A 72,089-nucleotide genomic window follows, 5' to 3' on the forward strand; every position below is an offset into this window, starting at 1 on the left:
TTTAGCTGAATGTAAAAGGAGATAAAATTATTTCTGCGTAAATAAATCGCTGCGTTGATGTTGAGAAAATTCTTGTTCTTTTCAAGAAAAATCATATTAGTATTTACAGGTAAGCGAATTATTTCCTTTGCGTTTCATTTAAATAAAATACATTGGTGTATTAGAGGTCCATAGATGGTTACTCATGGTATCCGAAACAATTTGGTTAATTTTTCTCTTACGTATTGTAACAGGGGGATGCTGTGTCTAGAATGTTGTCCCTTTATTCCCAAAAGATCGGCTTTGCTTTTTTTTTTTTTTTTTTGAAATAGGTGGTGAGGTGTATTTAATTATGGCAAAGCACACTAGGGCTATCTGCCTAAGGGGAGAGATGCCTTCGTGGAGGACTTTCTAAGGGAAACTGGCTCGTATACACGTTACACATGGGGAAAACCACGAAAACCGCCCGTGCAGCCAGCCCGTCCGCGGGATTCGAATCTTGGACCGAACTACCAGTGTTCTACACCTAGTTTCGTTGTTGCTGTAGGCTGGATCTTTCCATTTCAATCCATTACCTTGATTTCAAGAACTCTCGTTATAACCGAAATCAGTCTTCTGCAGACGAATTTAGCAGGTATTTAAACCGGCCACGTTCAAATCATTTAAAGAAGCATAAGCTTTTAGTTTTAAAAATTGAATTATTAAAAAAAGATATGTTTGCAGTTTTAAATTCGGTTACTGGTATATTTTCGTGGTATTTCTTCCTCTTGGAGCCGTAAATTTTATGAGTTGTAATTTTGAACAACAGGCAAAAAGGCTGCATGAAATCTGTAATTCATGTGTTGATGTTTTTGTTTTGTAACTTTACGTTGCTGTTGTAAATGGTTAATATACATTAGGTTTAGTGCGTAATATTTAATAATATGAAGTTTTGTATGTTTATCATGTCATCGCGTAAAGAAAATCGCATATGCATTGCATCTTGAAGTGAAGGGTCATTTTGTATATTTAGAAATAACTGGAGTAACTATTTTATTGAATAAGAATGAATATTTTGCCAAAGAAAAGGTTAGTAATTTCACTGTTTATTATAATTGTTATTTAAATCTCTTTGGCTAGCATTTTACACATTGTGTTGAATGCAATTTAGGATTAAGCCCAATTTAGTACTTCACCATACTTCTTTTTCCTACTTTTTTCATAGGTGGCATGTTCGCACAAAACAAAACATTGAAAGAGTTCGTAGAGATGAAGCGAAAGCTGCTGAAGAAGAAAAAGAATTGAAACGAAGAATTCAACTTGCCGTAAGTGTATTTTCTTAAATACCTTACACTTTTGTTGATAATAAGTAAGCTGGTATTACTTAATTCAGTTACCTGTATTGTTGGTATGGTATAAATATCTTAAGAGAAATATATGCGTTGTTTACGTAACATTAATTAAGATCTGCATTATATTAATATTTGTTCTGGTTTAGGTATCTTATGTTAGTGTGACACAAGACGTCATTTGTTTAAATGTCTGATACTCATTTCAGGTTTTAAGTAATTGGATGTAACTTGTAAAAATGTAATCCTTTTCATAATTTCTATGCAGTGACTGCAATGATATACTAGGGAAAGTTTTCTGATGGCTGAGAAATATGGAGCATAATTTATAAATTTGTAAATTTTATAATATTACATTTTGTATAAATGATGTTCTTCTTATACGTCAAAATAAACTATTATGCTACCAGTGTATCACAGACTCTAAGAGACTGCTAAAAATATTCTAAAGTTTTCATTTATTAACTTAAGTAAAACACCATTCATGTAAATAACATGTCATTCTTCTTTAATAAGCCTAATCTAACTACACAAACATATATTTTTCTAATTCTATAAATTGTTTTGTTGCCACTTCCTAGGAATTAAACTAAACAATAATTATTAGTGGCCAAACGACATAAGTAAAATAAAAAAAAACTACATTCATTTGAAATCCAACAAGTGATGCATAAAAATATGATTGGCTCTTTTAGGTTAATGAGGTTCCATTTTTAATTGTACTTTATGCCAAATGTAGTAGCTTGTTTACATTACACCATCAGGAACCTTCTAAAAGACAGACCATCCCAACTGAGTGTTTACCCTCACTTTTTATATATCAATAGTGATCCCCTTATTATTTTGTTTGAAAAGTTGAAATGACTCAAAGAATTTTACTATGGTTTGCTATTGCTGCAATAGTAATTTTGGTTGATCTTTACATTATGGTAACTTGGCGTTTTTTCGGCGAAAATTTGGCGACCAACTCTCCTACAGCAACCCTCTATTTTTTTTCCCCGCCGCCATTTTGTCTTCACGAAGTAGACATGTTTCTTTTCTTTTTATCTACTGAACACTTCTTCCAACAATCTACTAGCCGAATTACACTTATGCTAGAAATTTTATCTAACAAAACTGCTTAATCATGACAAATATTCACTGCAAAATTGGGAAAAAGTGCACAATACCATACTCCTTACGCGTTTTTCAAAATAACACATACACATAAACCATGTACACGCCGACTTATTTTTACTTAAAAAAACATCCCAGAATTGCACAAAAATGGCATTGCGCACACTCTTCACTATATCCATGTACACTGCTTTTTTCTCGTAAATTAGAAAAATTTCACGAAAATACATGACAATTTTCTCAATCTTTAAACCCGGTAAAAAGAACATATATGAAATTACCTGATCGCGAAAAAGTATTTACCCTTTCCAAATATGAACATTTCCACATATAAAATAAATAAAATATCCAAAATCTTTTACCTCTAAATCATCTATTACATTATACACGTCACCAACGAATTCATACCGCAAGCATTACAAATACTTAGTATCAAATATTTAAATTATTTCCATGCACGTTTACTTTAACTTAAACGTGTACCAAATTCCTACAAACATAAAATTCACAAAATAACTATCATTTAATTAAAATATCACTAAACCATGTACACGTCGACTTATTTTTACTTAAAAAAACATCCCAGAATTGCACAAAAATGGCATTACGCACACTCTTCACTATATCCATGTACACTGCTTTTTTTCGTAAATTAGAAAAATTTCACGAAAATACATGACAATTTTCTCAATCTTTAAACCCGGTAAAAAGAACATATATGAAATTACCTGATCGCGAAAAAGTATTTACCCTTTCCAAATATGAACATTTCCACATATAAAATAAATAAAATATCCAAAATCTTTTACCTCTAAATCATCTATTACATTATACACATCACCAACGAATTCATAAAGCAAACATTACAAATACTTAGTATCAAATATTTAAATTATTTCCATGCACGTTTACTTCAACTTAAACGTGTACCAAATTTATACAAACATAAAATTCACAAAATAACTATCATTTAATTAAAATATCACTAAACCATGTACACGTCGACTTATTTTTACTTAAAAAAAATCCCAGAATTGCACAAAAATGGCATTGCGCACACTCTTCACTATATCCATGTACACTGCTTTTTTCTCATAAATTAGAAAAATTTCACGAAAATACATGACAATTTTCTCAATCTTTAAACCCGGTAAAAAGAACATATATGAAATCACCTGATCGCGAAAAAGTATTTACCCTTTCCAAATATGAACATTTCCACATATAAAATAAATAAAATATCCAAAAACTTTTACCTCTAAATCATCTATTATATTATAAACATCACCAACGAATTCATACCGCAACCATTACAAATACTTAGTGTCAGATATTTAAATTATTTCCATGCACGTTTACTTTAACTGAAACGTATACCAAATTCCTACAAACATAAAATTCACAAAATAACTATCATTTAATTAAAATATAATTAAATTCAAAAACACTACTTAAAATATAAATGAGCACATACATTAAATTAATAAAAATTTCCTTACAATCCTAATTACTTTAAACTAAATCATTGCTAATAACAATTTTCCCAATAATACCAAATTCCTTTACTTCCACCTTACATTTAGAACAATGCATAAAAATAATATCCTCAAATAATTAAAAATACTAACTTACCTAATCTTCTTCAGAATCTGGATTACGTGTCCGATAAACTTTTCTTTAGTTACGGCCATGGGATCCAAAAATTCACGAACACTGTTTCACACAACACAGAATAAACCAAATACAAAATTTCCAGATTTTTTCTCGATTTCCCCCCTTTTCCGATTAAAGAACCGTAATTCGTCCATTAATATCACATGACATATCCCATGATCTCTCATTTCCCTCACACAAAATAATGCTTAATCGGAACTGAGTACTGCTCACATTATTACCAAAGTCCCAGGTAGTAACCTTTATCGCCTCCAAAATGTCGCCAAACTACCAGTTACCATATTGTAAAGATCAACCGTAATTTTAATTTTATATAACTAATTTTGGCTAATCTTTGGAATATGGTAACAGGTAGTTTGGGGACATTTTGGTAAGGCGATAAAGGTTACTAGCTAGAACTTGAGCAGTGTACATGGATAAAGTAAAGAGTGTGCACAATGCCATTTTTGTGCAATTCTGGGATTTTTTTTAAAGTGAAAATAGGTCGACGTGTACATGGATGATACCGTGTATTTGCAGTTCTTAAAAACGCGGCAAGCAGTAAGCGATTCTGCACTTTCTTTCAATTTCGCACCTAATCTTCGTCATGATTAAGCATTTTTGTTCCATAAAAGTTCTAGTATAAGTGTAATTCGGCTAGCAGATTGTTGGAAAAAAAAAAAAATGCCTTTACTTCGTGAAAACAAAATGGCATCCAAAACAAAACTAACAGGTTGCTGTAGCAAGGTTGGTCGCCAAAAAATCGCCAAGTTACCATAATCCAAAGATTAACCCTATTTTTTTGTAAAATCTTAGCCAGTAATAGGAAATGCAGCATTCATAAATCAACTTTCATTTCAACACAATCATGATAATTAGCTAGATTTGAAAATTTCTCATTCAGAGTATGTTAAAACATTTTGAAAACTTCATAAATAGTTTCCACATAGACTGTAAAATTAAAATTGTAGTTGCTAGTAGTTTAAGAAAACACATCTTATGGAATAATACTAAAAATATCCCTGTATTGAAACTTTTATAATGTGTTGGATAGTTTTTCCCTAAAAATATATTATACTGATGATAAACCTGAGGAAGACTCTCTGATGTAATAATAAAATTAGTTTGGTATTGTGATCTGATCTTCCCAATCTTTTAAATACGCAAGTAGTATTAGTACATACATATTTATACGTTAGAATGAACATGCAACTGCATGTTACTAAGAATGATAAGAAAACAGTAATTTTGAAGGAGATTAACAAAAATAATTTTATTTAATGTCTAATAAATCTAATTTGCTTCTTACATATGTATTAAAATTGCGGTATTTATCATAGCAGCCCCCAAGATTGAATCTCTAATCTAACAAGATATCTCACCAGTGTTGTTATATCTCGTTACTTGTTACATCTCGATTGATTAGAAATTAAATTTTGGGTGCTGCTATAATAAGAAAGTACCACAACTCCTTTTGTAAATTTTTCAAAATAAATATAGGATATTTTTAGTAAAGCTGCTAGTTGTATAAATTGCCTTAATATAAGCAAAAATGTTTCATTGAAATGCAGCTTTTATGTAATATAACTTGATTAATAATTTTTGAATAGTTTTTATAAATAAAATTAAAGATCTGAAGATAATGATTTCGTGTTAATGATATAGGTACAACTCTGATACATGCCCTAATTTCACCAAATGTGGCGATATGTGTTCTGCACTGGTTTTTGACGCGATTGTGTGTTGTATAGCAACCCTGTTGATCTTGAAAAATCTTTCGCTGGAGTTCGTTGGTTCATGTCATGCTCTGTGTCTGAGAAGCTAGGGGGGAAAGATAAAATGATGGAAGTTGTTGAGTTGAAGTTCGGCAAAAGGAAATATCGTCGTGGCCATCCTGTTGAGGGGCAGTGGGTATTTGGAGGTCTGGAAAGACGGTCTGGGAGATTATTTTTAGTGGCTGTGCATGATAGAAGTAGGGATTTGTGATTATTTGTGAACCATAGTATGAATTTTCTGGATAGTGTGTCTGGCTGTCATATAAATACGATAGTGATTATGTGGTGGCATGTTAAAGGCAGTATGAAATTGGTATTTCTGCTGTTCAAAAAAGCATTAATTCATGGTAAGTGCATTTTATTTTATTCTTGTTCTTATTTTGTAGAATGTTATGTTCATTGTTTTTTTAGTATGAATTTCTGTCGTTATTGTTGTTTTTTTGAATTGTTTGAAATTTATTTAAGTTATTTTGTTGATTAGTGCGTACCGTCTAAATTTTGCAACTTGTAGCTGTTTTTTAAAGTTGAAACAGAACGCTGTATACATGGTATTCTTTGAAATTTATTGTTGTTATGTTAATTTATTAAAGTGAGGTGTGCGTAGTTCGTAGATTCGTTTGTTGCCTAAATTGTGCAATTCGTAGATGTTTTTTTAAGTTGAAACAGGACGCTGTGTACATGGTATTCTTTGAAATTTATTGTTGTTCTGTTAATTTATTAAAGCGAGGTGTGCATAGTTCATAGATTTGTTTGTTGCCTAAATTGTGCAATTTGTAGATTTTTTTAAGTTTAAACAGGATGCTGTGTACATGGTATTCTATGAAATTTATTGTTGTTATGTTAATTTATTAAAGCGAGGTGTGCATAGTTCATAGATTTGTTCGTTGCCTAGATTGTGGCATTTGTAGATGTTTTTTTAAGTTAAAACATATCGCTGTGTACATGGACTCTTGTCAAATAATTTTGGTTAGAGATTTTACGGCTTTGCTATCTAAATTTTTTGTTTTTGTTTCTGATTTTTAGCTTAAATTGTGTGTTCAAAACGTGGTTTTTGCATTTGCGAAAACCGTGTTTTTGGAGACATTTTAGGCTTAAAGTTCGAAATGTAGACAAAAAATTTAGATAGCAATATGGCAGCGTGGAGTTTCTCGCCAAAAATGTTTGGCGAGAAATTTGGCAACTTGAGGGTGCATATCAGAGTAGTTCCTTGATATATTGTTAATAAACCAATCATTGGGTTGATGTAAAAGTTTGTCTAACTTTTGGACATTCAGACTGTAAGTTGATTTGATGATGCACATGGTGCTATGATGACCGAAATTTTCAGCCAATAAAACATGTAAGCAAACAATATTTAAAGCATTAAGTTTCATTCATATTTAGCTGTTAGTTTGTGGTTGCCATTAGGAATATTTTCAAAGTTGTGTTACAAAAAGGAGTTTCATTTTATTGACTTATGAAAGATAGCTGTAATATTATTGCTGCACAAAAATTATATACAAAAATTATATGTATAAATAATGTTTAATTAGCACAAGTTTTGATTCCAACTAATAGTAGGTATACGGCCTGTGATTGAATTCAATATACTGCTAAACATGTAGAATTTAAAATTCTGGTATTTGTATTTCAAATACCAGTCTGTTCTTCAATTCGTATACTAAAATATTTCTGATTGGAAGAAGTCTGTACTTCATTTTCTGTATTTTTGTATTGATAGAAATATTTCAACATTTTGTTGCCTATGCTGAAATGCTTTTCATGCACATAAATATCTGCAAGAACAAATCAATAGATTCCTTTCTGTCTAGATTATAAAGTAGTGCACATAGCTGCTAGTAGCTAATTTAAATAAAAGAAAGAATACTTTTTAGAGAGAAGGGATTATATACATGTATATTGTCAAAATGGAATTTCAGTTATTAATTATCGCTTTTAAAACTCAGATGTAATGAAAGATATTTTTCAAGGGAAAAAAGATATATGTGAGGAAAGTAAATGATGTGAAAGTTGTAAAGTTCTTTTTTAGCCTGAAAGGGTGTCCTAAATGGGATTTTGCCCTTTAAATGGGATTTTGCACTTCAAAATCCCATTTCAAGATTATCCACTATAAACGGCAAATCACTTTTTCAACTTATCACCGAATAATGTCACCCTGTATTATTTTTGAAGAAATTAAGTATCTGCATGTTTTGAAGAAATCAAGAATCTGCATGTATGTATATATGCTTCTCGCATTGTGAGAAAAGTTACGGTACCTAGAGAGATTAAATTTTAAATATGTTGTTCTCCATCTAAATATGTGTACCTGTAAGTCCGAATTTTGAATTGTGTATTTTAGATTTCATAAAAATGTATGAATGTTTCATTAACAAATTCAGTGATTTGAAAGTGAGCAGTGGCACCACTGTAAGAAATAAAATAGTTTTATTTCCAGCACACGAGATTATTAGTTGGAAATTCTAAAGACATGCTGTTTTTAAACATGTCAAGTGGGAAAAACGGGATATCTAATAAATAACGTTAACACCCAAAAGATTAATAATAAAAAGATAAAAAAAAAAAGTTTCGTAAGCCATCTTACAAAGAAATTAAACATTGATATGATGAACTGAAAAGAGACTGAAAAAATAGAGATACATATACTAACACTTAACATTATGTTTGGAATTCTAAACATGTACTGCTTTTAAAATTTTTGTAATTTTTCTGTGAATTGTTTATGGTGTAAGTGCAAAGAAAATGGTGCTTAATAATAAAGCTAGTAGAGTGAGTGCAACAGCCGACTGGTGGACTGCGAGCTCAGGGAGATCGTAAAAAACCTTAACAAATCCTTTTGGGAAATCATTAAAATTCTTTCAGATTTTTTTCCCCCTTTAAAACATGAAATCTTATCTATTTCTTTCTAACAATGTTAACTGTTAAGTATTTCACTGAAGTTGCGATAGAGAACAGCAGCTTTTCATTCATTATGAATTTTTTGTTTGATTAATAAATAAAAGTATTAAGTATACTTTATTAGTCTTTATATAAGTAAAAATACTGCCAAATGTCTCTAATGTACAATTATAGAAGCTTAAACTAATATTTAAATTTATTTGTCATCATTATTTTTAAAGCTGCTTAAGTATAATACAGAACTGCAAACTAATGCTATACAGTGTAATTTCATCCTGAAATTTTTATTCACTGTTATACAGTAAAAGCTCAGCTGTACTGAAAGCTGGGAAATGCTGAATGCTGTATAAATGAAAATTACAGATAGTTGAGCATAAGAAGTGAAACAGTAAGAAACCCAAATAAATTGAAGAAGACATATCTGCTTTCAAATTATAAAAAAATTTAAGCTTTGTTATTAGATTGAACAACAAAAGCTTACATTTTTAAATTATATAAGATTAAAAAAATTATATTTCAGATATAAAAGCCAATGTATTCTCGTAGGCCTTAAACACACATTAAAGCAAAATGTATTACTGGATTTTGAAATCCTCTCGACCACGAAAGTTGGAGAAGATCCTGCCAACCTTACACTAGTCATTCTGACAGATGTTAGAACAGACTGATTGCTATTTTATTAGATTATTAAGAAGTACAAGTTACAGATGTAACTTACAAAAATTTAGATTGCTTATAAATTTTTCATGCTGCATCACCATTGTTTATTTATCTTCAAATAAAGTAGAAAATCATGGACATTAACACACATTTTTCTTCATTCCAGGATCCTGTAATTTTGAAAATATTCCACTGCATGCTGTTCCATTTGGGGTCCCAAAATTTAATCATTTTATCAAAATTTTAGGGAAAAACAGATAAATAGTGGTTAATTTATATCCTCTTTCATGAAAACTGAACTAGATTATGAAAAATTAATCAGGCATACATAAAACTCAGATGAAGATATTACGATTGTTTTATGATGTCATGCTTATCAGTTTTGTCGCAAAATCACACTGTTTGGTGATAGTTTTTGTTTTTTCTGAATCACAATCATTCTATGCTTGCATTATGGGGATTCTAAGTCTGTTATTTGCATATTAAAAATAATCTTGTTAATTGAGCTCTCCAGTTATTTGACTACTCGATAGTTGAGCTTTTACTGGAGTTAATTCATAAGCTTTAAAGCAATTTTGATGTAAATTGTAATGTAAGTAGTAATGGCAGTCATTTATTGTACTGTTAATTATTTAATTCGATTGATGACATAAGAAAGTTTTTATTGTTTGTATTGAATTGAATGGCTATTAATTTTTTTTTTATTTGTTTATTTTTATTATTAGGAACAAGAAGCCAGAACTGAATTATTGAGAAAAAAAGCTAGGTCATGTACTTCTGAAAATCTTAGTGAAGAGACTGCTGAAAAACAGAAATCTGATTTCTCTGTGTCTGACCATTTAAACTTTTTTAAGGATATTGAAGATGCTGGTGTAAGTATGCATAGCCTGTGAAAGATAGTATTTTGGGTAAAAGTATATTTCAGGCTACCCCTTGGCAAAAATTGGTGATTTTTTGGCACCATTCCTTTTTATGTACAATAGACTCCCCAACAAAATGACATCTAAAACATAATGCAATAAAACATAATTAAAACCAAAAATATATATTATCAATAAACTGCATGTTAAATCAAACAAGGAAATAACATAAAAATGGTAATACATGTTATGTAACTAAGCAGTACAAAAAAAGGAAATATTGACTTACCTTATTTAAAAGTTTCTGTTTCTTCAATATGTGTAACACACAGAATTCCTTAACAGCATTCAAAAACTTTTCTGTTCCTTCAATATGTGTAACACACAGAATTCCTTAACATCATTCAAAAACTATTTAAAATTATCTGAACTAGAATCTGCATACTGCCATCACCACATAAATTCACAAAAATAAGAATCAAATTTAATTCACTTTTAATCATTTTAGTATTAGCTTCATATAGCCACATTTACATAAAATCTGAATAATAATCAAATGACTCTCCTCAAACCATGTTCCCTTTCTAATGGAACGCTTTATATAGTGAATATTTGAACCTTTCTTGCGACATATTCGTTCAAAGCCATCTGAACGATCTATACATTCGACCATACGCATTTCCTTCATACAAGCAGGACACTTATAATGATTACCGAGTAAACAGTCAATTAATGCTTCTGTTACCATTCATTCCAAATTGTTCAGAAACTTCAGATTAACCTTATCACAGGCTGTCATTTTATGGTGTACAGCACAAAATAAGCAACGTTTTTATGGTGTACAGTGCAAAATAAGTGACATCCAATGCAGAAATAAGCTCCGAGAAATTAAAATCACAGCAATGACGCATTCAATCGAACATGTCATAATCGGTTTTCCATAACATTCAGGTACTCAGGTTACAGTAAATGAAACAACAACTTGACGATAATCCAAGAGGTACACTAAAATATAGATTAATGGTATTTTTTTTTTTCTGAACTTGAAAATATTGCAACATTAATTAAAAATATTTTATAGATTTCACATATACTGGCAAATAGGTTATTCATTTTAAGATGCTTAAAAAATATTTAATTTATTCTGTATTTAACGGATTTTTTCAAAGTTTTTGAATTCTTACTTTACATTATGTTGTCATGCTATTTGTTGCAACTTCACTAGTGCTGCTATTGCATGAGGTCTAAGATCTTTACTTTTTAAAGATCTAAGATCTTTCACATATTCTGGCAAATAGCCAGTTTCTGTAGTGTTGCCATTTGATGTGATGCAACCTGTATTTGAAAGCAATCAATTGTACTTATTAATAATAATTAACATCTTTATTTTATTTCTTGAAAAGTATATCTAACTGGTGCAATTTAAATTTTTTTAAATATATCCAGTCGTTATTGATGGTGAATATTTATAGCCTTATTTAAAAAAAAAAAAAAAATAAAGATATATCAAACACTATCTGTCTCGTACTTCAATACAAATAATTTTGTTTTAATTAATGCAATAGCGATTGCTTTAGCAAAAACTTATAAAAATGGAAAACATTAATATATGCTCTCTTTTCATATGTGATTGCTCTGGAACTTAAAGTTTTTATCTCATCAGGATAAAAACTTAAAAGTTTTTATTTATCTCATGATAAAAATTTTGTTTAGTTTCTTTTTATGCTCCCTTGAGCAGGATGGCTATTTAATCTACAGATGTATATGGAAGTGCTAAAAAATCTGGGTTCGATGTTCCCATTAGAAATATATAGTATCTTCTAAATAGTGTCATTGACATGCATTTTATATAGAAAGGCAGACATCTGTAGCATATTGACAACCTGACAACCTGACTGTGCAGTAATGATAGTAGATTTTCGCAACTTTCAGCAAAGTAAGGTTAATAGTAATCATGAGATCTGTTATAGCATTTCAGAGCACAGAAAAAGTCTGGATTTTTACAACCAGTTCAGGGGCATATTTTGAGTACAAGAATTCCAATAAAATATTGAATGCGTGCAGCAGAATACCTGCCGAAAGAGCAGGTAATCATGTCAATAATTGTTTATCAGAAATCATTTCAATCAACATGAGCAACATGCAAACATAAATTCTGCAAATAAGATTCCAATTCAAGGTTGGAATGTCTAATAACATCAGCACATTGGTAAGTATGTGATGTTCCGTCCATGATATTAGCATTTAATATTAGCATTATATTTTGTCCAGCTGGTTCTGCCTGGCATTCCGGAACGTAGGCACTAGGTGCCAGAAAACTGGCAATGAGTAGCGTAATCTGATGAGTCTTGTTTTCAACTGACAAGTAGAAAAATTCTGAGGTTGGAGAAATTCTTATGAATCATTGAGCACAGTCTGTGCACAGCAGTTCAAGAGATTGCATAGAACTGTATTTTTGGCTCAATAATAAAATGGGTTTATTTGGCTAATAGGAATTAGGATCTTTAATGTGTCTACAAAATTCTGTGACCGATTAAGGTTGTTCATATCCTGTCAGATGTATTACATCTGTTCATGCTGTGCATTCATTTTTATTAGTCTGCCCTTTCACAACAAAATGATATGTTATGACACATGTCCATAGCTGCCAGAATATGATTTTAGGAATGCACATTCGAGTTTTAGATTTAGGTTGTGAAATGGTGCTTTTGTTTACAAGGTTTCAGTATTATATTTGCCCTACAATGCTCCATTCAAAGCAAGGATCCAAGTCTCTCAGTATTCAAGAAATGTTATTCATTCTTTTAGGAGGCATTGTATTTGTTGTCTGCAGATTTTGCAATCTGCAAGTGGACCTACAGCTATCCCTACAGCCCTACAGTGCTCCATTCAAAGCAAGGATCCAAGTTTCTCAATATTGTAGAAATGTTGTCTATTTTTTTGGGAGACATTGTACTTGTTGTCTGCAGATTTTACTATCTGCAGGTGAGCCTACAGCCTTCCCAATTTCAGTATATTGATATAATTAAAAATAAAAGGAAACATTGCAGAATTTAAGCAAAAGAGAGAAAAGTGTTGAGAAAAACATGCTTATATAGAAGAAAGTGGAGACATCGCAATATACATTTTCTTCTAGATAGTTTTAGTTGCTTGTGAAGTTTGTATGCATATGTGTGTATATATATATATACACACACACATATGCAGGTTTCCTACATATATAGTAAACCTGGTTGTGTAGTGAGTATAGCAGGTTATCATGATTTAAGCAACATCAAACAAGATATGATTGTGCATATTTATGAAATGTGTTTTTGGGATGCTGGCAATTCATAATAAATATGTTTATGAATTTTAACATTAGCTTTACTAAGATTATTATGTAGAGCCTATGGAAAGGGCAGGTTACTTATAAAAATCAAATAATTCAGTGTTCTTTAATTTGTATGCTTAGATCTGAACATGGTTGAACCCCATTGTTGAATTTCTGAGCTTCACATCTTTGCTTAAAGTTAAATTTTCAGAGTAGAAACAGTATTTAAATTTTTTTCTTTCTATTTTATTGTAATACGGTTTGTTAGAAGGAGAGGAAAACCAAAGCTAATACTCTTCGTGAACTGTAATCAGAAGGGTTAGAAAGAGCTTTCTTTCACCTTCTTTTGATATTGAAATGAAAAAGGAGAATGAAGCCATTTCTAATAACTAGAATATAATCGTTCCTGATCATGATTTTAACTAAGTACATTTTTCAGTCATTGACATAATTTATATCTGAAGAAAATAAGAACATGTAATGTACTAATGATTGTGAAGCCCAGCTGTTCCAGCACTGTATGAAAAGACTGTCAAAGAATGCAGAAACAACTAATTTATCAACTTCACTTGAGCAACAGCACATTAAAATTGCTTAATAAAATAATTTTAACTGTTGTAAATTGTGCAGTATTGGATTTGTGACAGATCTGAATGTACATTATTTGTTCCAAGTGTTAAAAATAGGTTAAAAGAGGTATTCATGAGAAGTATGCTATATAGTTATATTTTTGGCTAGCCTATATTTGACAGTGCCCTCGCTAAGTTGTTGTTTCATTTATGGTAACCTGAGTAGTTGAATGTTATAAAAACCCTATTATGACGTAATTGGTTGCCTGAATTTGACTGATGGGAAAAGATTTGTAAGGGCTTGTTTGTGTGTTGGATGTTGGTTAGGAAGTTGCTTATTTTGTGGTTTACACTATAAAACGGCTGAATGTGGTAAGATTAATTTGAAATTTCTATAGGATTTGGAATAAAGGGGGAGGAAGCATTAATTGACTGGTGTGAAAATGGAGGTTTACTTAGTAGCAATTATAAGTGTCCTGTTTGTACAAAGGAAATGCATATGGTCGAATGTAAAGATTGTTCGGGTGGCTTTGGATGGATTTGTCACAAGAAAGGTTCAAATGGTCACCATATAAAGCGTTCTGTTAGAAAGGGAACAGGGTTTGAGGAAAGTTTTTGGATGCTGTTTAGGAATTTTGTGTGCCACAGACTGAAGGCAAAGAAATTTCTAAATAAGGTAGGTGGCTATTTCCTTTGTGTAGTGCATAGTGCTTTTTTATGTTATTTCATTGTTTGATTTAAAATGCAGTTTATTGAGATTATATACTTTTTGTGCAATTCTGTGATGTTTTTTTAAGTGAAAATAGGTCGATGTGTACATGGACACCGAGTTTGTGCATTTCTTTGATTTGTTATTTTGACTTAGGATCTGCAATGTTTAGCGGTGATTTTTGGCGCGAAAATCGCCGCTAAACAAAGCTAAAATAACAAATCAAAGAATTCCATAAACTCTGTGTCCATGTACCGCCAAAAATTGCCAAGTTGGCACCGTCAAATATAGTTTTACCGTATTTTTTAACTGAAAAAATAAGTTACATTTAAATGCTTTCTTCTTTTGCAAAAGCAAATCAAAACTGTTTTTATTTGTTTATTATTTTAAATCTTAAATAGAAGAAGAATATATTGAATATAAATAATGTACTGAAATTAAAAATGTATAAACTGAATTCTTAAAGTATTGGTCAACATGATGAATATGATAAAGCTTTTGATGCATTCAGTGCTACCTGGTGTTAAAATTAATTAGCATTTATCTTGTCATTAACTTTTATCATAATTATAAATTTTTATCTTATTTCTGAAATAAACATAGTTAATTAAGAACTGTTATAAGTTAATTTATCAAAAGTAGTATATTTGTGAGATCCTGTATAATGTATGAATATAATTTGAAATTATTTTTCATTTGATTATTTTTAAAAACTGTGTTTATTAAATATTTATGAAAAATTTATATATTGTTTGATTCTAAAATACATTTTTATATTGTTTTGTTGATATCTTGAATATTTTCTATAGGGTTATGTTGGTGGTACTAATGAAGAGCATGAAAAAGAGGAAAAAGCTCGCAAAGAAAAATTTGAAAAAGATATAGGGTTGCTCACATATTTAGGCCAAAGTTCTCTGGAAGCAAAAGGTAATTGTTAATGATTATAATGAAATTTCAAAATTACTATGCTATAGCTTTTTGCTAGTGTAAAATGTTTTTGCTTTTCACAATATCTCTTCTCCCCCACATATGCAGAATGAGGAAATTTATGTCATCCTGTCTGTAATTTCACAAAAGAAAAATAAGTTTAAAATTGATGAGTATTTTATTTAAATGGCTGTGAGGCAGAAATTTCACTCAAATATAGACAAGTCATGGTATATCTGCTTTTTTATTTGTTGAAATACACTGCAATACTACAATATTTGGTACTGTTTTGTTATTGGAGCCAGATCAGAAATGTGTGAATGTATGAACGTGTGTATGTATGTATGTGCATATATGTGTATATGTATATAACACAGACATACATACATATGTACATACATTTCTGAATCCAGTCCTGATAACAGAACCCAACATTTTCTGTTTTAGTTTTTTATGTCCTATTTTTTCTTCTGGGAGCATTTATATTTATTATCAGTATTGCTTTCATTTTCATTGTTTTAAATGTTTTTCAGTTTTCTGATTTTCTCTAATTCTGTAAATATTATAGGATTTGTTATCAAATAGACAATACAGTACAGTTTCTGATAATCTATGATCACTTAATCTGTAGATGCCTATTATATGTACTTATCTTTGAATAAAAACAAATGAAGTCCAAATTTTTTAGCATATTCAGCATTTTAACTTTCATGATAATTTTTCTCAGATGAATGTGCAAATTAACTTATTATAAAAAAGGAATTATATTTGTATTTTGAATGAAGAATCAAATTAATTTTAAAGTTATTTAGTATTTTCTATATAGGTGTTAGTACTTTCTTATTATCTTAAACATTGATAAATGTTTCTTTTTTAGATATTTGATTACTATTGCATTGTCTGATAAAATTAGATGAGGTATATGATTAATTAACGTGTGTAAAGAATTTGTTCATCACAGCTTTTCAGATGCTCAGTTCCAACTCATACGCACTGCTTAGGTGGTTTATTTACATTGTGTACAAAGAACAAGTGTGATTATATTTGTGGATATGATTTAAAAAAAAACTTGCACATATTTTTCTGGTGTTCAAAATGCAAAATGGAAAATTTGGTAACAAGTGGATAAAAACGGAGACATTTTGTTAGTTCTTTTTGTAGGCTAGTAGTGTTAAATATCTAACTGCATGTGCATGGAACATATTATTTGAATTAGTGTAAGGATTCAATTTAAGAAAATTGTACTGAAATTTAGGGAAATTGTGGAATTTGAAATAGTGTAATTTATTTATCTACTTTCTCTCTTGTTTTAAAAGAGGAAAAATTACTCTGAAAGTCAGCTTTTTTTTTCGCTTACATAAAATAATTTGGTGCTATTTTGTGAAAGAATTTTTTTTTTATTTTCTAGAGGAAATCTATCATTTATGTCTTATTCTCTCAACAATGTTCCCTTCCTTGTATTGACATTATTTTGTATAAAAATGTGTTAAAATGCATAATAGTTTTGCATTCAAATTCTAATTAAGTAATGCTGATTTGTTAGTTAAGATTCTGATTTTAAGTTTTGATTAGTTAATCATGAGGAAACAATTAAAATTTAATGCAAATAGTAGAGTGGGAAGAATGTGAACAAAACTCGGGAAAACATGACCTATAATTCATAAAACTCTAACCTGCACAACAAGAGGTATGTGATTATAAGAATTCTGCTGTATTTTCAAATTCAGCATTATAACTTATCAGGTGATATGAATACGCTGCATGTTGTTTTTCACTTTTTTGTAAAGTTACGGATTAAAAACATATGGTGTGGAATGTTTTTCCCCCTGTATCTGTTAATGATCTAAAAATTGCATGAAATTAATACACAAAGGAAAGTAGAGAAATGGAAGCAATATCGATCTCGTTTGTAATTTTTTCTCTAACTTTTTTTCTATTACAAAATTATATTGATGGTTTGTCTTTCTGAAATAGCCAGGAGAATTCTATTTATTAAAATTACCTTTATGTGGAAAAGCATTTTCTCTCTCTTTCTGTCTCTCTCATTTTTGTTTGGGAGGGAGGTATGTATTTGTATTGAAAGCTAACTTACACTTCAAAAGCTAATTGAAAGCTAATTAAATGTATGCACTGATGTAAGTTGATGTGTCTCCTTTAATTTGGATATAAAGGTAAGGGACTTAAATCCTTTAAACCTCCATAACTGTATTCATGAATGGCTGAAGTGCAGATGCTACCTTAATGCTCAGGAGGATGATCATCAGTCAGTAGACAAAATAATGTAATTAGTCGTGAACTTTCTATCATGAGAAGCTCTGACTTGAATTAGTATCCAGACCCGAATGAACTACTATGCCCATGCATTTGAGCAAAAAATTAGTTTTAACACAATGCTGATTTCATTCTTCTTGCCAACACTTGTCTTGTAACTAATAATGTACTAACTGTATGTTTTTCTCTGTGTTGTCTATAGAAAAGCTTGATTTTTTTATGTAGGGAACTTTCCTAGTCTTAATACAAAACTGTTTTCATAAAATCCATTATCTTAGTTTAAAAAAATTTATACAGTAGAATATCAAATATCTGGACCAGCTGGGACCGTAGTCCATTTGGATATTGAAAAATTTGGTTAGAGTATATTTAAGGGTGCCTCTTCGATTATCATAAAGTTGTTTCATTTATGGTAACCTGAGTAGTTGAATGGATTAGAGCAGAAAGAAGGGTACCCCTTGTATTATCGTGAAGTTGTTTCATTTATCGCCAAGTGGTGGTTTATTTATGGTAACCTGAGTAGTTGAATGTTATGGAAACCCTGTTATGACGTAATTGGTTGCATAATTGCAGTCAATTTGAATCGTGGGAAAAGATATGGAAAGTGTGAGTCGAATTTTCAATAAGTTCATTGTTATTTTGTGGTTTACACTGTAAAATGGCTGAATGTGTTAAGATGAATTTGAAGTTCTGTACAATTTAGAACGAAAGGGAAAAAAGAATTAATTGACTAGTGTGTAAATGAAGGTTTACCTAGTAGTGATTATTAAGTGTCCTGTTTATAGGAAGGCAATGCATATGGTCGTACTATATTGGCACTACGGAGGATATTTTTTACTCTTATTTTTGTGAATTTATGTGGTGACGCCAGTATACAGATTCTAGTTCAGATAATTTTAGGAAGTTTTTGGATGCTGTTAAAGAATTTTGTTTGACTGAAGACATGTTAATTCTTAAATAACGTAAATGGATGTTTCCTTTGTGTAGTGCAAAGATGAATTTCCTTTTTTATGTTATTTCATTGTTTGATTACAAATTTAATTTATTGAGATTATATATTTTTTTATTAGCTGCTCCTTTGACTTTTTAATTGAATATAGTTCGATGTGTACATGGACAAAGTAAAGGGAGTGCACAATACCTAGTTTGTGCAATTATCTGAATTTTTTTAAGTGAAAATAGGTCAATGTGTACATGGAAAAAGTCAAGGGAGTGTGCAATGCCTAGTTTGGGCAATTCTTTGATGATTTTTAAGTGAAAATAGGGTAATGTGTACATGGATACCGAGTTTGTGCAAATCTTTGTCTTGTTATTTTCTCTTTGTGTAACGGCGATTTTTGCAAAAATTGCTGCACAAGTCAAAGAATTGCACAAAGTCGATATCCATGTACCACCAAAATTCGCCAAGGGGTACCCGTAAATATACTTTTATCATTGAATGTTATGGAAACCTTATTATGATGTAATTGGTTGCATGATTACGGTGAATTTGGATGATAGGAAAAGATTTGTAAGTGTGTTTGTGTGCTGGATGTTGGAAAGTACATTGGTTATTTGTGGTTTACATGGTAAAATGGCTGAATGTATTAAGATTAATTTGAATTTCAGTACGATTTGGAATGAAAGGGAAAAAAGCATTAATTGACTGGTGTGTAAATGAAGGTTTACTTTGTAGCCATTATAAGTATCCTGTTTGTACGAAGGAAATGCATATGGTCATGTTGGAGGATATTTTTTGCTTTTATTTCTGTGAATATATGTGGTGATGCCAGTGTTCAGATTCTAGTTCAGATAATTTTAGGAAGTTTTTTAATGCTGTTCAGGAATTTTGTTTGACTGAAGACATGGAAATTTCTAAATAAGGTAAGTGGATATTTCCTTTGTGTAGTGCTAAGATAAATTTCCTTTTTTATGTTATTTCATTGTTTGATTTAAAATGCAGTTTATTGAGATTATATATTTTTTATTTGGCTCTAATGTAGAATTTGCTGCTCCTTTGACTTTTTAAGTGAAAATAGATTGATGGACAAAGTCAAGGTAGTGCAATGCCAAGTTTGTCCAATTATGTGATTTTTTTTAAAGTGAAAATGTATTGATGTGTACATGGATACCGAGTTAGTGCAATTCTTTGACTTGTTATTTTGGCTTTGTATAGTGGCGACCAAAATAACAAGTCAAAGCATTTCACAAACTCGTTGTCCATGTATTGCCAGTTTTAGCCAAGGGGCACCCATAAATATATTTTTACCAAAAATTTTATTAAAAAAATTATTGAATTATCTTATTTTCTGTTTGTTAAATGCATATTTATTATAATGCAAGTAAGGCAAAATTTATTTTTCTGTTTATCATATTTTACAAAAGAAAATGAATATACAGTTACAAATGTGGTTTTTAATCTCTGTAAAACAAAATGAAAGTAATATTTTTTTCTGTTGATGTCATGCAAATGGGTATTGTATCCCATTTCTTTAGCATACGCACTTGGTTCCGTTCTATAGTTTTCAATCCCATTTGTATTGCAAAAAGAATATAATCTTATAACATTTTCTATGCATATACATTTCTTAGAAAATAAATAGTTTCAGAACTATTTGTCTACCATCTGCTGTGGTAACTTAACAATTAACAGATTTAAATTCATCTTTTATCCGTAAATATTTTATGTTTAAATTCAATTTAAATTTTGTGTAATTTAAATTTTAAGTTTTTAATTATTTTAAATGTTAAGTTAAATAATATATTATAATTTCCTTTTGATTCATAATTTTGGAATCATTCAGTTTATATATCTGTTACGTATACATTTTATTATTCCTGTTTTAGGGGAAGCTCCTTGGCATTTAAAATCAAGTACAAAGGCATTGATATCTGATCCAGAAGGGTAAATAACTTATCATTACAATTAATATATGCAGTATGTGTTTAATATTTATGTATTTCGCCAAAAATCTGTCTTCACATTTTCATATTCAAACTCGGCTCTTTCAGTGTTTTTTTTTGGGGGGGGGAAGGGGTGGTGAAGAAAACTTAGTTTTAGACTAAAGCAAAAGGCAGTTTAAAAACGAAATAACTTGTTCTATTTCAAATCATAATTTTCTTATTCTAAATTTTACATATGAGGAGTGTTTTTATATCAGTACTTAATTCAAATAGTTATTAAGATGAAATGTTTATTTATACATTATATACAGGTAAATAATCAAATGAATTTAAAGATGCAATATCTGTAAATCAAAGGTTATGGTTTAAGAAGCAATTCCCATCTAATACCTATCATCTATCTGATCTTCCTTTTTTAAGGTGGGATGTTATGATAGATGTATGACATCAAGTTTCTTTATAATCCTCACCTGAATTCATAGAGTTCACGCAATAAAGGAGAATAACAATTAAATCTAAATGAATGAAAATATGTAAAATTACTTACTGTTAGAAATTTAAAAAAGTTCTCTAATATTAAAATATAAAGTATGACAAATTAATCAATTAAAGAAAGAAAGTGCTAAATAATCAATAAGTTCAGAAATTATTCTGATTAAATGCTGGAACAAAGACAGTAATTCTAGAACTTCATTCACAACTTCTGGTGGATATAAGACTTGTACAGGTCTTTTCATGTGCCTTTTGGATGTTCTAACTAAACATAAACGTGTCTATCTTGCTCTGTATATAACTCTACTATAACACCATACTACCATAAAAGTTTAGATTATGTAGACCCCCTTAAAAGAATGACATCTCCAACTTTTAATTCTTCCTTAGGGTTGGGAATGCCTGAATGGTGTGCTATTTGAAAGTCAAGAAAATATTGTTTCTTTCATCTTTTCTGGAAATGTTCCAGAAGTCTGGTTTGGTACACTTGACTTTTCATCATATTACTTCTACTCAAATTCTTGTTATCAACTCAATTAAATGAAGTGGATAATTATGATATTTTCATCCAAAGTAGAGAAAGTGTGCTGGTGTGAGAGGCTCTATTTCTTTCAAGTTGTTGTAAGTTAAGGGTTGTTGATTTATTATATATTCAACCTTTGTTAAAGTAATAGTCATATCTTCAAAATTTAGAAGGACTTTTTCAAGTATTTTTCTCAAACAATCTTTCACAAACTTTACTGAACATTTTTAAAAATCTCCACACAATGTGCCATATTCTGTGATAAATTTCCAGTTTATATTTTTTCAGGCAGTGAAATCTTGGAATTTGGAATTCATCAGTATTTTGAAAAATGTTCAGTTGTCTGTTTACCTTTTGGAACATTTTGCACTTTGCATAAATTGTGTGAAAATGTCAACATTTGACCAGAATTAAAGGCCATAAAAACTTTTCTTTTGACTTATTGGAGACCAGCTTTAAATGAAGGTCACAGCTATATACAAAGCTATAGTCACAGCTATATGCAAAGAAAACAGCTATATGCAACTTATCAGTTCTGGTTGCTAATGTAACCAAAACTGAACCTGCAAAGTCAATTCCAGAGACAAGAAATTGTAGGGTTTCAGCCATTTATTTCAGCCAGTCTTTAAGCAGCTGTGAAGTCATCTGTTGAGCAGGCTTTGCTGTATATTTTCTACAAATAAGATAGTTTCTTAGAATTTTCTTCACAAGCTCTCAATCTTTTGGTATCCAGTATTCTTTTCAGAGCATGGTCAAAGTGGCTGTAGCTCCTGAATGTTTCAATTTATCAAGTTCTCTTTTAGTAATCAGTTCTATAAACTTTGAATTTCAAGATAAGAAAATAGGATGTTTTTCTTTGGTAGTGAAATCAGAAAATTGTAATCTCCCTTCAAACTATAAGATTCCTTCATCATCTAGAAAAGAGGAAAAGGAAAATATGGTTGATTTCTTAGATATAGTTTTATCAGTCTCTAATCAGAAATCTTTGAATTGTAGGCTAGTCTTTGAATTCTTGGGATGCAAAAAGTTTCCCAGTTTTCTAAGTAAATCATTTAATCTAAGCTGTTATTTTTAATATTTTCATAAGATTGCTGTATTTGGAAATATCAAATAATTTGTCCTTTTCTTTTATGATACATCTATATTGTTGGACACTAGCAAACTTGTTTCTTTATTCCAGATTTTCTTCTTCAGCGGTATCTGCATAACAAGAGGGCTAAAATTCTGAAGACTCTAAAAGCCAGAATAGTCCATGCCACCAAAGTTGGCAATTTTTTAAGTTACTAATTGTAGTTCCTCATGATATGAGGACAGCAGGGTTGTCTTTACCAGGGCAATAATGCCACTTACTGCTGTCACTTAGTTTCTGAATTTCATAAACTCTGTTTTTGTTGAAAGGTTTAAATCTTTCAGGGAATTTGCTAATTCCAAAAAAAGTTACTTATGAATCAGTCAAATAAAGTCAAATTTTGTATTTTAAACATTTTGCGATTTTATCGCTCAACCTGGCAGACCAAAGTGCGCCCAAGAGCTCCAATCTAGGAAGTGCAAGTAATTTGATAGGAGCAGCTGTACTCTTGGAGGCAACCAAAGCTGAAAAGTTCCATCATTCAAAATTATTCTTATACTGCTCATCCATAAGCTTTTAGACTATGATCAGAAAAACTATGGAGTTCTATTTATTTCAGATATACATCTAATATTCCCTCTAAACAATAAGAGGGAATCTCATGTTATTAGCTGTTTAATTTCTTTATACTAGGCTTTCTATTTAGAATAAAGATCAGATGGTATTTCATTGTCCCAATTTATTTTAGCTGACCAGATTTTCTGAATCAGATATTTTATTCTTATAGATCATAGAATCTGACAGGATCCAAAATATAGCCTACAGTTTACAATAGAAAATGTTTTGAGTTACTTGGCAAAAAGATGAAATATGTTAAATGCTGCCTGTCAGAATGAAAATGATCAGTATGGTATATGTATTCCAAGAAATTCCAGATACTTTGATCGGGACAATCAGGAGATTCTTGTACACAAAACTTTTTATGGTGGCAAATGCATTTCAGTTCTTTTGAATTAGTATGCCCCTTATGTAGTGACATGCTAACTTCGTTGAAAATGTTCACACTTTCTAAACTTGTTTTTAGTGCTTGTTTTAAATTTTGTTGACCACCAATTTGTATCAGCAACATACAGGCAGTTGTTTCAGAGGTCTACTGTTTCGAGATATATTTCTGAGTATTTCTTAAAAAGATGTTTAATGGTAGCAGCAAACAGAAAGGGGCTGGATTTTCTCCAATATCCCAAAATAAGTTACTGAACAAAACTATTGTAAATCTAGAAGTTTTCAATTGACCATTTTCAATCGTTTAAGGAAACTCAATTATTATTATAAGGATCATCTTTCTAAAAGAACCACATATTGTTCCTGTTTTCTTCATTTAACTCTGTCTGCAAAAAGGATTGTATAATGTCTGCCTCTGTCTAAAAAAAAAAAAAAAAAAAAAAAAAAAAGATTTTGTATTATCAAATTTTGCCTAAGTTTTATGAGTAAATTAAACGTATCAGGGTATAAGTTCGGACCAGTCTATAAACAATCATTTAAGGTTAGGTTAGGTTGTTTAATTACAGCAGAGCCTCGAGGGCTATCTGCCTAAGGGGAGGGATGCCTTTGAGGAGGACTTTCTAAGGAAAACTGGCTCGTATACACGTTACACATGTGGAAGACCACGAAAACACCCATGTAGCCAGCCCATTCGCAGGATTCGAACCTCAGATCAAATTACCAGTGTTCAGCGACTTTACCACTCGTCCACTGGTGGGCCAATCGTTTAAGGAAACTCAATTTGTTTATAAGCTATTCTCAATCTACTTGTTGTTCTATCATTTCTGACGACCGCTGTATGAGGTAAATAAAATAAGGTCTTATCATTTCAGGTGTCTTCCTGAACTGGTTCAATAATATGTTGTAACTCTTAGTCTTTTAGTAATATCTTTACATTGAACAAACAAAGGTTTGTCAATTTTAAATTTGCTATTTAATTTTTTAAATCTTCCATGTGCAGCATCCATATTGTCATCCATTAAATGCTTTGAATTTGTTTTCCATGGATTGAATTGGGTTCCCATGAATTTGGTGATCCTGTCTACCATTTTATACTTGATATCAGATTTGAAAGATTTCAAATTCTAAATAAAAGGTTGTGTCATTTTGATCATCGCTTTCTAAACCTAAGTTTTCTAATTGATTGGATATCAAGTTTTAATTTACATTTACTTTCATTGTTAACAATTCACCAAAATTATTATTTACTGTACCCATGCAAAATGCCTCCAAAAATATTGATTCTGTAGCTACTACATTTTTTAAAAAAATTCTTTGAAATTTACCTGTAATTTTTTAATAGTAGAAATCTACTCCTATGAGAGTATCAGTTTTGCCTTTTGTTTACAACAGTCAGCTAACTGTAAAATTTTCAAAACTATGTTTCCTTTAGCAATATTTAAATCTGAGGAAGAAATAAAAATACTGAGATAATTTCTGTTTCTAGTAGTTCAACAGCTATACTAAGATTAGAATCTCTGTTATTTTCTCGTTCAGTGTTAGCAGCATTAAATGTCTTTTCTAGCACAGTTCATCCCAAAGTGAATCAACAAAAAGCATTCTTTTTAATAATTGAAAGATTAATTTTAATAGAGTTATATTAATATTCATCTTTAGTTATGAAATTTCTTACTGAACCATTATCAAAAATGAATTTTCACATTTTACGATTATTCCAAATTGAAGCAGTATGTAATAATATTTTATTGGTACTTTTCCGTTTCGCTGGCACAGATCTCGCTAAGTAGACTTTATTGGCGACAAAATACAGTATACACATAAAAAATATTAACAAATGTTAGTTCTTAAGAATTTTTTTATTTTGAAGGCATAAACATTTTAATATCGTTTAAAATTTTGTAAAAAGCCAATAAATAAAGACAATTTGTAAAAAGACATTAATTTAAGAATTTTCGATGTTTTTATGGTTCAACATCCTGATTCGCCGGTTCATATCACATGACCCAAAGTGATCTCATCTTACATAAACTACGCTACAAAAATCTAATTCTCTCAGTAATTATCTACATTAATTTCAAGTTAAATATTAATTTGGAATACAAGTTTAAATGAAAGAATTGTTTCAATTCGTACGAATAGCTTACTCAGAAATTATGTAAAACAGCAGTGCTTTACTTCACTAGTGCATTCTCATTAGAATTGATGAATTTAACCCTTGACTTTGCCTGAGCAGTGTGATTGCATCCTAATTGACTTAATTATTGCAAATGGCCTTAGGGCATAAAATTGAATTACCTAGTAAAAGTTCTATGTTATTGTATGCCAGTATTGAAAGAAACAATCAATCTGATAAGAAATGGCTGTGACTTGTTTTGAAAATGAGGCATAAAAGGTAACCAGCGAGGATATTCCGATTGGCATCAGTTGTACCATTATTGGCGACTTTATCGCCTGCGTCAGCAAAACGGAAAAGTACTCTTTTTTAATTGGTTTACCATCTATTTTTATTGGGATTATGTGATGAAGCTGGAAAAAATAACTTTCGAATCTAACATTTTCTTTTGAATTTTATTATTATACTTTTTCTGATAAAATAAATAACAAAATGCTTTTGAATGTTTGTTATTACAAAAATGCATTTTACTTTTTGCTTGCTGTCTCTAATTCTGTGCTTTCTATCCAGACACAAACAAGAGAATGTTTTCCAGAAGTTCTTTCTTCTTTTCCAAACTTAAAATTTCGCAGTCTGCCAATTTATGACTTCCTTCAAAAAACACTCCTCTGAGAATCGGAAAATGCCATTAAAATTTCACCTGTTGATGGCCTATTTGTTCTGGTCAGGCAAGGTTCCTGTTTAAAAGGTAGTTGTATTATGGGCTTTTGTAAATCATGAGAACTTATCTTTTGAATTATGATTGACAAGAGTGTGTTCCATATTGATAATTTCATTTCTCAAAAAGTCTAATTCACCCTTTAAATCCCAGTTTTCATCATGAGTTTTTTGGTTATGATCAAGAACGGGCTCATTTGGAAACAGTTTCCAAATTGATATTTCCGCAGGAATTGAGAGTCTTATTTTGAATGCATTAAAATTTCTTATCTGCACTTCAGTGTCATTAAAAAGTTTCCTTAGTCTGTTTTCATCATTAGGATTTCTAACAGGAAAAATATTTAAGAGTTGTTCTAAATGCAAATTAATTAAAATGTTCATTTGTCCAAAAGTGGACACAACAAGAGCAGCTTTGTAATTATTTTCAATAAGAGTTCAAGAGCAGCTTTGTAATTATTTTCAATAAGAGCAAAACAAGAAATAACTTTTGTGGCTGAGCCACCTAGAAAGCTTTTTTAGTAAATTAATTTTTCTGTTTTTGATAAGTTCAGATTTTTTCAATCACACTTGAATTCACTTATAAATTCTAATCAAAAGATCACCATAAAATTTATAGTTAATTTAGGTAATTTTAGGTTTGTTTTAATGTACTGTTTAAGTTTCTGTACTTTGATTTGGAACTTGATTAGAACTAGATACATTTACTTCTTCATCAAATAATCATCAGACACATTTACTCTTTCTGTCAATTAATGCTTCAGATCTTCAGAGTTTTTTTTTTTTTTTTTTTTTTTTTTTTTTGTCCACTTGTACCATTGTGTAAATCTAAAATTTAGTGTCTCTTCTTAATTATGTGAAAGACCTTGAAATGCATCAGTATGCTTGACTCTAATGACTGATATATTTTTGTATCCTTGTTTCAGTGATGTCTGCATAGATGAAAATGTCACAGACAAAACAACACAAAGCAAAAATGTTGTGGTATAAAATGTGATGGGAAAAAAGAAAGGAAGAAGAAAACATAATCGTAAAAAATGAAGTGTTTAAAAAACATAGCAATTTTAAAACATCATCTTAGAAAATATTGTGAAATATAGCACATACAAATCATCGCATGACAATAACATCGCAGATGCATTTTTCAGGCTTTAAAAGCTGTATATTTGCATAATGATAACTATTAAAGATCATTATTTAATTAATCTCTTATAAAATTGAATTGGTAGTGTTTGATTATATTGGTAGTTAAATTTAAGTCTTCTCAATAACTGATATAAAAACATACAAGTTTCCTTTAATATTTTCCTATTGAATTGGCTACTAATGGCCGAGTCGTAACATTGCTGAACAGAGGTAGTTCAATCTAGCAATTCAACTGAATACATTTTCTGTGGTTTTCCTAACTTATATCATGGATACAAGCCAGTCCCTGTGAAAGTCGTCCCACATAGGCATCTTATTCCTTAGACAGATAGCTCTAGTGTGCTTTGTTATAATCCAATAAATCCAAATGTGTTATTGAAGTATTATGCAGCTACTTCTTGATATGTTTCACGATAACTAACGAAGCAATAACCAAGCAATTAAATACTTGTTGCATTAGGTCATCTGGAAAGCTCTACGGTTTTCAAAGAGAAACACATTTTCTTTTAATTATTTTGTTACTGCTAATAAATAGTGACCTTGTTTGAAGCAGATGTTTAAATATGATCTTTTTCTGTTCATGTTCCAGGATTCTAGCATGTCTTATAGCATAATTTTAGTTTCAGTGCATTGCTAAGAATGAAGAACCCAAAAGCTCATTTTCATCATATCATTTGAATTTTCTGTTATATTTTAAAAAAGGAAATTCATTATCATTTCATTTTCTGTTTTATTTACAGAAAAGAAAAAAAAAAATGCTAGTCTGATTGCTTATAAAATGTGTGGTAAATATGTATGAGGCGAAGAGTTATAGAACAAAATAGTGCTTATGTGATTCGATGAAATTTTCTTATGCTTTGCTATTATGTAATTTGTTTTTATCATAAAAAAGCTGCAGAATTTTACAGATGGTCCAAATACATAAAGATTTTAATAACACCATAAGAAAAAAAAAACTGAAGGGGAAAAAAAAAAGAAGACTTAATTTTTACTACATATTATCAAATTAACAAAAGTGAAAAAAATTACAATTTGAGAATTAATGAAACCTAGGCAACCTCATGCAATTACTCATCTCTCTATTTCTGATCTTTTTTAGACTATATTTTTGATATAAGATTACCAATACAACTTTATGTAAGATATTAATTAAATGGTTACCTGTTGTTACATACATAAGTTTAAAACTATTAACTGGTATACGTAGCATTAATTTTCTATTCATTTTCAGTCTTTGAATGCTTTTTTAACAATGTTGTTTAATTCAAAAGTATAAAATGTAGAGATAAAATATTCCTCATTCTGTCTTTCAGTGTTTTAGAACTGTGATGTTTTCTCCGTGCTTTCACTTCTCCTGCGATATTTTGCCTGGCGCCATTTCACTGCCTGGCGCCAATCTTTTCTCTGTAATGTTTTCACCTACCTTTTGAGTGGTAGGTTTGGTACAAAATGCATCCTGTAAATTGTCATAAATATACATGCTATTTAATAGAAAATCATATTTCTCTTCAAACATTTAATAAAACAAATGCTGAAGGATATTGTCGCTTTTTTTTTCCATAAAAGTAAAAAAACTTTTTTTTTTTTTTTGTTTTTTGTAAACAGCATATGTGGATCTTTTGTAAAACAAAGGGTATGAACTACACTGTTGCAAAGTGTTGGATGTTCTTTCTTACATAAATATTTCATTGAGAAATAATTTATTTCTTCCTGTAGAAGTTTTTATGTAATTCATAATTTATTTCAGAATTCTATGATGACTTTTTCATTTTCTAGTAAGGATGAAGTTGCAAGTGCTAAGCAAAAATCACGGCTTGATCCTTTAAATGATATGCAGAAATATCTCGCTTTGAAAGAGAAAAAATCTGGGGAAACAGGCTTTACTAAATCAAATGAAGTAAGTTATTTTAAATTAATAATGATAATTTTATAAATGTGTTGTCATTTTATAAGTTATTCTGTTTGATATGAAATTTCTGTTTTAATTATAATAATGTTGCACAAGTAGATTATTTTTTCCCCTGAACCTAAATGAAATGAAATTCTCAGTATAGATTTTTTTAAGGAAAAATGCAAAAATTAAGCCCAAATGCTTATGTTTCCTTAAGGAAAAGGAAAGAAAAGAATTTATTAAAAAAATTATTGCTTTTTTCAGATGGGGGAGAAGACTTCTCTAAAAGGAGGTTTATAGTTACATCAAAACATTAAAGAAATTATTTAAATTAATCAATGTAGAAGGTGAAAACAAGAAATAGCTTTTAAATTTGCTATGATGTAATTAAGATTTTGTTCAGTACCTTCTGTTTTCTTATGTCTGTTTCTCCCTTTCTCTTTTTCTCTCTTAATTATTCAAATATAAGTATTTTATTTACAAAGGCAGAGTGGAAAAAGCCATATAAATTTAATAAATTTAACTAGACTTTGCTACTGAAAGAGCTAATTAAAATCTATTAAATAAATCCTTCTAAAATTTTAAATTTTTAAAAATTAAAAAATTAAAAAAATGGCATGTGGTTTATGAGAAGAAAATGTATTATTATTACTAATCTCAAACCTCCTAATGCACATGTATTTTAATACTGTGTCTGACTGTGCACAATTCAAGGGGTGGTTTCTGATAGCCTGCAAATGAAAATTGGCTTGATTTTGCAGAGCTTGTTGCTTTGCATGAGAGTCTGCAATTTTATTTTTAACTTGTGGTTCTTAAAATTTAAGGCCACAAAATATTTTAAGTGAAATGTACAAAATGTTTTATAAAGGTAAACTGTGAAAAAAAAAACTTATAGTATTTTTTAAAGTTATTCCAGTACATATCTCTAAATATAGGCCAAACAAACATAGTATGTGACTAGTGATGCTATGCATATCTTGAATTGATCCTCATATTGATGGAATTGGACTTTACTGGTGAAAGGATTGAAAAATGTATGACCTATATTTTAATTTAACAATTAAACAAAATGCTGAGAATAAATGAAAGGAAAATAAACACAGCATATTCACTTAGAATTAGACTTTGAAATTTAAATATAAATATTTGCCTACCACTCTGCTGAAAGTAAAATTCAGGGTTCATACGGTCCATAAGAGTCCTTAGGTATTTTGCAATCAATTTTTGGTCTTTAAAAGTCCTTAATTTTATGCAAAAGCTGCAGAAAGTTCTTAATTTTAATGTCTGTTTTTACGACTGCCATTTTGAGTATGTATTTTTCAGTATGCGCAATTAGCATTTTGGAGGAATATTTTTGGCGATTCAGTAACAAATATGTATTTTATAGATTATCGTTTGAATTTGTTCCTGTTTCTATTATAAATGACGTGATACTCGAGTTTCTAGGACAAGAGGTGAAACATAAGCATTTTACAGATTGCACCTTGGAAAGTTTAGAAGGATTTGAAGGCGAGATTTATAGACCTACGATTCTAGAAGATTTCAGAAAAGTGTGACAAAATAAAAAATTTCTTAATGGTACTAACACAAAATGGATGTATTTTACAATGCATTTTGACGAATTTTTCACTTTTTCGAGAATTTTTGGAAAACAATGAAAGAATAATATTTGAATGTTTTACTTCTGCTCCTAGAAGTCTTTTGCTTAACATGTTTCTATTTCAAAATCGTAAAAACAACAATAAATGTTTCCATTTATTTCTCTCCTTTTCACTAAATGCAAGCATAGGAAATATAAAAAAATACATGGACAGGCATCTATAGAAAGGAGTTTTTCTATTAATAAAGAAATTGAAAACTGACAATTTAAAAGATTCATCTTGTATGTTTCAATTTATCACACACAGGGCTAGCGCTAGGCACTTTTCCCCCTCTGTGAGTCCTAAATTCTGCTGCTTAGTGCCTTCCTAACTTCTGCTCCCAGTGCTTGGCCTAAATTCTAAAAATTTTGCCGTTTCTAGATTTTGTTGCTCTGTGCATCACTAAATTTTAAAAATTTTGCCACACTGACTCTGTAACCTACCTTGATCGTATATCATTTCATATTTATTCTCAGAAAAAATATAAAAAAATAAAAATAAAATAAAATTAGCAGCTTCTTCTATACATTCTAAATACATGTAGTTTTTTAGAATAACAGAAAGCTTTAATTAAATCCAAAAATTCTAAAATGAAGGAGAAATTTATTGAGAAAAGAAACTGAATACATAAAGAGAAATAAAATTATTCTTTAAAGATATATACAAATATTGTTATGCAAATTAACCAATTATTTATAATTTCAGCCTTTGCTATAACTTCTCCTTTCCATTTCCTAGCCAGATTGCAAATTGATTAGATAGTATTTAAAGAGGTTTTGGGATTGTAAGACAGAGCATGTTTCTAGTCTCTGCTTGCATGCTGCATTAGTTCTTGTCAGCTCTGATAATTTGTGATTATTTGGCTTTGCGTTATTGCTGCCGACATTTGAATTTATTAGTACAATAGATTTACTGAGGCAACTTATAAACTAAGAAGGCTTTGACTCACATTTTTAATTTGAATTTAACTTTTCCTGTTAAGTTGCATCACCGCAAGTTATAGTTGATTTTGTTAGCATAAGAACGTGCCTTTATATTCTAAATTCTTTTTAAAGAACGAAGTTTATGTAAACCCTTATCCTACTTTGTAGTTAATTTCAGACATGGCGATAATTTGCTTCACGTCTGTCAGGTGTATTGAACTACTTAATGTTTACCAGATCAAATGAAACCTCATAGTTTTATTGCCAAGTTAGGAGATGAAGCAGAAACTAGTGGAAACATTGTTTTGCGTATTGGTATAAATTTCTTATTGCTAGAAAAGATGCTTAAAGAAAAAGAAATTGATATGTTTTAGTCAAAAAACACTCATAAAGATTATGTACAGAAGTATGTGTAAATATTATGTACAGTGTTTACAAAACATAAATGTTTTATCCTAATATTGTGTAAGAATCAATTACATTTGTTTTAAATTGTGAAATGTTATTAATTTGTGATTTTAATAATGCTTTTTTAACAAATATTAAAAAAAATAACATTTAATAGTGACCATGTAAATCTAGAATGAATAAGGGTATCTAGCTACATAATTTGATTTTTTGTAACTTATTGCTCACCCTTAAAAGTTATCTCTGCATTTTAAAGCAAGTTATTGCCTTTCATTAATCCTTACCATGGTCACAAGATGCAATACAAAAATGTAAAAATTAACATAAAACTTATTCCTTACAACTAATGAGATTTATAATAATACAAAACAACTTATATAACCTGTGGTACTTAAGTGGCTTATTGGAACCTTAAAGTACATTAACTGAGTTAAACTCTAGGAACTCTATACAAAGTTGCAACACTAACTGTGTCAGACAGGCTAACCTAACTAACTTTCAAAACTTACCAACCATGCCAACATCAGACGTTGTTCTAATCAGCAGGTCTCTCTCTAAGCATGCAGCAGTGGTGGCAATAGCCAGTCTTCTGTTACACATCATGCTGATTATGATTTTACATCTCACTTTAACCTATGCTGTTTGAGGTAAAATCTGCCTGCTGTTTATTAAACCTCTAGATTGAATAAGTACATGATCAAATGAAACATGAAAGAAAAAAATCAACATAAAGAAAAAAAAAAAAAAAAATCTGAAATGTTTCAGATTTTAAATTACGTCCAAAGGGGCGTTTTTTTAACGTTTTGAGTGTTATCTTTATTTATTAAATATCATGTTCTTTGCACTTAAACCATAAAATTCAGTTCAAGAGCAATATCGCAAAATAATGTTAAATTAAGCATATCTTTAGAATTTCCGATATACACAGTCTCGCGAGCTGGAGATAAAAGTATTTTTTTTCTATATAATGTTGCCATTTCTTGCTTTTAAAGCATTGAGTTTGTAAATCAAAAATTCGTTAAAGTTTTACAAAATATAAAATCTATAATAAAACAAATTCCAAATTTGGGATTTCAGATGCCCATATTCGCAGTAGGATTTCGTCATTCAAAATTCGATGGCTCTATGTACCATTGTTTTATCACAATGCGAGAAATAGACAATCATTTATGCAGATTTTTCATTATTTAATTTCTTCAAATATAATGCAGGACTCTAACATTTTGTGGCAACAGTTTGAAAAGTGAACCGTCGTTTATGAGTCCGACGCAAAATCGCAAAACGAAAACAATAGTCCTTCAGGGACAAAGCCCCTTTGGACTAATAATGGTTTCTTAAATTGAAATAAAATGTCACTAATCTTCTTTAAAATATGTTCAACTATTAAGTGTAAAATATGTGTTATTTGATAAATTTACAAAATTGGTGTTAATGTCAAATTTGTTTTATAATTATTTTATTAAATTATGTTTAATATAATGCATCCTACTGATGGATCTGTTTTATTCTTAGGATGGTATTATAAAAGTTAAGTTCAGGCATAGATGATAACTTTAATTGAATTATTCAGTTCCATTTGCTGATAAGTCCTTAATTTTTATTTCCTTAAAAGTACTTTTTGTGTATTTGTTTATATATATATATATATATATATATAATGTAACAAGTTGGCACAAACCAAGACGGTTCGTGTCTTTAATTCTAGGCTATATGCAAATAATATTTAAGATAAGGTGTTCATTGGTTTACTTCATAGGGAGGGGGAGATGATTCACAAAGTCTTTACGAAAGTTTCTGTCAAAAGGGTTTTCCTAGCAAAAGGTGAATAAAGCAAATAGCTTTTTTGCCTCTTCTGGCTACAGCTAGGCATTCCAAGAAATTTGCTCTCAAATTTTGTAGCGTATAGCTGGCTGCTGGTTACTGGATTTCTCCACAGAGGTATAAAAATGCTCTTGACAGATTGAACAGAATTGCTGTTAACAGAGCTGGGGAAAAAAAAAAAAAAAAAGAAAAGAGAGAGAGAGAGAGAGAAATTTCCTTCTTTTTCACTAACCTAATTAACTCCCAGCTTTTTAGTTGCATTCACTGTTTTTGGTCAAGATTTCATGGGCATGTCAGGAAGACTTCCAGAATTATCAGAGTATCTCTTGATTGGTGAATAATGGTGACAGTTCTGGGAAATCTGGGAAAATTTCCGTGACAATTTCCAGGCTCAGACTTCAAATGTGATCCAGGGTCTTTGCATCTAGGGCGGTCATGGATAGGCAGTCAAGTGCGTAGCAATACATCTATAAAGCATGGGAATTTGGAATGAAAGTTTCTCTTGTTCCAGTTTTTCTCAGGAGCACACCAATATTCTCCTTTGACCACCATGCAATGAAACGGAAGATTCATGGTATGTGATTAAGCTTTTCCGAGAATTGTTAACTGGTTGTTAAAAAATAACTTTTCCGAGAATTGAGGGATCTTCATTAGAAAATACCTGAAGACATTACAATAGCTGTGAAATCGTATAGGATTTTTTTAAATTGGATTAAAAATTAGATTCTGTTCTAATGATCTGTATGGATTTTTTCAGGATGTTTTTAGTTTTAAAGAGAAAATGCTTTTGTCTTTATTTATAATAGCATGATATGACAGTACCTACATTGACTAATTTTTGGATGTCAAATTTTCATCTGCATTTTAAGTTCAAAATGATATTTAAATTGTAGAATTTCAGTAATCATTTAGTATAGATTATTCATTAAATTTATTTGATTATGTAGCTTTAAGAGTACTTTCCCATAATTTATATTTTCAGACCATATAAACAATACCATGAAAAAGGTTTTTGTTTTAGCAAAATTAACTTTTAACCAGTTGTTTAGCATTAGAAATTTGCCACCTTATTCAATATGTTAAAAGTCCATGCATTTTAAATTTTGCATTTTTTCTATTAATTTATGAAATAAATTTAAAAAAAATAGTTCAGAAATTACTTTTTGAAACATTACTACAAAAATCTTCATATTTGTAGGAGAGAAATTCACGGCAGCATAAGCACAATATTGAAAAGAAAGCAGCAGAAAATAAGAAATTGTCAAAAATAGAAGAGTTGCGGGCCAAACGTCTTAAACGGGAAGCAGAAGAAAGGAAACGATCTCAACAGTTTTTAGAAAGCTACAGAAAAGGACCGTCCAGTGATGAATCTTCTGTTGTCCTTGATGATAGGTTAAGACAGTATAACTCACAATTTAATCCTCATCTTGCAAGAAATAATTTAGTGCCTGAAAAATAAAAAGTTAGTAAAGGTATGCGATAATGCAAAGATTATTTTTTATTAATACATTTACATGATTCCTTAATACAGGGAATTGTGTTGTGGTGAACTGTTGCCTAAGTTGACCACCTCTGAAAGTGATCAGTACTTCAGAGAATGTAAACAAATACCAGTATTGATAATTCTGTTGTTCTCTTAAATGACTACATGCTTATGAAAAATAGCAGTTAATCACTTCTGAATCCTTTATTTTTAAATTTTATCAGCATTGGCCAAGTTACCTTTATAGCATTTTATTTGAGAACTAGGATACCAGTCTTGGAGATGATTCATCGCATCTGCCTCAGTTTGTATTTATGCATATATATCTGTTAAATTGTACATCTTCATAGTTGGTAACATAAAATAATCAACATTCAAATGCCCTCAGAGCAGCTTATTTATTTATTTTTTTTTGAAGTTCAAGGCTCAAGTCCATATTATTTCTATTTTAAGTTTTAGAAGTTTTTTAAGTAATAAACTTTAGATTAAAATTTTCAATAATAGTCCCCAAAAAGTAAAAGCAGCAATTTAGAAACACAATTCAGATTTACTGAATATGCTGAAAAGAAGTGTCAGAAAACTGTGAAAACATTAGGTAGAAAAGTATGGTGCTTGGTTGACAGTAATAAGGTGACTAGTTTATTTTATGAATTACTTACAGTTGCTAGTTTAAAAAAGGAAATGTTTAACCAAAAGAGTAAAACCAAGTAAGCATGGGGTGAATATTTTAATAAGCAAAGAGTGTTCCTGAAATTGCTTGACAAAATTTAACAAACAGCAATAAAATTTAACAACTTAAAATTAATTTCTAGTGGCATTTTTCTTCAAAAATTAAATTTTTTTTCAAAAGATCTTCCCATACATTAAAATGTTATTCTGTAGTATTTTAGAAAGTTAAGCATAAAATAAATTCTTGTCCCTGCTTCCCTAAGTTTTTCACTACTTGTTTTTGTAACTACTTCATAATTTTATGTATATTAATGGTACTAATAAATCATTTATGATGCCATGGTTCTTTCTCAGTATTTTTCTTGTAACAGAATCTAGGAGTCTTCAAGGTAAAATATGTTATGCAAATCAGTAATCTGCTATCACTAGCAGATTACTGATTTGCACCATCTAATCTGCTATCACTAGCAGATTACTGATTTGCACCATCTTATCTAAGATGACCGTCTGCTCAGAAGACCATTGTGTGGGATGATAAATGAATGTCATTCTGAGAGTTCACTGTATAATTTTTTTAGCCCATTATATATTTATTTTATAGTTTAAGAAATGTATTATTTTTTAATAGATTGTTTATATTTTATTTATTTTGAACATAAACATGGTTTAGTTTAAGAAAAACTGTAAATAGATTGAAGTTTGTCATATATATATATATATGTGTGTGTGTGTGTGATGTAGTTTTTACAAATGATGAAACTAATTCACTCTTGGGTCATAATCGAGAAAAACTGCTGTGTGGATGACTGGAGGGAAAATCATGACTGGCTTGATTGTTTAAATGTCATTTTTATTTTGAACGGTAAAATTCTTCAAAACTATATTTTTGCTTAAGTTAACAACACATTAGGGATGCTAAATGGCTAAATGCACGTTACAATTGCTATGTACGCAGTTTACATTTCAGAGAATCAAAGTGAGAGACATGGTTTATTCTAGCAGCAGCAGGCAAGAGAAAAGGGATGCGTACTGACTGCTGTTATATTTATAAACTAGAAAATTTCATTTCAATTCTAAGCAGTGATTCATGCATTGCAGGGAGAGTGATGTAACATGTGGCAGAGCCACAAAAAATGGTACAAAGCATATAATTGAAGTGGGGATGTGTTTAATTAAAATTTAGGAATTTAAAGGTCTGTTGCAATTTAAGAATTTTGTTTCATATTTATATATATGTAACTAGAAGTGTATCTATTCTTTGCACTGGGGGGGGGGGGTAAAATAGAAAGAAAACTATAACATTATGAAACAAACTATTAGATGACACCAGATTATTATAAGTTCTCAAAATTATCTAGGGGGAAAATGTCAGTATTGCAAAAAATGATAAACTTTTCACATAGCCATTAAATATGTAATGCTATACCATATACCAAACTGTTTCTTTCTTAAATGGACTTCAGTCTGTAATTGATTAAAAAATTTAACATGAAAATAGTAATGAAAATTCATATTTTTGATGTTGTTATCATTATACTATAAGCTTAATTATTGCTCTCTTAGTCATTTTTTTCTGACCCTGTTTTTATTACACTTTAATGAGGTAGACATTTACATTAAAAAGGCAAAAGAAAAGTTTACTGAATTTCATAGTTAATAATATTGAATGCAAATTTATGTTTCTGTTTTTAAGATTCTGTTGTTGTGTGCATAAAATTGGAATTAAAGTATAATGAAAAAGAAAAATTAAATTAAAAAATGGAAACAAGATTTATTATTTTCAGATATAAATGTGAAATATACTTTTTGAATGTGTATGTTAAATAATAACAAAACACGTAAATTTGTGAATTTATAAATTGAAAACAAAAGCAAAAATTGTTGTATAAAAGAAAAAATAGATGCAAATCAAGTGAATGTAAGAAAAACAGTCAATTGCTTTTGAGATTGAGATCTGAATGAACATTTAAATTTTAAATCTAAATTGTAATAAAAAATAACATGAAAATAAAAAAATTAAAAATGATATGATCGTTTCATCACTGTGAGATTTGGACATTTTCAGGAAGCACGAAAATATGACACATATAATTACCATATTTGGCTGAGTAGATGTGTTTCATTTCATACCAAATTAGCAGGCAGTGGTATCAAAAGTTATTATTTTAAAATAATCTGTATGTCTGGATATTTAAAAATGCCATCCTACACATTTAGCCTGCTGAAACAAATGTAAATACAATAGTAAAAACAATTCAAAGTGAAATTCATTGTATGAAAAAAAAATTGTTGGTTTATGTGGAAAAAAAAAGAGGTCGGAAATGCTGTTTTTAATTTAGCATATTGAATAATGTCTATCATAACAGCAAGTGTAGGATTATAGTTTTGAAAATTGTTCTTGCAGTTAACTTTTTCATTGATATGTATTATGTACGTAATAATAAAATTAAGAAAATCAGATTTTTGAAGAGCTTTTGTATACTTACTTGTGCATATGTATGTGCCTGTGTGTAATGTTTATGAATATAATAATAAAATTTAAAAAATCAACTTTTGGATCGTTTTTGCTCTGCAGACATTATTTAACACCCAGACCCATTTTTAACACCAAAATGTGTCAAAATTAAAAGTTGTATGGAACTTGCAATGATTTACTAGCAATGAGGAGCTGTTAAAGGTTTTTAAGGTTTAGCTAAGTTCCATGGTAGCAACGTTTTCAGTGAGGATATACAAAAGATGGTACCATACTATGACAAATGGCTGAATTTAAGCGGCAGGTATGTTGAAAAATAGCTCAGGGCTATATGCAACTTTGATGTGTAATAAATGTAGTTTTTCTTTTTCTATTTTATTTCATGCTTGTTAAAATTGATTTCCAAATATCTGTCGTACAAAATTTTAGGATAAAATTCGTATAAAGATGGTACCTATTTTGCCATAATGTGTATTCTTTCTGATGCTATATATTTCTTGCCACTGTAAAAGATCTTATGAATTGCTTAACAACAAACATTTAACTGAATACAATTTCATCCCATCATGGCAATGGGTGGATTTTCTGAACTTCTGAATTTTTCTCAGAATATTGTCTGTAATGGTGAATTTTTGTTTAGAGAAGAGAAGTTTATCCATATGTACAAATTTGATAAATAATATGATTAAAAATATTTAGTTTTACTTTTGTTTGCAATAAGCTACTTGATAACAGTTGCATAGTGAAAAACAAATTTCTTGACTCCTCACAGCTCAGTCACTTAATCTGTGACAGCTGGTTATGAGCAGCATAAAATTGAGTGAAAAATTTCTTTCAAACTACTTTCCAAGTGGGTAATATTGTTACTTGCTTACAAGCTCGTAATTACGAAAATTGGCATACAATTCTTCACAGTAGCACAAAGTACAATAAATTATTACACTTTAAACTAGTAAGAATGTTAAACTCAATGCATCTAAAGAGTGAAACAAACCTGGAGATATCTCAATACTCCAGACTTACGCTGAGCTAACAACTACAAAGACTGAGAAACTGATGTTCTTTCTTGTCTTATATAGTTTTCACCCTGCTGCTGAGATATTTCTAGTACTTTCTGCTTCTCAATTACTGGAAAGCATATGAGGGCTCAGTGCGGTTACAGACACAAAGAGCATCAACTACAATTATTCAATCACAGTATCCATTACAGTTATACAGGGGGAGCGGTCTGATGACTTTTGGCATTTTATTTCCCAAATCTGAAGACAAAATTAGTAGACACAACCGTTGCCAGCTTGGCGATATCTCTCCAATTAGCGAGATAGCCATTTATTGAATATTAAATAGACTTGCCCCCGTATTCTCATTTTTTTCTGGCAGAGCACCATTTCTCTCAGCTTTTCCTGTTACATTATACAGAAAAATACAATTTCACATATAATTTCATATAATTTTTCTAAAATTATCTATCTCTATATGAAATTTGAAAGAATATTTAAAAAGCAGAATGTTTAGATGTTTAAATAATTTTTAGATAGGTTGTCATTTTGCAGCTTTGTTTGGAAAATGGTTAAAAAAATTTACTCCAAAAACATTGTAGATACATTTCATAAATTGACTGTGGTGTGCATACAGAGGTATTAGTGTATGTAATGGGTAAAGCTGCAAATTTTAAGCAACTTTGCCAAAAGCTATGTCATGTTGCCCTGATGGTCTGAAAGTTTAAAATTAATCAGGTGCTTATCAATTCCAGTTAGTGTCTATGAAAAATGGGAAAATGAGAATGAAACCATTAATGCAGGGTTTAAAAAATTTAAGGATTGCTTTTGATGCTTTAAACTTTTTAATTTTGCAATATCATTCAGTGGTATTTCTTTGCATGACTATTTTTAATGAAGTAGATTAGTTTGCATTGCTTAGGCCATGGTTTTAAAGCACTTAATATCGTTTCTTTAGGCATTTCCTTATGTAGTATCTTTTTGATATTCCTTCAGATACCTTGTTTAGTTTCTTTTTGATATACTCCTGACAGGAAATAATCACATCATACATTAGAATTGTTCAGCATTGACCATTTTGATTAGCGACGTTTTATGAGAATGTTTTGGGTCTATGTGTGATTTTAACAACGCATAAAGGTATAGAAACTTAATGAAACACTTCATTCACTTTGTGGTACATTCTGGGGAAATAATACTTGAGAAACGTCAATCAGATTTTCTGCGTGCAGTGTTCTGAATCACATTAATCCTTTGGCTAAACAAACGAGGCTTGGTTATATCATTCACAAATTATTCATTCAAACCGTAACACCTTTAGGACGGGCTAACAAAGTTGATGAAATTACATTTTGCCTGTTTTGACTACTGATGCATTGAACTTTCGGTTTTCGTGTTTAATCTGAAATGTAGTTCCAAGCCTGATTTTTTGTTACAAATTTACACCATCTCTCTCCTCCGCCCTTTTTCTGATAAATTTCTGATAGAGGGATCATAAATGCTGCCTTTTCATATTTATGGGTTTATTGTTAGATATAGCATTTAGGATTTTAAGACAACTTTTATTCAAAGTATGTTTCATTTAATAGCTGATGATGTGTTGAGTTATTTTTAGTATTGTAGTTTTATTTGCCTGTATTTATGGATTACTTTGACTCATATTTTTTTAAACCATCACAGCATTCGCTTTGTTAGTTTGCGTTTCTACGTGCGTTCTTTTTGAAGGCTGAACGTCCGCAACAAATCAGGTTTCAAATTCTTAATTAGCCTGATATAACTTGAAGTTACTTGTATTCTTTTCTTTTAAAAATAGTTTTGAATCGCTCTATAGTTAACTGAATTTCTTACTTGAATGTGACTAACAATTTGTCGAGCTTCTTAAAGATATAATTCCAATTCTAAAGTGTATTATTCTTTGAGGCAGCTTTCTTTTTATATAAGAGGGAAAGTTTAGAAATGTAAGTGATAGATGTCATCGATAGTGATACTTAAAATTTTTTGGTTCCTGTAGACGGCAAGGTACTGGACATTCAATTTTTACTCTATACGTGGATGTTCCAGACCTCCTTACATGATGGAGCAAACTGAAAAATTAATTGTGACCTAAATGACAATTAAATGCAGTGCAAATCAAAATATATGTATTTCTAATTCGAAGCTCATGGTTTATCGGATTGTGCTGGATATAAGACTCTGCAGCAAACGCGCTTAGTATATGCCTCTACAATATACGATTTTCTGTAGGCATGTGAACATCATGCTTAGACCACAGAAGAAAGAAAAAGAGTTGCAGTTTATTGGTCAGATGAATCATAGTTTCTTTTGCATTATGTTGATGAATTTGTAAGGTTGTGCCGTTTTGCAGGTTACAATTGCTTGAACGCTGTGTATGCATTGGCCAGAGACAAGAGTTATTGAAGGATGGTGCCGTGAACATACTTAGGACTGAGGGTTTAGAGCTCACTTTGGAAACTGAGCTGTGTCAAAATCATTCTTGACCATATAAAACGCCAATTCATGGCTTCTGTAACCACCACTTGGAAGACTATTGTACCAGTACAAGGTTTCATATCATAAGGCCAGTACTGAAGCTTCTTAAGAAATACAATGATGTTTGCCATCTCTCACTGGTTAAAAGTTATCGGGTCTTATTATTACCTAACAAAGGATTGGAAGAGCAAATATAAATCTGGTATGTTTGACCGACAACTATTTCCCGATGCCGTTTGTCTGACATATAGTGAGTAGTGACTTTCCCCTCTGCTTTTTTTAAAAATTAGCGACCTTCCAGAATGTTAGTTCATTTAGGTAAATATATTTTGTTTGTTTGTTTGTGTGTCAAATATCTCTACCTAGAAATTTTTCATTTTTAATGGTCTATATCAGCGGTTCTCAACCTTTTAACTAACGCGTACCATTTACACAAAAATTGAAAACCTTTTAGTACCACCATTATAAAGCACTTTGTTCACCACCATTCTTGAACAAAGCTCAGAACGCATAAATTTACGAGTGTTAGAGAAAAAACTCAGTCAGGATGTTAGGGTTTTAATTTTTGAATTTAGAAGTTAAAAATACTTTGCTTCTTTGCGTACCACCGGTTGAGAACCCCTGGTCTATATAATGTAATACTGGGTGCGATACATGCGAGAAATCTATAATCATTCAGTTTATTCTATCATTAAAGACAGTGGTGATGCGTTTTATCATTCAAAACATTTCTTGTGAGTAGGTGTAAAAGCTCTTTCGCGAGCTATATCCTCTGTCCAACTTCCTGTCTAAGCTCATCAGTTACTGAGTAAAAACCAATACGAGATTTTCCAATAAGTGTTTGAAAACGTCTGACGATTCGATTTTGTGTTCTTGGAAGAGTTATTCAGTCAAGGTGCAGACTAAAAATTTGGAGAAAATAAAAAAGAGAATTTCAGTAATCTTTCTATTTTTTTCGAATTTCCATGTCTATAATTATCCTCGAACCATTCTGCTACTGCATTTATTTCATAGAGAATAAGAAGCTTTCTCTCCTCAAATGCAGATTTAATATTAAGAGAAGGAAGAAAAACAACAGCTGGAATTTGTCGAAGTTTCAAACTAAAATTTTCATCTTCACCATACCTTTTAGGAAGCCCTGATGTTTGAATATGGCTCCAAACACTTTGTGAAAGAAACGCCATTTATTAGTGGCATCTAGGAATTCGTGACTAGAAGAATTAAATGCTACGTACTTTTTCAAAATCACTAATAATGATATGAGGATTTATTTCGAGGTTATGTTCAACAGCAAAGTAATTCAAATATTGAAATAAAAGAATACAACACTGCACTGATTTGCTGGTCATTAAAACTTAAAACAAAAGGAAGTAAGGGAAAGGAAGCTATATTTTATAATTCGAATGTACTAAGGTTCAATGAAATATGTTTCCTTTTTTAGGTGAAAAATAATGATTAGCTTAAGTTTTCTTTACAAATTTAGCGTAATAAAGACAACGATTATTTTTTCAGCAGGTGCTAATAAAATCCTCTAGAAAAGGAAAAATTATTTTCTTTTTCACACACAGTGTGTTTCATACTTTTTGTCATTCGGTTAATCCTTTTGCTGTTTTATTTTTAAAGATATTTATTTCGTATTAATAATCTTTTTCTACGAGTTTTTATTTTACTTTCTTAGTTGCCATATGTTCTTCTTTAATCTTAAGCTTATTATATCAGGTGATGTTCGAAAAGTTCCAAACTGCCTTTGGCATCAAAATAAAAGTTTGATAAAAGTGTAAAGTATTTATGAGGAAGCTGTCAATCGTCTGTAGTGCGATGTTTGCTATTTGCTTAAGGCTAATGTTAATACTTAACGCAGTTTTTCATTTTTCTTTTCCTGGCATTGTGATTATATAACAGATTTCTATAACCTTCGCATAAATTCGCTATTCACTAATTTTGCGTGCTTAAGTATATGCACATTTAGCCGGGCTTATGGAGACAAATTTGAAAGCATACTGACTATTAAAACGTAATCCATTTTATTTAGTAAGATAAATAATTAAATAATATTTCTAATGTTATTATCCTCCTTATCAAATTTTAATTTGTATTATATTATTCCTTAAAATTGATACTTTTTCTTTGAAGATGCAATTTGTTTGATCTGATAATTTTTGTGTATTTGAGAAAAAAAAGAACGTTATTTAATATATTTTATAGATAATATTTAGCTAACATTAAGTTCTGTAACTAGCATAGAAGCTAATTTATCTTCTATATGTATACCACTTAAGGTTTCCCAATCATTTAGTATTTTCTTCACGAGTTTCCCGGGTATTTTCAGAGAGTAACTGCATAAATTCAAAAATTAGACCGAGTATATATCTGTATTTAAAAGTTAAAAATTATCTAATTATTTGAAACTTAATAAAAGAGAGTATGAAGCAAAAAGCTAGAACAATGTATATGTTTGTGAAAATTATAACTAAGTTACACATACTGCTTATACAGATTCACCCTAGTACTATTTTTAATTGGAGGAGGGGATTTTTTTTCATCTTTATAACTAGTAATGTTTTCTTCCATTTATCTGCAAAATTTTACTGTTATCGGGAGTTTTTCAATTATTTGGATTGTAATCTTAATTTTTGGTGCTCATGTGTGTAGATGTCATGTACATAAAGTTCGTCGGGTAAGTTTTCTTTACAAAACATTGCGGCCATAAAATGCTGAATTAGATCTACATATTTTAATTTATAATACATTGTTATGATACATATACAAATTGTAGGGCAGAGAGGAGAAATATTCTGATATAGTTGGCAGTTCATCTGTACTTCGTCGGCGTAAGAAAGAGAATGTCAAAATATTATCGATAACTAAAATGCTCGCAGTTGACCAAACAGAAAATGAATGCATTTTGGTCTGGTTTATTTAATTACATCAAAGTATAAAGGACTATCTGTGTTGCTGGTATTTTGATTGCACGCAATCAGCGCAATAGAGTAAACATATCCAAGTACTGTTGGTAGTTAAATTGTACTTAATCCATGTAACAAAAAAGAATGTCCAAGTATTATTGGCTATTAAACTGCCCTAGTAACAGAATGCCTAAATATCGTTGGCAGTTAAACCAAAGAATTTGAATTGAGAGAAGTAAAGCTTCAGTGACATGGCAACACCACCGGGAAAATGTATAAATTTTGGGTTGACAAATTTATCGACTTATTTCTTTAATGTGTTAGAAATATCTTTAAATTGTCAGCGTTACGTTAAAAATCTATTTAATGACGTGAGAAAGTAATAAAAAGTCTAATGAACGATCGAATGGAAACTCTCACTGTAACACTTTATTTTAAGATTATAAACCAAACTATTAAAGAAATTAGGTTAGGTTAGGTTAGGTTATTTAATTACGGCAAAGCCTCGAGGGCTATCTGCCTAAGGGGGGATGCCTTCGTGGAGGACTTTCTAAGGGAAACTGGCTCGTATACACGTTACACATGGGGAAAACCACGAAAACACCCATGCAGCCAGCCCGTTCGCGGGATTCGAACCTCGGACCGAACTACCAGTGTTCAGCGACTTTACCGCTCGGCCGCTGGTGGGCCATTTAAGAAATTAGAAACATATGAAAGTATCTCAGTATGAAGTATTCTTATGGTATGTAGATTCTCTGCCTTACTTTTAAAAAAATTTTTGGGCGCGATAGCTACCCAAAATATGCCAAAACCAAACTTCATCAAATTCATGAATCTTTCATAATAACAATGCTAGTCACAAAATGGCTAGAGACCCTCTTTCTGACAAGAACAAAGAAACATCTAACAGAAGCAATTTCAAATTCACTTCTATTTTAACAGCTATATCTTATTCTTAACAGTTAGTAACACAATAAAAATTTTATCGAATTCTTTTTAGCAATGAGGATACCCGAAAACATCTTCGGAAACACTAAAATATCCTAATTAACATTTCATATTAATTAAAAACTTGTAACAGCAAAGAAATGTTGTAATTCCCATGGAGAAATATACATTTGATTCGTAATCTTTGAAGAAATGGTTTGTTGTATGTGATTACGGCAAAGAATCGAGGGCTATCTGCCTAACGGGATAGATGCCTTCGTGGAGGACTTTCTAAAGGTTTGTTTTAGTTTGATTTATTTAATTACGGCAAAGCACACGATTTGTCTAAGGGGTAGGATGCTTTCATAGAGGACCTTCTAAGGAAAAACTGGCTCGTATTCACGTTACACATGGGGAAAACCACGAAACCGCCCATGCAGCCAGCCCGTTTGCCATTATTCGAACCCCGGACCGAACTACCAGTGTTCAACGACTTTACCGTTCGGCCGTTGGTAGGCGGACTTTTTAACTGAAACTGGCTCGCATACACGTTACATATGGGGAAAACCATGAAGACGTCCATGCAGCCAATCCGTTCACGAGATTCGAACTTATCACCTCACACTCTTACAACCACGGCGCGGGTTCGTCTATTTCTCATGCACTCACTATAATAGGAAAATAATCTCCATCTGTTTTGAAATTTTATCCACAGATTTATTACACATAACGGTATACAATACACAATAAAACAAATACCACTACTATACATTCAGCTATATACATAATATAAGGCGCGCAAAACATGTTTTAAGTTATCTTTAACAGAGTGGATATATACATATATATACATATATTTCTATACTTTTGGTGCGGCCGATTGCAACCAAAATATGAGGTGCACATCTACATGTTATAGCAATCCTATCTACAAAATTTCAACGTTCTGAGGCTACTTGTTTTTGAGTTATGCGACGTACGTACGTAAGTACAGTCGCCACGAAAAATTCTCTTTAGAATTCATTTTAAATCAGTTTTATAATTTTTTTGGGGGAAAAAAAAGTTTTTTATTCTGTCTTTATGTACATATGTCACGCAAAAACATCGTTAAATTGCATTCGATAGCGGTCAAAATGGATATTTTCGTTGAAATATGATGCCTGAAAATTTTCGTGATTACAATACTTCCTTTTTACTTCGTACAAGGAAGTAAAAATACTATTTAAACCTATGCCTTAGTTTGATTACTCCTACCTGATACTCCGCCAGCCGAGAGGAAAAAACCGAATTCCTGCCGTTTACCTCAAACCTAAGAATGCCTTAAACTAAGCAGTCAAGGACGCGATCAACAGTTGGAAGGGTGATCACCGGGTAGGTTTACTGCGAGCTTACCTTTCGTGCTACGTTTTTAATAATAAATGCTAAATTTATGAATCTGTTTATGGAAATATAGTAGCACAGACATTTAAAGCATAATTTATTATAGTATTACTACATTAGAAGTATTAAATTAAGATTAACCTTTTTATTAAGTACGAAAAGGATTAATTACGAAAAGAAAAGTTTTTTAGTAAACTCATAGAAAATCTTATGCAAAGCTTACTGCAGAATAGAAATTTCAAGATATAAATAACAACAAAAACTAATTCTCAAAAAGCAGATTTACGCTTTCTACTTCACTAACATTTAAAGTAGGATAGATTCTTCACGAATTCGCCAGCATCCTGCGGGTTTGCTTCACCGCATACTGGCTTCGACTCTAAAATCGCATGAGGTGACGAAGGCTGGTTTACATTATGTCTGCGAGAAGCATACCTTATTCTACTCATATTCTTTGCTTAAACTGCACAAAATTGGAGCAACAAAAAAGGAACTGCAGGAAATTTACTTACCAGCTAACTAAATGAGTGAATCAAAATCGTAAAAAAACAACCTTATATATTTTGATTTTGATTTATATATTTTAACCTTATATATTTTGATATGATGATATTTTGATTGTCACATTAGCGTGTTTCTCTTCTAGTCTAAATGAGTGAATACTATTCTCCGATATACTGTACTTCTCTCAGAAAATTTTTGCATAATTTCTAATGTAAAATACCGCTTTATTAAAAATTTATATATTCCGGAGGATTATAAAAATGAGTAAAAACATAACCTTAACGTTACATTTAATTACATTTTCAGTTTATATTTACTTGATTGAGTATAACTAGACGCTGAGAAGATTTATTCTATTATTTTCAAGAATTACTGCATTTCATTATATTAAAAAATACATTTAACATTTATTTATATGCAATGTTTTGAAAATATTAAATTTCAGGAGGGATTAAAACATACCGGAATACTTAAAAAAATAGTATCTTGGATTACCGGAAGAGGAAACTTTTAAGAGTATATGATGTGCAGCCGTGGTACTTTCGTTTCTTAAAATAAGTATCCTAAATTTTCTCAGATACTTATTTGTATATTCTGCTCATTTCTATTTTATAAGTCCAATAATTTTGCACTTTGTTTGAGCTGCTTTAAATAAATGCTTTTTCTTCCTAGCCCAAAAAAGGCAATTTGCTCAGAAGCCTATTAATTTCGTTTTGGCATTTTGTTCGTCCACTATAAAAACGGCATTTCACTTTTCAAATTGTTGCCAACAAGTATTAGAGTCCTGCATTGCATTTAAACAAATTAAATAATGAAGAGTCAGCATGAATGTATGTATGTTTCTCGCATTGTGAAGAAACAACGGTACCTATAGAGACATCAGATTTTGAATAACTGAGTTCTCTACTCGAATATTCGAATATGGGCATCTGGAAGCCCAAATCTGAAATTCGTTTTATTGTCTGTTTCATATTTTGTAAAACTTTAACGAATTTTTTTAGTAACGAATTCAACGATTTCAAAGCGAGCAGTAGCAACACTGTACGAAAAAAAAAAAAAAATTATCTCCAGCGCGCGAGACTGTCTACTGAAAATTCTAAAAATATGCAATCGAATTTAAATATTTTTAAATATTTAATATTTTAAAATAATAAAAAATATTAAATATTTTGTGAAATATATTGCAGTCGAATTAAATTTTAGGGTTTAAGTGCGAGGAACATAATATTTAATATAAAGGTAATAGACAAAATGTTAAAAAAAGGCCCCTTTGGGCGTAATACAAAATCTGAAAACTTTCATATTTTATTTATTTATTAGTTTTTTTTGTTTATAAAAGAATATGGAAGTTTCCGTAATAAGCATATTCGTTGAATAAACTTTCTATTCTTAATTTACTAGTTGCCTGTGTGGCCAGCCCTGATTCTGGCATGCCGTCGTAATAAAAAATAAATATAAATAAATGGAATCGAAAAATACTGACGAAGCGAATCTTTTGAAAAATTCAGAAAATAATGGGAACTCAGAATGCAGCAGGATGTTGAGCATGCAAATTCGTATGTAGACAGAGCATAAAACAAAGACAGAGACAAAAGTTTTAAACAAGTTTCCTAAGAGTTTTTTGAGCATTTTAATCCTTCAGTTCAAATAACAACTCCGCACAACGGCTAAGAAAAAAAGATTGGCATTCTACCAATTTGAAGTATTTCTCAAGATTATTTCAAATGCATTAAAAAAAATCACACAAAATTCAGTTTTTAAAATACAAAACTGAGATAAAGTTTATTAGAGGTAGAAATGTTTTAGCTTTAAGTTGGCATATATTTATTTAAAAATCATTAGTTTTCTATTATCGACAATTTGAAAATAATTTTTCGCTGTTTTTTTACATTTATGACATGTTTTCAAAAATAAATAAAAATAAATAAATAAATTTAAAAAAAAGTCTAGTTTTTAAAATATAATGGTGGAACACGATTCGTTTGAAAGAAAAATACCTGCAGCAACTGCATTTCAGCTGCCTACAGTGTAAAAGAAATAAAGTCGAAATTTGGGCTTCGATGTGCACGTTTGAGTACAGGACTAAGCGTTACGCGCCGAGTGTGCTACCGTTACACCACGAAGGTAAGCACGAAATTTAGAGATCAGTAATTTTCAGTCCTAGACGAGTGAAAACATGGTTAAGGATTTTTCTGCATTCTCGCCACGTATTTTTGTATGCTATTCAAAGTACCTACAGCTATCTATGATGATCCAAAGTTCGAATTCAATGGAAAACATCGCAGATTTTCATGTTTCATGGCTTCAAAAATTCTAAAATGCTGTACAAAATGAAGTAAAAAAAAAAAAAAAAAAAAAAAAAAAAAAAGAGTTTCAAAGAGTCAGAAACTTCTTGCAGAAAGTATTCTTCATTCTACGAGTACACTTAACTATCGTCTTAATAGGGTATTTGCTTTTGTCTGCTAAATTTATTATTTAAAATTGTGCACGCCCTGCTTATTTGATTAGCATTTATGTTTGAATAAAGATTTACGGTGTTTTATAATTATTAAAGACATTTCTCGCAAAAGTGTAAATGAGGAATTAAGTTTCACCATTAAGGCTCTATTAATAGAAAAATTAATGCTTTGCATTCTAATCTAATTTTGAATCTTCCTATTCTAGGTACTGCATTCAATATTTTAGCAGTTTATGCGCACATAAAAATAGCATATCCATATAGAGTTTAAATTATAAATAACTATGAATAAGAAAATATAAATGCTACGCTTTCTCTACTTGTGGCTACCTGCCTAAGATGACCACCTCTGAAAGTGACTGTTATTTCTAGGAGCAAAAATAAACATCTATATTAACGTCACCTTTCTAAGGCGACCACCTCTACACAGAATCAGAGTCGTCTGCAGCGGTATGTAGTCAGTCATCTTAAAGAGGCTTTCTTTATGTGTATATACACTCTTTTGCGAAAACTCGAAGCACCATGAAGGAAGTGGTTGTTTTTGATGAAATTGAATATGTGTACAGCTCATATACAGATAATAAAATGATTAAAAAATCAAGGTCATAGTACCAGTTCACGGCTCACAATCATCCATTGAGTGTTCAAATTAGTAGTTGGTCGAACCGCCCCTGGAGGCAATGCATGCTTGAATTCGTCGAGGCAAGAGGTGGTAGAGGTGGTTACAGCCGAAAACATCGCGGCAAAAACATCGTGGACGAAAACGTCGCGGAGAAAACAACGCAAGGCGAAAACGTCGTGCTACAAAACATCGTGGGAGAAAACATCGCAGTCCTAAAACATCGTGGTACAAAACATCGTCGTCGAAAATAAAGCGATTCAAAAACTTCGCAATTTAAAAACGTCGTCGTCGAAAATATCGTGGTAAAAAATAAAGTATCTACAAATCATCGCATGACGATAACATCGCAGACATGCGTTAATAATTGTAAATGGATATCCCCATAATGATTTGTGAGTGCAAGATATAAAGAAGGATAATTTTTGTTTTCACATTTTTTTATTAACTAATAAATTTTTCTGAAAAAGTAAGAAGGAAACTTAAACATAGCAAATTAATGCAACTTATAGCAATTAATAGAATTTTAAACCGACATAGTTAACTAACAAAGGCCATTAATAAATCATTTTTTATAAAGTTTTTACTGGTAATTTTTCATGAAACGTATAAGCTATAAGTTGCATTTAATTTTCTATGCTTAAGTTTCCTTGTTACTTTTTCAGCAAAAATTTATTAGTTAATAAAAAATGTGAAAGTAAAAATTATCCTTCTTTACATTTTGCGCTCACAAATCATTATGGGAATATTCATTTACAGTTATTAAAGCATGTTTTGAAAAAGCATGTCTGCGATGTTATCGTCATGCGATGATTTGTAGATACTTTATTTTTTACCACGATATTTTCGACGACGATGTTTTTAAACTGCGAAGTTTTTGAAGCGCTTTATTTTCGACGACAATGTTTTTTACCACGATGTTTTAGGACTGCGATGTTTTCTCTTTGCGATGTTTTCTCCCACGATGTTTTGTAGCACGACGTTTTCGCCTTGCGTTGTTTTCTCCGCGATGTTTTCGTCCGCAATGTTTTTGCCGCGATGTTATCGGCGGACACCAGTAGAGGTTTCTAATATCATCCTGCGACATATTCTGCCGGGTATTCATCAGTTGCCGCTCCAGATCTGCCATATTTTGTGGTGCCCGAATCTGGCAGCGGCCTATCATGTCCCAGACATACTAGATTGGTAAAAGGTGTGGTGACCTTGCTGGCCAAGGAAGAGTATCAACAGCACGGAGACAGTCCAGAGATATGCGAGCGGTATGTGGCTTGCCATTATCTTGTTGGAAAATGGCCCCAGGATGACGTGCCATGAAGGGTAATGCAATCGGTTGCAGGATTGTATCAACATATCGTTGTGCTGTTAAAAGATTTACGGAGGATGACTAAAGATGACCTGCTGTCATAAGAAATAGCGCCCCACACCATCACACAAGGGGTTATGGCTGTATGCCTTTGTAAAACAAAGGCTGATTGGGACCGCCGGCCTCGTCCTCTCCAGACACGAATACGGCGGTCATCTGCTTCAAGAGTGAAGCGGGATTCATCGCTGAAAACAATACGATGTCAGGCTGATGGCAGCCATGATGATCGGCTGCGATACCACTGCAGACGACTCCGCTGATGTTGTGGGTCAAAGGTAAACGCCTTAAAGGCCTCTGTGAGCGTAACCCCGCCTCAGACAAGCGCCGTAAAATGGTGGACGGTACCACGGGACTTATAGACGTGGCTGTAGTGCGCTGAAGAGTCAACAATGATACCGTTGGGGCGGTTCGGGTCTGGCGAACAATCATCCTATCTTGCCTCGCATTTGTGATCCTTGGCCTTCATTTCGTCGGCAATTTCCTTGTAGCAAACATTGCTGCCATCACCTTTGCACAACAGTGTTTGTAGGCTGCAGGTGGCGGCCTATTGCTTTGTACTATCACCCAGCTTCACGCAACCCTATAATGTGACCACGTTCGAAGTCGTTTAGTTCTTTGTAAGGTCTTCGATACCATCGTAATGGCATATTTCTTTAAGGAATTATAATGGCAGCAGCAACAACAACAACAACAACAAACAAAAAAAAAAAAAAAAAAAAAAAAAAAAAAAGATAAATTTTCCGCCTTTGTTACTGGTTTTATACTTTGCGAGTTGTGCGCTATGATTGCAATTCCTGTTCATTTGCCTTGAAACTTTGATCATTTGCATGTTCGATCAAGATGTGTTTGCATATCAAATTTCGTCACGGTCGCGAAAGTCCTTCTTGGTGTTTCGATTTTTTTGCAAAAGAGTGTATATATAAGATCTGTCTTCTGCCTACTCAACAATTATTCACTTATGCAAATTACTTTAGTCTTAAAAATTCTATAAAAATATTTTTGGGATTAATTTTTTGGAATATTATATATTTTTCATGGTTTTAGATACTTGCACTAATTTACATATGCTCTCAGAATTTAAATGATATTGTAAATTAGTTCGCAGCAATAATTAATCTTTTATTTTTTTGCAATTAAAATTTAAATATAAATTAACTTATTAATTTAGTCCAAGCGTATATATATATACGCTTGGACTTCAAAAGTAATTATATAGGCTTTATTTTCACAACCAATGGTTGTAGAAGATGTAATTTTTGTTACAAAAATGTTTTGAATGATGCAAATATTCATGCTTTGGTATTTTAAATCTTAAAAACTCAGTTTAAAAAAAAATACGAAAATCTAATATTTTATATTATCTCACGATCCTTATTATACACATTATAAAAAATCAAGTACAAGAAGTTTTATTTGAATAAGACAAAATTTAACCAGATATTTAATTTTAAAATTTGCGTTTTTTGACTTCATTTTCAACTTGTCTGGAGGGGCTAGTTAGTAAATAAAAATTAGAATTCGAGGTTGACTTTTTTCCTTAAATGTAAAAAAATGATATTTTTTTGCTATTAATAAATATTGTATAATTTATAATTTATAACTTGTATTCTATAATTTATAATGTGCCATGCAGAATGAATTTTTATACAAGTAATTTATATGTCTTCATATTATTAAAATACGTAATTAATATTCTAATACAGTTCTATTTGTTTAAATAAATAGAAGTATAATATAATAACACTAAAATAATCCACGAAACTGGAAATATTTTTTCTTTACGCAAATAATATTATGAGCTGTATTTGTGATAATGCAGAATCTCACCAGAGCTTTCTTTCTAGAACACGAATTCTATAAGATGTCGTTTTTTAAAAAAATTTCATTGATCAATACTTTTCACGGCAATCTGCATAGAAATGTTTGCCACTTAATCCGATAACACCAGTAACTTTTAAAAGATCTCATTTTTAGTTACGTACAAATACATACATTATATTCTTGAATTTGTGTACGGTCCCTGTGATTGCCAGCTTTAGAATGAAACATTTTTGTCAATTTTTGTCGAATGGAAGTGACTTTTTTTTATTTTTTCTATGATGACCGTAAAATTTTCTTGAATATAAGTGTACAAGGAACGTATAAGATGTTAGATTCGCAATTTTTAGAAAACTTATTTTTAAAATTTTAAATGCCGAAAAATAAATATTCGCATATTTAAAACTTTTTGAAACTGGATGCATATATCTGCGACCGATCTTATGTCTTCCATTATATACGCAACAAAATGTCAAAAGGATAGAATATTTACAGTGAAAAAATATTGCTTTGATTTATTTAATTGCGGCAAAGCACTCGACTGCTATCTGCTTAAAGGAAGGGATGCCTTCATGGAGGACTTTCTCAGAGAAACTGGTTCTTATACAAGTTACATATGGGGAAAGCCACGAGAGCGTCCACGCAGCCGGCCCGTTCGCCGGGATTCGAACCACAAACTGAACAACCAGCGTTCAACGAATTTACCGCTCGGCCACTGTGGGGGGAGGGGTACTCACAGGTGAAAAAAAAACAAAAGTAAAAGAAAATGCAGGAAAGTTTGGGCAAACCGAATACATTTTAGTAATTTATGAAATATCTTAGTTTGAAATATTTATAACTTAGAAAACTTCATACAAGCAAAAGACATTGTAGTACATATTCAGGATAATATTCTTGGCATAATTATTATAAAATACATTCACTGCTGGCCATTAAACTTGCAACAGCGGGAAGAAGTGATCTGATGAACGTCAGAGTCACATGAAAGGAAGAAAACGTTGGGATATGCAAATGATTAGTATTTCAGCGCATTTAGACGACATCTGAAGCACTGCATAAAAAAAAAAAGTTATGTAGTGTATTTCTCATCAGAATATTGTATTATGCCTTGAATAAGAAGAGGAAATGCTTACCAGAAGTTTCGAAATTCGATAGAGGGAGGATAGTTGCCTATCGAAAGTGTAGATTATCGTTCCGTGGTATCGCCGGCCGCACTGGTCGACATCCAACCACTGTAATGCAAATAAGGAATCAATGGATTGCTGAGGGTCATACTGAACGGCATGCAGGATTTCAACGCCTTCCCATGACTAACGCTAGAGAGGACAGACATATTGTGAGGTTAGCCTTGCAAAACCGTACGATTACATCACAGATCATTAGTCAGGAAATCGACATGTTTGCAGCACGTCCAGTATCAGCTCGTAAAGCACGTTGACGCTTATTTATTTATTTACCATCAGAAGAGCAGCTGCACCGCCTTTAAGACATTCAGCTTTTGCGCTCAACTGATGGAATCATCTACCAACTGTGTTGTTATGTAAAATGCAATAAAATTTTAGAATTTTGATAATTACATAATAAAAATTAAATATCAAGAAATAAATATATAAATAATACAATAAATAATAAACATAAATAGAAACAATAAATAAAAGTTAAAAATTTAGAATAAGATAAATACAATATTGTTATATATGAAGTCAAATAAAGTATCAGAATTTTGAGAATTATATAATAAAAATTTAAGAAATTAAATATATAAATACATAATACCTAAATAAATATGAAGTAAATGAAACATAAATACGTAAGTAAATACTCAAGAAGATCATTACAAATTTTGAAAATGGACAACATAATGTATGAGAATAGTAGAGGTTGAGAATGTAAGATTTGTAAAGAGTAAAGTATTTCATTATGGAGAACGAAGAGCAGTAATTGAATAAAAGTTGATGAGAAATAGTATTTGAATGAATTAGGATGACTTGAATGAAAAGTTCCTGGAAATTCTTGATAGAGAGTCATTCTTGAGTAAAAGACTTGACTAATAATCTTGAGTTGAGACTTTATTAATATATTAAGGAGATGGAGTTAGAAAATATTCTTAAATTCTTGATTGATCTTGAGAGATCTTGAAGGTGTACTTAAATAAAGATGGTCTTGAGTGAAAGCATTAAAATGAGGTAGTAGAAAGAATGGCGTATTAAGTAAGGTCAATGAACAAAGAATAATGATTTCAAGTTCCTTTAAGATTATCGATGTTTGCGGAGATAGAATTTATTATATTATGAAGATGATTTCTTAGAATATTACTTTTTAATAACTGTTGAAACCATAACTGAGAAGAAGTTAAATTGTATGCTTTAAGGTGATAATCTTTAGTAAGAGATAATGATCTATTGTGCCTTCATTTCCACAGGTACAGAGATTTGTATGGTGAAGTCCGAATCTATGAAGGTATTCTGGAAATGGACCATGAGCTGTTAGGAAAAATGTAATTGAACGGTTGGTAGATATTAATGATCTGGAAGGTTTTGATATGAAAGTAAAAGTTCTTCTGCCGGTAGTTGCTTCAGTCCAGGTTTGCTTCCAAGAGTGCATTAATTCTGTTTCTAATTTTGTTTTTAGCAATGATATTGGATATGGAATTGAGTAATTTGGAAGGGAAGAATTGTTTGCAGCCTCTTTTGCTAGTTCATCTGCAAGCTCGTTACCACTATTACCGATGTGTGCTTTAATCCATTTGAAATGTGGTCTATTATTGTTTTGAAATTTAGAAAGTAGGAAATGAATTTCTTGTACAATAGGCGATCGACTGTGTTCAATTATAGCTTGAATACCAGATGCACTATCAGAGAGAATTAAGGAAGGTAAAGAAAGTTCTTTTGCGAAGCATATGGCTTCTTTGATTGCAAAAAGTTCTGCTTGAAAAACTGAGTTTTTATTGTTTAAACGAATATTCCAGTTTTTAATATTTGAATTTTTTCGGAATGCGCAATATGTACTACCGACGCCTGCTTCAGATTTCGAACCATCAGCATATATTGGTGAATTTATATTTATTGAATTCAAAGGTTCCAAATAGGGATTTTGTGTAAAAATATGTAGGATGTAGCTCTAAGTTGTGTTTAAGATATTCAAAATCTGTGGGTTGAAATACATTGTTATTCATTATGCTTTGAATTCTTAGTTTTGATATTCTTACTTTATTTGCTTCTTTTATTACAGATAAAGTTATTGGAGGGATGCCGGTTATTATTTGTAGCGCACTAGCTGGAGTAGTTCTATATGCTTTTGCTAGAGAGAGGAGGAAAGGTCTTTGGATTGAAAGTAAATGTTTTTGAGCCTGGGGATTCAAGGTTAAACCCCAGACGGAAGCTCCATATAGTAGTATTTTTTCAATAACTGTTATGTACCAAATGTTTTCTAATATTGAGGATATATTTATTGATTGAGGCTTGCTGTTACAGATCGAAGAGAATTGTGAAGGTATAACGTTGCGCGCCTCTAACTAGCACGGAACCTAGAGGTGACTGTGAAAGCTTGTATAAACCACAGAGTCTTATAAAGGGTTTAAGTTCCTTTTTATTCAACGTACTAAATTACAATTGCGTCCTCTTGACGCTTACAACTGTGCCAACTAGGCAGTCAAATAAAAATAAAAACCTGAAAAGAAAGTAAAGACAATATTCTAACTACGAGGCTCTCTAAAATAACTAACTCACCGCGTTTTACAATACGGCTGCTAATTCAGCAGACTTGAAGCTCACTGGAACAATTGCAACTACTTCCCGCCAAGCACATAGGCCGCAACGCGGGGTTCTTCAATTCTCGATTTCTACCTCCGCGCTCGCTAAGTAAGAATAACTCTCACCGAACTCGTTTCCTTCTATTTAAATCATACTACTTCCGCTGATAATTTGAATGCTTGCGCGTTCTACTCAAATTTACATATTCTGGCATTGGCAGTTCCAGGGGAAAGTAAGGCTTGACAGGAAAGATAGTTTAAACTTAAAATAAATGTTAGTTAAAATAAATATAAACCCTACATTTGCCGCTGCCAGAATTTGGAAAACTTGGAAGCAGGTCCTACAAACGACCTGTTGTAAGTTTATCTAATTCTGAACTAACTGGCGAAAGCCCCGTTTACACAAAAAAAAATCTTATGTAACAATTATATACTAAAATTCTTTTGCTCGTTACAAAGCTTTCTTCTTACAGCAACTTTTCCTGGACTTCATCAATCAATCTTGGTCTTTCCTTCCAGCATCTGGAAGGAATAAGTATCAGTATCTTTCTACATACATTATAATTTACACTTTCTTGACACAATAAATTTTTGTTTTTAAGCGATTCGTTTTTCTTAGTTATTGCTTACTTCACATTCATTCAATTTTTCAAGCATTAATTTAACTTTACCCTGACTCTCCACCGTGTGTGGTGTCAAACGGGAATATTCGTGTTTTAGTCTTACAACACTTCCCCTAACCACCATGATTTGTTAGAATTCAACAACCAAATAGACACACCTTACTCGACATTCTACAACTCAATGAGCTACTTTAATATTCTTAAAAATTCAAATGTAGGTGGAGAACCCTACAAAACACATTCATTCTAACTTCCCCCTCATTCATCTTTAAACATGCAGGCTTTCGCTCTAAAGCATGACTTTATCTACAATTTACTACTTAAATTTTGACTTCATTGCTTTTAAGCATTCACTTTTAGCATCTACAATTTTATGCTTCTCGACTAAATTCTACTTTTACATAACATGCAAGTATTTACATACATTTACAAAAGTTTAATACATATGCTTTTTACAATTTACCATAAAATGAATAAGAGAAAATAAATTAATTTTTACTTTACTGATTCTTCGCCAAGCTGGCGGCACTGGAACTAAAATTCTTATTAGTACAAGAATACGAAGTTATTTTTATCTCCGGCCAAATTTTGGCTTTAACATAACAGAATTAGTCTTTCGACCAACAGAAAATGCTTGTTTTTAGCTTTTACACTTAAAGAAAATAATACTTTTGCCTTAGCTAAATAAAGTAAAACAAAACTAAGTCTCAACCGAGACATATTGACTTTCGTCAAAACATAGAACTTCGTACTTATGCATAACATTTCGGAACAAAAGAGAAAAAAAATTTATAGAAGGTTTTAACTTATCTTTGAGTTTTCGATGCTTGAAATTCCGTCATCCGTTTTTGACAAAATTGATCCCAAGTTAGAGGTGTCATGGATGTCAATCTTCTCCTTATTGATCTCCGATTGTCGTCCCCGTTGTTCTTCCTTTTGCGTCCTCTACATGCTGGCCTCTTGACGGAGTAATCGTCTGGTTGTTGGCCTTTGCGTTTCTGCCTGGGACGGCTGGTCTTGACGTCCTCCGGTCTGGAGTCCTTCTTGAATTTCTTCTGTTCGTCGTATTTTTGTGCCTCCTGTTGGCGTTTCAGTTTCCGGAACGGCGGCCTTGCTGGCAGCTGACTCTGTGGCCGTGTGCGCGTTCTCCTTGATGTGTAATTTCTCCTGCCATCTTTTATAGGTGGTGTTTTCGTCTTTACCACGGTTTCTTTACCCGGTTCATCTGTATTTTTGTTTTTCTTAAACGCCGGAGTTTGAAAATCCTTTTTTCTTTTTGATACCGACGTCCGGGTTGTAGAAGTGCTAGGTCTCTCTTCAGTTCTCCGTTTCTTGGGTGGTGGAATAGTTGTTGCAGTCTCTGGCCCTTCTATTTCGTTTAGACTTGAGTCCTGCAAGAAACTTTTAAGGATTTCAAAATCATTTGGATTATAATATTTTTTCACCTGGTCGGGACTTGCTTTACAGATTTCCCCTCTCTCGTTTTTAAGATATAAGACTACTCCTTTGATTTCCTGAATTACATAGGGGCCTTCAAACTTTGGAGCTAGCTTTGCCATAAAATTGTCTGGGGCACTTGATAAAGAAAATTTCCGTTTCAGTACTTTATCCCCAACTTTAAAATCTGCTTCACGGCGTTTTCTATCATAATAAATTTTCTGCCTATTTCTTGCCGTATCCGAGGTTTTAAGCGCCTGATCAATTATCTTTTGCACGTCCTTTTGTCTAAATTCCTGCTCTCTTTGTTGCACAAAGAATAATTTATCTAAAGGCGTAATTAACTTTCTGCCTAAAAATAATTCTGCTGGAGTTTTTCCCGTAGTATCATGATGTGCCGTTCTTAAAGCATAAGCTAATTCATTTATGTAGCCATCCCAGCGCTTGTGATGTGTGCTAACGTAACTGCGAATTATTTTTACAATGTTTTTATTAACTCTTTCTGCTATGTTAGCCTGTGGTCTATACGGAACCATTTTGATATGGCGTATATCAAGTCCATTGCATATGTTTTCAAATATTTGACTAATGATTTGTTTTCCGTTATCGCTAATGACTTTTATCGGTGCACCGTATTTTAAAATGTATCTGTGTAAGAATGCATCTGCGACTGTTTTGGTTGACGCGCGTTTAAGTGGAACAATTTCTATCCATTTTGAAAAATGATCTACTATTACTAAAAGAAAACGATTTTTATTTAACTCGCTCTGGGGGAAGGGACCAAGGAGATCTATGCCTAAAATTTCATTCGGAAATGTAGCGCGAATGCTATTTAAGTACCCGGCCGGGCTGTAATTAATATCATTTATTAACTGACATTGATTGCAGGACCTGACATACGCCGTTACTATTTTGTATAATTGCGGGAAATATACCGCCTCGCGTACCCTTTTTAAAGTCTTTCTGACTCCGAGGTGGCCCGCTGTTTTTTTTTTCGTGCAACTCCTTCAAAATGCTTAATCGAAGCGAGGCTGGGATGACTGGCTTATACTCAAGATTTTCGTTTGTTGTTTTCGTATAGAATAATAAATTATCTATTATTTCATAGTTTTTTGCTCTATTTCTTATCGCATCGATATCTGTGTGCTCAAAGCTTTCGGGGTCTTTCAAATAAGCATAGATATTTCCAAATTCAGGATCAGCTTTCAGTTCAGTAATAACCGAATCTCTAGAATCTAAAATTTTTGAAGTCAACACAGCGCATTTAAGTTCATTACCTTCATCGTCCAGTTTTATACGAGAAAGTGCGTCAGCTACATTGTTTTCCTTACCCGGTTTATATTTTATTGTGATATTATATTCTTGGAGTTTTAAAGCACATCTTATTAACCTGGGCGTTAGGTTTTTTCCCGAGTAAAGTCTACCAACAGCCGCATGATCCGAAAAGACTGTTACTGGCGATTTGCCGAAATAAACTCGAAATTTGTGTACAGCCATTAATACGGCTAATGTTTCTCTTTCTGTAGCTGTATAATTCCTTTGTGTTTGATTCAATGTTTTACTAAAAAATGCCAGCGGATGGTTATTTTGCATAAGAACCGCACCCACCGCATAGTCTGATGCATCTGCCGCAATTTCCAGGTTTTCATCCCCCTCAGGGAATTTTAAAACAGGGGCATTAACAAGCGCTTCTTTTAATCTTTCAAAAGCTGTGTTCGCTTCCGCTGTCCACGTAAATTTACTCTTTTTTCTTTTGATTACTAAGAGTGGTTCAACAATATTAGCGAAATCTTTTATGAAAGATCGATAGTAAGAACATAGTCCAAGGAAAGACGAAAGTTTCTTGGCGGTGTTGGGCGGTGGGAAATTCTTAATAGCTTTTATTTTTGAATCTTGCGTTTCTATACCCTTTTGCGAAATTTTATAACCGAGATATTTAAGTTCTTTAGTTGCGAACTTGCATTTTGAGGCGTTAATTGTAAGACCGGCCTCTTTTAATAATTTAAAAACTTGTTCGAGGTCATTAATGTGTTGTTCCAACGTATTACTCGTTATAATTATATCATCTAGATAAATTAAGGTTGATTTTCCTAGGACAGGCTTTAGAACAATGTCCATAGCTCTCTGGAATGTTGATGGGGCCCCACACAACCCAAAAGGCATGCGTAAAAATACATAAGTGCCCGATTTTGTTATAAACGCGGTTTTATGTATATCTTCGGGTCTCATAGCTATTTGATTGTAGCCAGACGTTAAGTCCAAAGTAGACATATATCTCGTCGATTTGATCTGTCTAATGATCTCGTCTATAACCGGCAAAGGGTAAACTGGAAATTTAGTTATGCTATTTAGTTTTCTATAATCGATAGCAAACCTCCAAGCCCTTTTATCCGAAGGAGGAAACTCGTTCTTTTTCCTACATAGTACGACTGGACTCGCGTATTCACTATTTATGGGCGTTATTATTTTATTCTTTAACCCATTAACGGTTTCACTCGGATTTTGTCGTTCTTTTATGCAGGTCTCTTAACGGTTCGTTACGGATTATTGTTAGTTTAAATGTACCCTCGAAAACGGACAGTCCCGTGTTTTTGTATTATCGAAAAAACACGCCAAAAAGGACTAGCCCGTATTTTTGTATGTCTTCCAACCCCCAATGCCTAAGGGGACAAGGGTCCATGCAATCCTGACGACAATGGGTAATGGCTGTCATTAGCGGGAGCGACTAAATTTCAACTCGGCAGGAAAATTTGATTGGTCAACGGTACACGTCACATGTGACGTCAAAAGCGGGATGTTTTAGATTTACCCCACAGGATTACCTGCCATTTTCGGTTGCTTGTTTGCTGAGCTCTGCAGTTATATTTTTTGGCGGGCTAAAAGTGTTTTTTGATAAAATATTTTAATTGGTAATTTAGGTATTGTTTGCTTGTAATTAAACATGTGATTACAAATTATTGTAAAGTATTTATTTTTGAGACAAACTTTTTGTAATCTATTTATTTTTCATATATTGCCTTTTGAGAACAGATAAATTTAGCGGAAATTTCCTTTGTTGAACAAAGAAAAATGAAAAATGTTTCAGAATAGCAAGCCGTGTTAGTTTCAGTCAAACATTAAATATTTTAATATCATATGCTACCATTTTTTGTGTCAAACATTAAATATTTTAATATCATATGCTACCATTTTTTTGTGTCAAACATTAAATATTTTAATATCATATGCTACTAGTTTTTATTCATTTCTTAATATATCTGATGACAAAATAAGTTTTTATTTTCTATTGCAGTACATAACTTTTTGTTATAACAATGGAATATGAAAAGATAGCAGTATTTGAATGTATGTACTGCTGCAAAAAGTACAAAAAGAAAAAGGTTTTATATGAACACATTCGGGAAGTACATAAAGTACCTGTTGTGGCTGAAGGAAATTTGAAATGTCCTATTAATGCCTGCAATTTTTCATGTAGAACGTTTGAAGAGTTAAGAAATCACGCAAGAGATCAACATGGATACACTCTTAACTCCGTTGAAATGACATTTAATACATATGAAGGTAAGATATTAGAAATTTGCATTTTCTGCGATAAACGTTTTTAATTTGAATAGCCCCAAACTGAGTACAAATTACTATTTTTGCAAATTCATTCATCAAGCTGGGGAATAAAATACATCTATTTTTGTGAGTATAATTGATAACAGAATAATTTCCTTAGCATCTTGCTTTTTTCTGTTAGCCTGATAAACTCCCATTATTCTTCAGTAAAAATATTTCAAAGTAATATTTCTCTTCCTCAACTATTTGAAATATGAAGTAAACATTTTCTAAATAATAAAAACATATATAGAGATGCACTGCTGCATAATTATTTATACGTGTAATTCAGTGCTTCATTAAAAAAAAAAGACTATCCTGTTATTACACAAATGGATCTCTTAATGCATATGTATATTGAAGATATCAAAAATGATGTGGACCTAATAAAAAAATTAGTAAAATCTTTATTAAAGTGGCAACCTTCAATTGTAAGTTTAGTATCATAATGATAGACACTTATTTTATTATATGTAAATGAGGCTTAAAATTTATTATATGTTATTTTAAAACTACTTAAAGAAATTTATTCGATGTCTTAAAATTTTAATAACCTATACACATTGTATCAGTTATCAAGAAACAGGCTACAATGTTTTTTTACTTTAGACATAGGCCAGATGACACTCATGTTATGGAAAATGTCTGATGACAATTTGTCTCTTAAGAATAAATTTCTTGCATTATTATACAACTTTGGGGAATATGTTTTAAGTCTTGTTTAGCTGGAACACGAGTACTAGTAACTGTCAAATAGGAAGAAAAATATGCCAATGTATAACTTAAAACAGAGTCGTAGCTAGGGTTTTCAGCGCCCAGGGACAACTAAAGGTTTCGTGCCCCTCTACTGCTTGCCAAGGATGAAAAACATTTAATTCTAAAATGTCGTAACATCAGTTTGGCGCCCCTTGGATTCTGCGCCCGGGGACAGATGCCCCCCTCTAGCTACGCCTCTGACTTAAAATTAGGCAACTTTATTTCAGTGTAGATTTTAAATAAAACTATCAGTTTTGAGAGCAATTAGACATAGGTTCCTCTTCTTGACGAGAAAAAATATTCTGCTAAAGTGACCAGTATCTATTTACAATCAGTGCCAAAATAAGATTTTGGTTAGTTTTAAATTAGTAATTTTGTTTTAAAGATTCACTAGTTCACAATTATAATGGGCTTTTATATTGTATGTAGGCTAATGTTTACCCTTCAAATTTAGATTTCTTACAATGGAAAAGTGAGAAAGAACGAAGAGAAAAAATTTCTTACTTTTTGAGAAGTACAATAACTCTTAAAGAAGGTGGGAAAAAGAGTTACTTCCTTTGTAATCGATCTGGATTTTATAATTCTAAAAGTAAAGGTGTAAGAGCTATAAAATCACAAGGTACCTGCAAAATAGAGGGGCACTGTCCATCTACTATTGAAGTTACCAGTAATGGCATAATTAAGATTTTATATTTCCAAACACACGTGGGACACACAGTAGATCTAGAACATTTGCCATTAACAAAAGATTTGCGAGAAGTGATTGCAGGTAAGTTTCTTTATGAACTTGATTGTGAAATTCAATATAAAACAGACATTATTATACAACATTATCATATAAATGCAATATTTTCAGGTAAGTTAAATGAAGGCATTCCACCACAGAAAATATTAGATTCCACAAGGAATAGTATTAAAGAAGACATTTACAGGGAGCATTTATTGACAAAAAAAGACATACATAACATTTCTAATTCTTACTGTATTGGTAATGATGAACAATATCATCCAACTGATGCTGTCAGTTTAAGGATCTGGATAGAAAAAATGAAATGTTTAGATGATAATCCAGTACTTTTTGTAAAATTCCAAGGAGAAGCAGCAGATCAGCACTTGGAAATTAGTGACTTCTGCATCATCATAATGACAAACGTTCAAAAGCATATGCTTTTAAAGTTTGGATCCGATAGCATATGCATCGATAGCACACATGGGACTAATGCTTACGATTTTCAATTATCGACAGTTTTAGTCATAGACGAGTTTAATTCAGGATTTCCTGCTGCTTTTTGCCTAAGCAATAGAGTAAATTTAGGTTCAATGCAAAAATTTTTTCAGTGTATTAGGGACAAAGTTGGACTGCTGTCTGTAAACTGCTTTATGAGTGATGATGCACCAGTACATTATACTGCATGGACATCAGTAATGTGTGATGCCAAATTTAGGATTCTATGCACCTGGCACGTTAAAAATGCATGGCTGCAAGCAGCAAATTCAATTATCCCCTCAAAACGAAAGGAAGTTTTGAAATTTTTAAATGTAGTATCTGAATGTCATGATATAAAAGAATTTGAAGCACTGATATCTGATTTCCTCAGCAAACTCTTTGCTGATAGAGATACAGACAAGTTTGCTAATTATTTTGCTTCAAATTATGCAAACAGATGTGAGTTGTGGGCTAAATGTTATAGAAAAAGATGTAACATCACAACTAACAATCATCTTGAAGCACTGCATCGAGTTTTAAAATATTCTTATCTTGATGGATTGAAAAACAAGAGGGTTGATAGGTGCGTTGCGAAGCTTATTAATATGGTGCAAGATAAATGGTTCCAGAGATTTATCCAAACAACAAAAGGGGCAAACACATCAAAGATCAACCAAACAAATTTACGACACAACAGAGCAATAAATTTTCCAGCTAATAATATCACAGAAATCAATGAGTTTTCTTGGCATGTGATTTCAGAAAGTGACCCTACTCTTGAATATACTGTTACTCAAATACATACACAATGCATTAATTGTAACATTGTTTGTAAATGGTGCAAAATTTGTAACGATGCATTTGTATGCACATGCACAGATGCCACGATTAAAGGAAGTGTCTGTAAACATATACATGCAATAATTTTAAAGACAAGATTACCTAATAGAGAACAGCCAGCTAAAACTAAAGAATCAAATGATGTAAAATCCTTTCTTGATCTATCAGCACAAAAATTTAAAAAATCAGGAACCAAGCACCATATTATAGATCAACTGAGTATCATATCAAAACTTGTAACATCAACAACAGTAAATAATATAACTTTGGGAGATATTGAAAACACACTGAATAAAGTGATTACAAAATTAAAGAACGAAAAGCCGAAATTGAAAATGGTGAACTATGAACCTACAAATAAAAAAGCAGAGAAACAAAAGAATTTCTTTTCTACGAGAAAGAAAAGAAAACGTCCATGCAGTACTGAAAATATTGCAACAACTTCATACAAGAAAGCTGCTATACATGCCATTGGAAATAATGAAACTCTTATAATTCATGATTCTTTTGATCATGCATATTGATATCTCATCATGTAAATATATTGTATATAAAATAATCTCTAAATACTTTATAAATTAAAATATGATGAATTAAAAACAGTATATAAATTTAAAAGGCTCTTAATCTTGTCACTACTTCATCCTTGCTAGTTACACAAGTAATTTATTAATCAATTTTTGATCTGCATATTCTGTCGCAGTATTTCACTACTAAATTATTAGTGTAAAGTTCTCCAGTTGATGGTACACATACAGTACAGTTAGCAACATCATTTTACAAAACATCGACATATAATGTGTTTATTAGGACGTATCACAACAATATGTGCAAAAGAACTAAAAGTTTCAGCATGAAATATGCAGTTACAGATTCAGTCAAATATAGATAGTAACATCATATACAGATAGAGAACATAACAGGAATAACAATTGCACTTGATTATTACAAAGGAAAATCATAATTTAGTATCTGCTGACAAATGAGAGTGTGCTGGTATTTCTCTAAATAAATGATTAAAAATGCCACAAAAATATAATAAGTGCTTTAAAATTCTTAAATTCATATAAGTGTAAATCTTAGTGTTTTTGAAAATGCTACTGTATTTTGTTATTGAGCATTTTTGAATCGCTAGTTATTACAATAACAATTTATGAATAGTGAAAACTTAAATTATTCCAAGAGAATTGATTAATAAATTTCATACAGTAAATAAATCATTGGGCTGCAAAAGTATGCAGATATATGACAACCAATAACAGAAATAAAAATAAAATCTTTAAAAATTTTATGAAGTGGCGAAGCATGCAAGAGCTATTTATTTATCTTGTAAACAATACATTTTCAGTAGAATCAGTACTTTAAAAAATTGATATACTTTGGAAACATGCTCTGCAATGTAGTTGTTTTGTGATGAAACTGTTAATAGTGATGCTTTGATAATGCTTTTGTTGATTTGCTCCACACAGTAAAACTGTAGAATTTATGTATACATAGTTCTTGCTTTTATGTATGGATGCAAATTATACAGCTTTTAATTTTTCATGAAACTTGCATACATATTAAAGTCAAGTGACTTTTCAGAATATTACAACATTATAAATCTCACACCTTGAGATTACTAAGGCTTATACACAGATTTCAAAGGAAAATATTATTGATATAGACACAAGTATATAGTTTCCATTAATTAACACATTGTTATTGATGAAGATCTCTTTAATGATTCTTACATAAAGCTATTTGGATTTTTTTCCAGAGGAAAAACAAAGTTTCATTTAAGAAAATAAACCACAGAATATTCTTAATTTTATTATAAACTTTCATTACATCACATGAATCTGTAAACACTGAACTAATCGTTTTTAATTTAAATCACAAATGTATTCTTCATATTGATTTATTGACAGTATGAATAACGACCAAAACTTAATATTATCTGTATATAATAAGAAATCATTGATACATAGGGTAAAAATAAGCATGAAGTTAGACTATATTAGCATGCTAATGGATCAACTAATGGCAAAAGACTTAAAAACCTTTACCTAATCATTTGTACAAGATTATTTAATGAACACAAAATGTATAGGAGTTACTCCAACCCTTTTTTGACCGTGGACACATTCTAACATATATTTTGAGATCTTGTACCCTTATGACTAAACATTCAAACAGATTTCAGGCATGAGACTTTTAAGTGCTTCTTTGTCATGAAATTACCTTATGATCATTTCATTCAACTACTACAAATCAAGGAAAGGAGAATTAATTACCAGTGTTTTATACTTTTAGCCACTTGATAACGTTACATAATATGGATTAACTCAAAGCACATTCTACTGATTATAATCAGATAATTGCATATCTCTTCTGAGAATTTAGATTCTTCCGCATTCATTTCTTTGCAGATCTTGCTCTAAATGGATTTCAATACATATTTACCAATAATAATCGCAAATGATAGTAAATAACAAATTAATTTTTATTCTAAACATGATTTGGGATGGCTGCATAGGCGTTTTCGTGTTTTTCCTCATGTGTAACGTGTATATGAGCCAGTTTCCCTTAGAAAGTTCTCCAGGAAGGCATTCTTCCCTGTAGGCAGTTAGCTCTCGAGTGCTTTAATCAAATAAAAACCTATTTTAAACGACAATTTCAAATTTTGTATTTTGTCCTTATTTATTTCACTAAATAATTGAAGTCCTCTTTAGTACATACACATATCAGGCGCTATTTTATCTTCATTTACAAAATAAAACAGTTGAAGTAGTTTTAGGACTTTTCTCTCATGGGGAAAAAATATCTGCATTTTATCCAATTTCCTTTATGAAAACTGAAGTTTTCATACCAAACGACATTCTTACAATATAACCTTCCTTACGAACTCTCTTATTTACCATATAAACCATTTCGAATCTTTGCTTTGGTAAATGGTCTAAGGCATTTTACCAGTATATGGCTGTCATAATTCCTAAGGAAGCATATTAGAAAAACAAAACGGTCAGCTATACACAGGGTTTAATTTCAAAAATTAGAAGTACCAGAGCCCTATAGAAGACCTTCAGGAAAGAGGAACAAGAATAAATAAGAGAATAAGATGACTAATAAAATCATTAACAATTAAAAAATTAAATAATTCATTATTAAAAAATTAATGGTTAAAGTAATTAAATAATTAAAATTTAATAAAATGCAAAGTGATAAATTAGAATTTAATAAGCAATTTTTAATATAATTTTATTATTAAAAATAAAGCTTCCAAGACCAGGTTTCTACTGAAATTATTGTTCAGTTACATAAAAGAAGTGCCAAAGCCTTCTTACTTAGGGCTCCGGCTAAAATTATGAATTTTTCCTAAAACTAATAAGTATCTGAGCCAGCCTCCGGTGGGCTCCGACGCAATTTAAGCCCTGGCTATACGGATATCTTGGTAAAGCAAGAGAAGAACCCATCTTTGGTCATGACCAAACATGGCGCATGATGAGTTTTGATTGTAAACCACATGAGAGGCGGAGTTTAAATACGTTGAAATGACGTCACCAGAGCCAACCAATCAAAATTTCCTGCCAAGTTGAAATTTAGTCTCACCCGTCATTAGCGTGGGAAGAAATCTCCTTGATGTTTTGGGATAAAGGCCTTACACTGACTCTAAAGAAACAAATTTATTACCAGTTACAAAGTGGATGCATATATAAAGGGATTTAAGAATTTCCGTTTTAGAGCAATTATTGAATAAAAAATAGAATTTTTTACAAAATGAACGTTTACCTATAAGAGCATTAATGAATTAAAACGAGAAAAATAAAAGTAATAAATGCAAACATAAAAATCTGAGAATGCAAATCTTTCAGATTTTACATTACGCCCAAAGGGCGTTTTTTAACGGTTTGTGGGTTACCTTTATTTTTAAATATCATGTTCTTCGCACTTAAACCATAAAACTTCAGTTAAACATCAATACCGCAAAATAAATTTTAAATGAGCATATCTTTAGAATTTCCAATACACAGTCTCACCCGTTGAAGATAATTTTTTATATTATTATTTTCATACAGTGTTGCCTTTGCTCGCTTTAAAATCGTTGAGTTTCTTAATAAAAAATTCATTGAAGTTTTACGAAATAGGAAACATATAATAAAACAAATTCCAATTCTCGGCTTCGAGATGCCCATATTCGGGTGGAAATGTACGTTATTCAAAATTGGATGGGTCTAGGTACCGTTGTTTTATCACAATGCGAGAAACATACATATATTTATGCAGATTATTCATTATTTAATTTCAAGGCAGATAGCCCTCGAGTGCTCTGCTGTAATCTAATAAACCAAAACCATTATTTAATTTCTTTAAATATAATACAGGGCTGTAATATGTGGTAGCAACAGTTTGAAAAGTGAACTGACATAGTTTTCAACGGAAAATGAAAAAATGAAGTTAATAGACCTTCTCGGCTAACGCCCTTTGTTTTAAAAATAATGTATCGTGTAATTTAATGGGAATACGAAATTAAATAATTCTCTTTAAAAAATTCTTCTACAAATTTATATCACGAATAATAAAAACGTGAGGCTGTCTTGATAAATTTATAAATATTATACATCTGACAATGCGATTCAATTATTTGATTTCGTAATTTAAGAGCCTATGATTCTTCTTATAAAACTGTACAGGAATTTAGCAAAGAAGCTATTAAGTAATCTCTTATTACCATTAATCTATGCGATAAATTATTATTATTATTATTATTATTACTTTTGGTTCAGTCTTTTACTTCCAAGTATGCTTTTACCTCAAATAATCGAAAAAATATATAAATTTAAAGAAAAATTTGCCCCCAAATCAGAAATTAGGTTACAAATTTCATGCAAATTTTATTTCAAAAGCTATTTTACGCTCTGTAAAATGATGCAAACTTAAAAATTTAAGATTTTTAGTTTATTCATAAATGGAAATATGCGCAAAAAATTTCTTCGACATTAAATTTTAAAAACTCTAAATCGAATTATTATCATCCGTAAACGTAATTGTACAAAATCTGAATTCAATAGCTTATCGATAAGCAGTTCAAAAATCGACGACGAGCTTTTGATTAAACACCGTG

The 72,089-nt window shown here is 31.2% G+C and overlaps 1 protein-coding gene across 1 annotated transcript; it reads left to right on the plus strand.

Moving 5' to 3' along the window:
- Positions 1–810: 810 nt before the first annotated feature.
- LOC118192529 (leukocyte receptor cluster member 1 homolog) lies at positions 811–39,385 on the plus strand. Its single transcript, XM_085813934.1, has 7 exons — positions 811–1,047; positions 1,184–1,283; positions 10,135–10,281; positions 15,670–15,787; positions 20,885–20,942; positions 29,777–29,897; positions 35,882–39,385. Exons 1-7 carry the CDS (start codon positions 1,025–1,027, stop codon positions 36,140–36,142), a joined length of 828 nt encoding a protein of 275 aa, XP_085670060.1. The 5' UTR covers positions 811–1,024; the 3' UTR covers positions 36,143–39,385.
- Positions 39,386–72,089: the final 32,704 nt, after the last annotated feature.

Source organism: Stegodyphus dumicola, chromosome 3, assembly GCF_044657685.1.
Source record: "Stegodyphus dumicola isolate Sdum_Otavi_A_Nest chromosome 3, ASM4465768v1".
NCBI classification, from domain to species: domain Eukaryota; kingdom Metazoa; phylum Arthropoda; class Arachnida; order Araneae; family Eresidae; genus Stegodyphus; species Stegodyphus dumicola.

Coding starts and splice junctions, on each gene's coding strand:
- LOC118192529 (XM_085813934.1), top strand. CDS start 1,025: ATGAATATTTTGCCAAAGAAAAG. Junction 1,048..1,183: donor AATATTTTGCCAAAGAAAAG/GTTAGTAATTTC, acceptor CTTTTTTCATAG/GTGGCATGTTCGCACAAAAC. Junction 10,282..15,669: donor AGGATATTGAAGATGCTGGT/GTAAGTATGCAT, acceptor TATTTTCTATAG/GGTTATGTTGGTGGTACTAA.